This window comes from Capsicum annuum, chromosome 8 (genome assembly GCF_002878395.1).
Source record: "Capsicum annuum cultivar UCD-10X-F1 chromosome 8, UCD10Xv1.1, whole genome shotgun sequence".
In the NCBI taxonomy this organism is placed as follows: domain Eukaryota; kingdom Viridiplantae; phylum Streptophyta; class Magnoliopsida; order Solanales; family Solanaceae; genus Capsicum; species Capsicum annuum.
In genome coordinates this window covers 84022099-84094187 of record NC_061118.1, presented here as the reverse complement: position 1 = coordinate 84094187, position 72089 = coordinate 84022099, and the positions used below count along the sequence as shown (strand labels likewise).

Sequence of the window (72089 nt, the reverse complement as noted above, 5' to 3'; positions counted from 1 at the left end):
TGGCTTCATCCACCATTAGTAATATCCTATCAAGTTGACCCTTATGGACTTCAAGTTGTTGAGTTTGATTCATTATCCATTCTTGACTCACGATTTCCTCCTTGTTAAGTTTTTATTCATCAACTTTATTTTAAAGATTGGGCATATTCACAACACTTGAAAGATTAGCATCCTCACCCACTTCTTCTGATTTTTCACTTTCCTTTCCAAATGCCACCAAGGATTGATGAAAGACATACATTTCCTCCCCTATTGTAGTTACTTAGTCCAAGATAGTTAGAAGAAATACTTTAACACCATTATACCTAGTAAATTGTTCTTACTTTTCCACATCATGAGACTTATCATACTCATAAGAAGAACTAGCATTTGCGTTATCATAAATAGATTTTGGAAATCACTCCAATGTCTATCTCGACCACCATATAAATAATAATCATACTCCCAGTATGATTTAGATGGTACACACACCTTTTTTCTGGGAGCATATTTACAATTATGCCAAAAGTGGGGTCTACCATAATATGAACATGGATCGTCAAGATAAGATTTGCAACTACCAAACTCATTTTAATTCCATGATACCATAGTGACAAGCAGACAAAGACTATAAATAAAAGTAAACAAAAATACTATGGCTAACCCAAGTTCACTAACAACACAATAATAGTTAAAACTATGCCTCACTCCCTGGCAATAGTGCCATTTTTTATAATGCTAAACTTACACCATCACTTCGATGTAATGTGGTCATTGTCAATACATACCTAACAAGAGTTGGGGTCGAATCCTTGAGAAGTGCAAGATTTCTTTCAACAATAATGTGTGTTGAAGGTTAACTATATGTTAACTCATTATGCAAAACTAAAACAAAATAAGGAAATTAAACTGGTAGATTTGAATGTAAAAGTTGTTGAACATAATTACCAAAGTACACTAATATGAGGTCAAACACTTGTTAAGTTTATAAAATCAAGATGGATCTTGGGGTTATCTTCTCCTAAGTAGTGTTCATGCATAGGAAATCAAGATTTAGTCCAATTTTAGCTAAGGGTTTTGGGTAGGCTAGATTTAGGGTCTTAGTGTCAACCTTTCGATAAAATACTAAATTTCTCTCATGGGTTCCTTAAAACACCTTATGAGCGTGACAAGCTTACCAATCCTCCACCTCAACTTATCATCCTTATTTCTAAGATGATGCTAATGAACTTGATAATTCACTTAATACTCTTATTTCTAAGATACTGCTAATAACAACCTAGTTCAAGGTGTTGTTTGCAATCACTCTTTGCCTGCATCCCTCTTTCAAGGATGATATGGGATCCAAAGAAATTAGGTTTTTCATGCATGATTCTCAATTCAAGTATAGAGTATGAGCAAAACCCATAACAATTAACCAATTATTTGGACTAACAATCAACATCCACACATAATTCACTACCTAATCAAACATAACCCCAAGATATAAGATTAGTTGCTTTTGAAAATAAAGAGAGAAATTATACCCAAATTTGCATGCACTTGATCCATAATAATTCAAATAAGAGTGAACCCAAACTTTTATCTCAATTTACAACCAAAATCTCTTGGAATCCACTTAACAAATTGTTCTCAACTTATGAATAAAGTGTTTTCTTCTTCTCCAAAACTAAAAATTGAATGAAAAAGAATTTCCTCAATTGTGAAAGGGTTTTTCCATTTTGCGCTTTGGTATCCAGCTCTATAAAATTCTATTTTTGCCTTTGTAATATTTTCGCTCTGACGCGATCGCCTATATTGACCTCATTCGCGACATCCGTGATCGTGGTAATCATATCGTGATCACTTTCTAGTTGACTTGTTGACTTGTTGTAATTTCGACCATCAAGTCACAATCATGGTACCTGAGGGTTGACTCTTGGGCCTGCATTTCAGTTTTTGTTCCTTTTGCTCTCATTTTATCTCTTCCAGCTTTTTATCAACTTATTTTAATCTGATTTCCTACAAGATCACCAATACTCAAAATTAGTTCATTTTAATTAATAATTAGCCTCATATACACAATTATTTCATCATAGTATGCTTGAATTTTTTATATAAATAAGTGGAAAAGGGCCACTCATCAGCCGCTAAAGCAAAACTTTAGCCACTAAAATGGCATGGTTAAATGGTCAAAGTATCTTTAAAGTAGTCAACGGTTATTTTAGCAGTCGATCAAATGGTCAAAAATCTCTAAAGCGGCTGACCAGCCGCTTTAGTTCCTACACCTATACCAGCAATTTCAAAAGCTTATTTTTGACCCTCGAAACTCATTCAAAACCCTATGGACATGATACAATAGTGCAAATTTATTGTAAAATATGGTCGGGATTCAATAGAATCATTAGATTTAAGGAAAAAGGTTATTATCATAAAATTTACCCTTGAGTCCCTATTTACACTATTTCAAAATTAAGGGTAGAAATAGGATCTAAAAACCATAAAATAAAACTAACCTTAGTACTAATCCAAATTTAATATTTTGCATCTGCTGGTGCAGTCCATTTTTCTATCTGGCACTCAGATCTTGATATGTTGTTCAAAGTTAACTTTTAGCTATTAAAGCTTCACAATAATCTCAAACTTGCCCAAAACCTTCCTAAAGGACTTGGGAAACTGTCAACTATTTCCATACCCATAAAATGGATAGCACAATTATGAAAAGGGATAAAATGGTCAAAATCAATAAAAAAATCATCCAAATTTATGTCAATACAAATGAAAAGGTGGTGGTGGCAGTGGCGGCAATGACAAAAAAGGTATGGTGGGGTTGGGTAAGGTGGTGTAGGAGGAGGAATGATGGTGGCAGTAGCAGTGGAAGCAAAGACAGAAGAGGTGTAGAGGGGGTGGGTATAGTGGGGAAAGTAGGAGTCTTTTGTGTAAGTAATAAAACTTGAGGGTTTTAAGATTAGTATCATTAACATTAATCTTAAAATTGTCACCACCACTTAGTATTTAAGACTTGTGTAACTTTTTTAGATTTGAAACCTTTTTTTCATCCTTAATAAATTTTTCCTGTATAGTAAGTATTTGATCATGAAAATTAAAACTTTTTGGAGTTGGAGTTGGAGTTGTATTTGTTCATGAATGTAAATTTGAGTTTTTTTTTAATTTTTGTTAGAGAAGTGGAGTGAAAAAGTGAAACAAGTTTTATTTGTTTTTATTTTTTTAAATATAACTTCAAGTTGTATTTGGAATTCTTATGATCAAACACCATCTTGGAATAAAGTGAAAATAAATAAGAAAAAATAAAAAAATTCTTATAGCCAAATGAGGCCATAAAAATAATTTTAACCTATATAAATTATAATTTTTTTGTTGAAAGAGATCGGATGAACCCCTAGACATAAGCTAGTTTCACGCTTCTATGTAATATGTAGTAGACAAAGGAAAGATGAAAAGGAAATGAAATGGGCTAACTTACAAGACCATTCTTGAAACATGGCTGAATGGGTTTGAAAAAATAAGGATTTTTGGAGGAATTTTTATGGAAAGAAAAAGTTCTCTATATTTTTTGATTGATATAAATTGAAAGTGTTGATGCAATAATTTGGCATGTGAATCTTGATCAATGGATGGGATTCTTTTTTATATAAAAGGACTAAGCAATACACTAAAGTTTTCACTATGCTGAGTTTGGGAAAGGTCGAATTGTAAGAACCTATTGTGCATAATTTCTTATGAATTTATGCAAAATATTATTTTTATTACTTTGAACTCATAATCTCCAAATCACATCATAATAGCTTTCAACATAAACAATACAAGGCATTCTTATATACTTCCTCCATTATTTTACTTGGCGCATATTGACTTGACATATTCCTTAAGAAAATTTTGATTAGATGTGTATTTTATTAAATTAAACTTATTAAATATGTTGTGGAACTTAAAATTTTACTATTACAATTACTTTGCATAGATATTTAATACTTCCTCCATCCAACATTAGTTGTCTACCTTTGACTTGACACACATGTTAAGAAATAATAAATAATAAGGGTAATTTTACTACATTACCTTTTGAATATGCTCTTGTAATTATTTAAATTTTGATGATTATGTGAAATGTGTGCTTCTGTGTGATTTGACCATTTTACCCCTCCCCATAGTTGTATTGTGGTGTATCTAAGGTGTGAGAATAATTGGCACAGTTTTGATGCATTTTATTGTGATTTATGCAATATTGTGGTTTTTAGTGGCTTCAAGAGCCTTATAGTTGACTTTAGTCAAAAATTTTTGATTTGTGCATCAGATTATAAAACAGACTACGCCAGTAAATTTGAAACATCAATTTTAGGGTGGTAACATGGTTGGTTTGATTTAATTTCTTTTAAATCTTATTTCGATCCTCGATTTGGAAAGTTGTGATTTTAGATTTTGGGGGTAAACTTTGTGAAAATGGCATTTTTTGAAAATCTTAAATATCCATTGAGTCTAGAAAATCAAATTTAATAGGTTAGCATAGTTTGTTTTCATTGACGGGATTCCAAATGAATCCTAAGGGGCCCATAGATACTTGAAATGCACAATTCGCCAGCTAGTGCACCACTCAACTTTTGCGCTCGTGATCGCAAAGTTGCGTTGCAATCGCGATTTGTCATGCAGGTCATGTGTCACAATTGCAATTGGACATGCGAGTCAAGTGTGGTGATCATGACATCCTTTTTTCTATTGCGATACCCCTATTATCCAGGTACTATGATCGCGACACCTTGTCCGGGATCACGATGCCTAGGTATATAAATATCCAAGTTTCGCTATTTTTCACCATTTTTAAGATTTAGATCTTAGGATTTCATGATTTTGAGAAACTTTCTCCACTTCTAAGCCTGGTAAGCTCCATAATACCTATTTCAATTATTTTCTTCAATCTTTATTATCTATTTCTTATTTTAAACTTGATTAAAGTATGGAATTAGGGATTTTAGCCTGTAAGGCCTAAAAATGGCATTTCTCTAATTTGAGCCCTAATTTCTACATGTTTTCACTTGAGTGAGTTTCTAATCCTATAATAATCAGTTTTTTCTTAATTTCATCTTCAAATTAACTTTAGTTCTCAATTTTTAAAAAGATTGTGACAATTTTATTTGGTAAAACTTAAAAATAGTTTTTGTTTGATTTGGAACTCATTTTTAACTCATTTTCCTTAAGATTTCTTATGTAGACTCCTAAAAATATGGGTAATACATTCTTGGAATAAGTTGTAATTTTACCCTTCCTTTTCAAAAAACCATTTCGGGGGTTCGGTTTATCCCCGACTTGAAACTAAGCAATATGAGTATCATTGGCTTTCTGTTGATGCATAGATTTTATATTTCCATCTTTTAGTTAATTTTAGGACCGTTCGTAAGGAGTGAGTCTTTGGGATTTAGGGCTTTTATTTTGATTTTTGGCATTTGAGGTAGGTTATGGCTTAACTTCTTTCAGACTATGCTACGTCGTTTATTTTGATACAAATCATGTTAAAGGTATGTGAACTAATTATGAAAAAATAGTTATTTTATTGTGTTGTGCCCGTATGGTGGCCCATATGTGATGTATTTGGTAGTTTTGGAATAGTATGTTCTATAGGTGATAGTGTTGGTCCTATATGATGTTCATAGCCTATATGCATGAAAATAATCATATTTTTGTAATGAAAAGCCTATTTTGGTCTCAATTTTATATTATGATGTGTTCATACACTATTGATATATAAATTATTTTAGTTTTCATGGATGGTTGGAAATATTTAATGGATATTTGGCTCACTAGGTTGGTATATTGGTTGGATATGAAAATACTCATTATGGTTGGTTGTGAGCATTACATGCTCATATCATGTACATTCATGAAACATTAGTACCACCATGGAAATACTGGAAACATTAAGAAGCACTAGCTTTTTTAAATAGAAAATGTATCATCTTATAAAAACCCTCCTCAAGGATTTGCTAGGGAGGAGATATAGTTATGGATTGTATATGGGTTGATGAATACCCCATGGGTGCTCTGTAGGTATATACAGAGGTTGTGTGGCAGTCTTGAATATTGTTCAATGACCTTGTGCATTACATCATCATAATCATTATTTTTATTGTATTTACTTTATTATGCTTGTTATGTGATTATGTTCTGCCTTGACTTGTTACCTCTTCCATTTGTTATATCTTTCTTCACTTATACTTGATGTCCTTGTATATGTTGTCCTTCTGTGATTTACTTGTATATGATATAATGTATATGTGTGGTCCTTTTTGGCGTTGTTGCAATATATATAAATATTATAGAACTATAAGTGCAAGCGATGTGGGCTACCATTGTGGGATATTTTCTGATTGTAGATGATGTGCCCTTAGTGTGTATTTTGTATGATATATTATCTACTTGTCTCAGTTGGCCTAAGATACCTACTGAGTATAAGTGGATCATACTCACTCCTACTATTCTATTTTGGTGCAGATTCTGGCTTTAATACACCCCACGTTGGTTGATTTGGGCTATATTTTGACCTTTACAAGGTAGTGTTGGATTTCTTGAACTAGGAGTCTACTACTACCTCTTCTTATTAGACTATGTCTTTATTACTATTTAGAGATAGAGTTATTCTTATGTATTTTATTTTCTTCTGTATTAGTAGTTCTTACACTGTGACACTAGGTTTAGGGAGTTATGAAAATATTGTTTATGTTTCTTTTCATTTTCATTATATTAATTATTGTTCCTCTTTATTTAGGAGCCTTAAATTGGATTTTGAATGTTAATTTCTCTTTTGTATCAACTTGTATGATGTACTTATTTGTAAAGGTTCACTGCAAAAGGTGCCATTACAACTCTTGGATTTTTGGGCTATAATAAATTAGTATTAGAGCAGCCAGGTTCATTGGTCTCAATAGTGTCAGAATGGGAAGCCTAATAGAGTCTCACAGATCAAAACATAGATGTCCATATCTATCTTTAAGAGGCTATAGGACGTATTTAGGAATTTCCCTGATTTTATTACTTATCATACAAATTTCTTTCATAGCTTATATTCTAAGTCATATTTCACTCTTTTTTATGTAAATAGTAATGACTAGCTCATATAAGGTTAGAGATACAAAGCCGTTATCTAAGGAAAGAGCCCAATCTAGAAGGTGAGTTGCGAGTCGTGGGCGGACTTGAAGTAGTGGACGGGCATGTGGATCTATCCCCTAAGCCTCGTATTAAGTTATAGGTATGGGTCCTACTTCAGTTTTGTCGAGTTCTTGTACCCCAGTCTTGGAGGGGTTATTGGTTTTCTTCTTGACTTATTTAGAGGGTGCTCTTTTAAGTATGCCTGGTGTTCCTTAGTTTTGAGTGTTGTACCTCTATCTATGCAAAAGTCTACTTATGGTGTTCTTTCAGTCCCATTTGTGAAATTTTTAGTCACACCTATTTCTACTCTTGGTACTCCTCAAACCTTGAGTGTTACTCCTTCTTTAGTACTGGTATCTGAGTATGGTATTTCGATATTAAGAGTTCAACCTTCATCTATGTCAGCTCTTCATATGGAATCTCAGCCTACTAGATTCACCATGCCTCCTCTTGTTGTAATTATAATTATATCTTCTGAGGATTAAAAAAGGCTTAAGAGATTTACTCATTGATTCCTGCTAGATTTAGTGGTACTTTAGGTGAGGATGCCTATGAGTTCTTAATTGATTATTGTGAGAACTTGCATAATTTGGGTTAGCTTGAGTCACATAGGGTTGCTTATACTACTTATCAGTTTAGAGATACTGCTAGAGATTAGTTGAGGTAGCTTGTTAGCTACAGACCTCTTGTTTCTCCTGAGATGACTTGGGATCAGTTTTTAAGGGTATTTTAGAGATATTTATGCCTTACAGTATAAGATATCAAATGAAAGATAAGTTTGATAACCTAGATCAAGGTTCCATGACTGTTGCAGAGTATGAAGAATATTTTCATGCCTTATCTAGATATTTTATGCCAACATTATCACCAAGTCTAAGAAGATTTAGAAGTTTGTAAAAGGGTTAGATGTTTCTCTTCGGTTGGAGACATCTCAGATGGTTGTATTTATAGAGTCCTTTTAGATTATAGTGGAGCATGCTAAGATGACTGAGGATATTCTTTGAGCATCTCAGGAAGGCACCAAGAAGGTATGCTATTTTGGTGAGTTTAGAGGTCACACTTCTCGAGATAGATATTTTAGAAGTTCTCTAGGTATAATGGTAGGTTAATGCAGGCAACCTTATGGGGTTTTGGGGTGGATTCTCTTGTTCAGTAGTTTAGGGTGGTTGCTTGGGACCAATGGTACCTTTTCATATTGAGTCAGGTTGTAGAGGTTACTTTGTTTGTGATGAGATTCGCTATTGTGACAAGGACTGCCCCCACAGGGTGATAAAAGATACTCTTATTTCAACAGTGAGAGGTAAAAGTTCTACCAGATGTATGAAAGGCAAAGGTAGTAGAGCCTGTGGTAATGGTTGCAGGGCTACTCATCCAGTTGGTGGTCATGGATAATGCTATGCTATACCCACCAAAATAAGGCAGAGACTTCTAATGATGTAATAACAGGTATCATCCCTTTTTATTTCCAATTTGGATTTATGTTGTTTGATTCGAGATCAACTTTATCCTATGTGCCTTCATATTTTTCTTTAGGTTGTGATTTTTTCACTGAGCCTCTTCCCATGCCTATTTGTGTATCTACCCTAGTAGGAGATTCTTTAGTCATGGATCGAGTGTACCGATTTTGTATTGTGGCTATTGTTGGGCGTGAGACTTGGGTAGATTTGCTTGTATTTGATAAGGTTGATTTTAATGTCATCTTAGGTATGGATTGGTTGGTTCCTTACTATGTTATCCTAGATTGTTATGCTAACATTGTGACTCTAGCTTTTCCAGGTGTGCCGAGGATAGCTTAGAAGGGTTCACTTCATTTAGGTCCTAAGAGGGTTATATCTTATGCTTAGGCTTGTCATTTTGTTAAGAGGGGATGTTTGTCTTACTTTGCTCATATTCATGATACTGGTGTGGTTTTACCTCCTTCTTTAGATTTTATTCATGTTATCTACGAGTGTATGGTTGTGTTCCCTATGGATTCGCCTTATATGCCTTTGGATTGTTATATTTATTTTACTATTGATGTTGAGCTAGGCACCAGGCCCATTTCTATTTCTCGATATAGGATGGCCCCAACTAAGTTAAAAGAATTGAAGGATCAATTGCAGGAGTTGTTGGATAAGGGATTTATCCAACCTAGTGTGTCCTCATAGGGTGTGCTTATCTTGTTTGTGAAGAAGAAAGATGTATCTATGTGGATGTATATCAATTATTGACAGTTAAATAAAGTGATGCTTAAGAATAAGTATTCTCTTCCTTGTATTGATGATTTAATGGTTAAGAATAAGTATTCTTTTCCTCGTATTAATAAATTATTCAATCAGCTTCAGGGTATTGCGGTGTTTTTGAAGATTGATTTGAGATTTAGGTATCACCAGTTAAGGATTAGATCTTCGAATATTTCAAAAATAGCTTTACAGACTCCATATAGTCATTATGAGTTCTTAGTCATGTCCTTCAGATTGACCAGTGCCCCAGCCCCTTCATGGAGTTGATGAACCAGGTGTTTTGACCGTATCTTGACTCCTTTATTATTTGTATCTGTTGATGATATTTTGGTTTATTCTAAGAGTGAAACCGATCATGAAGAGCATTTTTGGATTGTGCTTCAGAGATTGAGGATGAAAAGTTGTATGCCAAGTTCTCTAAATGTGAGTTTGGTTGGAGTCTGTTTCTTTCATGTGTCATATGGTGACTTAGGAGGGTAGTAATAGTTTATCAAGACAAGACTGTAGTGGTTTGAAATTGTGATAAGCCTACTTTGCCCACCAAGATTCAGAGTTTGGTTGGCTTGGTAGGTTATTATCGGTATTTTGTTGAGCATTTTTCATCCATTGCAGCTCCATTTTCCAAGTTGACTCATAAAAATATTTCCTTTTAGTGGCCTAATGCATATGATGAGAGCTTCTAAAATCTCAAGGATTTGTTGATTTCGGCTCCTATCTTGACTTTGCCCAAGGAGGATGTGGGTTTCACCATCTTTTGTAATGCTTTATATGTTAGGTTAGGTCTTATGCTGATGCCAGATAGTAAGGTGATTTTATAGGCTTCTCATCAGTTTAAGCCCTATGAGAAGAATTGGCCTACCAAAGATTTAGAGTTGTGCGAGATTGTTTTTTCCTTAAAGTTGTGGAGGCATTACTTGTATGGAGTCCGTTGTGAGATTTTCTCAGATCATTGTAGCCTTCAGTACTTTTTCACCCAGTGATGTTTAATATGAGACAACTTTGTTGGCATAAGTTGCTTAAGAATTATGACTTGAATATTCTTTATCATCCGGGCAAGGCTAATGTGCTTGCAGATGCCTTGAGCCAGAAGTTGACTAGCATGAGTAGCTTTGTGAATCTTTTGACACAGTAGAGGCCTTTGGACTTAGAGGTTTAGTCTTTAGCTAACTAGAGGGTTAGGCTTGATATTTCAATACCTAGGTGTTCTTCGGCATTTATGGAGGCTAGATCTTCTTTACTGGAGCATATTCAGGCTCATCAGCTTAATGATTTTAGATTAAGAGTGATTCAGAATAAGGTGTTGAGTGGTGAAGCCAAGGAAGCCTCACTTAATTCAGATAGAGTTTTGAGAATTTGAGGTTGAGTTTGTATACCTAGAGTAGGTGACTGGATAAGGTTGATTTTGGAAGGGGCCTATTGTTCCAGGTATTCTATCTATTCAGGAGTGACTAAGATGTATCGTGACTTAAGATAGCATTATTGGCTGGTGGTATGAGGAAGGATGTAGTAGACTTTGTAGCTCATTTCTTATGTTGCTAGTATGTGAAGATAGAGCATTTGAGACCTTGTGGATTGCTTCAGAGGTTACCCATTCCCAAGTAGAAGTGGGAACGGATCACTATGGACTTCGTGATTGGCTTGCCTTGAACTTTGCATGGTTCTGATAGTTTTGGGTCATCGTGGATCGATTGACCAAGTTTACTCATTTCATTCTATTCTGGATCTCTTTCAGTGCTGAGAGGTTGGTCCGTATCTATATTCTTGAGATTGTGCATCTTTATTAAAACACCCTGGGTTCTGGTCTATGCAATTTTCTTGAGTCTTGAGCTTGATGATAATCATACGACTCACCTTACTAGTCATATAGTGTAGATAGGGTCAGGTGACCCAACTCATAAAGTGTCCAGTATTTGGTGGTTGGGTTTCTATAATGGTTACGGATTGATGGTGATGAGTCATATGTCCATGATATGAGAAGTATAGTTCCCAGCCATATGTGGTGCAATGTCTAGCCTAGATGTCCTACTTAAGGTAGGACTTGAAGGATACTAACTGTATCGTGATGGTATGAGTCAGGCCTAGGTAGTTGTATGTTGGACAAAATGTGGTGTCTAACTTTCTGATCAAGTTATGAGTGGAGGGTACGAGTTTAGGGGTCCAACCATACCCTCCTACATTCCTTTTACAACTTTTAAGTTAAGGGCATTTTGGATATTTCCCACCTCAATCCCTTAAGATCCCATGTCTTATAACACTATTTGGTCCCCTATTCTACACTTTATATTATCAAGACACTGTCTAAACTCTCTCAAATATCTCTCAAGCTCTTGGGTCAAAAAAATGCTAGGGTTTCTTCAAGTTAATCAATTTGGGGATTTCAAGAGAGATTCTCTCCATCTTTCTTCGTGTCTAAGGCATGTTACTCCTCCCTTGTTGTTAGTTCAACTAAAACCATGATTTAATAGATAGTTTTTATGGTATTATTGTGGTAATGTTTGGGTTTTGAGATATATGTTGGGGGTTTTGGTTGTTCTTGGTTGGATAATGTTTTCCTATGTTTTTCTTATGGTTTATCCTGTTATAATTATAGTTTAAACATATGGTTACATGGGAATGGTCAATTGATACTTGGTTTTGGTTTTGGAAATGATATGCCCTCAATATGGTTGTTAAAAGGATGAAAGACTCCATTTCATGTTACAAACTTTCTTACATGGTTTTTGTTTCTTGGACTTAGGTTTTGGCTATGGTCGGGGGCATGTCACGACCGGATATTCTTAGTTTTTGGAAAGAGTCTTTATGTGACTCCTATGTACATGGGTGGTGTCGGTATTGATGTCAGACTTGGTATTGGTATTGTTATTAGCGCTTGCACTAGTTGGGCATTTAGTTGCTTATAGTTATGAACTTCTTTAAATATCTTTCAATTGATTTTGATATATCTTATTATATGTTCAAAATTTATCCAACATAGGTTGCCAGCGATTATGGTTTTGCTTTGGGGGTGGTCTTCGGTCCTGGTTGGGCTTGAGGTACCCGACATGACTAGGCCCTAGTTTAGGTCATGCCAGATTGGTATCATAGACCTAGGTTCATGGTCAATTGAGAGTCCACAAAGCCATGTTGAGTAGAGTCTCTATTAAGGGTGTGTAGCGCGCCACACTCATAAGGGAAAGGCTACAAGACATTTAGGAATGTTTCTTTTTCTTGTGTTCTATTTTTTATCTGTAAAGTCTAATTCCTGAAATCTTCTCTAATTCCTATTTGTTCGCTTTTCATATCATGCCTCCTCGATGATTTATAGCTCACAGAAACTCCTCTATCTTATCAAGGATAATGTTGATAGGACACATTCTTCTTATGGGGTTCAGAAGTGACAAACACTGAGTTTCATCAGTCCATTCATATGTTTGTACAGTTGGTAGCTTCTTAGTCTAAGCCTGGGAATCCTGTTACTCTATTTTCTGAGGCTATAAGGGTTGGCCAGTTTATGAGGCTGAACTCTCTGACTTTTACTAGTGTTAGAGTTGAGGAGGGTCCTCAAGGTTTTTTTGATCAAATGGAAAAGCTTTTTTGTTTTATATATGCCACTAATGTAGAGGGCATGGAGTTTGCTGCCTACCAGCTGAAGGATGTGGTGTACCAATGGTACAAGTAATGGGTTCAATCAAAGGGTGAGGATTCTGAGTAATCTATATGGGAGAATTTTTCTAATGCTTTTCTGGACTACTTATTTCCTCAAGAGTTTAGGGAAGCAAAGGCAGAAGAGTTTGTTAATCTGAAGCAAGACATAATGTTAGTCAAGGAGTATGCCTTGAAGTTTCACTAGCTATCACGGTATGCTTCGGAGATGGTTTTAGCCTGAGGGCTAGGATGAGAAAGTTCACTTTTAGGTTATCCCGAGACTTGATATTGGAAAGTAAGGTTGCCTTATTGATCAAGGACATGGATATCTCTAAGTTGGTGGTATACATGCAATAGGTTGAGGAAGAGAAATAAAAGTAGATTAAGATAGTAAAGAGGCAGGGCAAGAAATATAGGTTCTCTAAGCAAGGTAGTGGCCAACAACAGAGTGGCAGGTATGGTGAAAAGTGGCCTAAGAAGAAGTGGGGCAACTATAGGTCTTACTCAATAGCTAGTTCTCTCTACTGAAAGCCTAAGATTCCCAGGCTAGTGGGCCCTAGTCAGATCCATCATATCCTCCTTGTAATGGTAGATTGCATTGGGGTTTCTATGATAAGAGAAGGAACAAGTGTTTTAACTACGGTCATCTAGGGCATATGCTTAGAAACTATTCTATTGGTAAGGTTGCCTCTGAGGCAAACAAGGTTATAATTGCCTTATCTTCAGCTCCGGTACCAAAGGGTACACCATCTGGCTCCAGCACTGGTCAGAACTATCTATATACTCTCACAACCAGAAAAAAGTCCTAGGCATCACCTAATGTCGTGAATGGTATATTGAAACTCTTTTTTCAAGATGTGTATTGTTTACATGATCCCGTGTCCACTCTCTTTTATGTGACCCATTTTATATCTGTACATTATGGTTTTGGTCCCAAGTGTGTTTAGAACCCTTTTTTTATTTCTACCCTAGATGGTGACTTTGTTATTGGTAGAAGAGTCTATAGAGGGTGTGTGGTATCTTTTGGTAGCAATGACACTGTGATGGACCTATTTGAATTAGATATGGTGGATTTTGATATCATATTAGAGATGGATTGGATACACTCATGCTATGCTTCTCTAGACTATCGAACCTGTATGGTCATCTTTAAGTTCATAAATGAACCGGTTATTGAGTGGGAGGGTGGTTCTCTGGCTCCTAAGGGTAAGTTCATATCTTATCTTAGAGCTCGAAGATTAATCTCCAAAGGGTGTCTCTATCATCTAGTCTGGGTTAAAAATTCTAACATGAAGGGTCCTTTTTGAATTCTGTCCTAGTGGTAAATAAATTTCTTGAGGTATTGACCTTCCTGGTGTTCCTCCTAATAGGGAGATTGAGCTTGGGATTTATCTTGTATGAACACTTATCCTATTTCTATCCCCCATATAGAATGGCTCCAACTGAGTTGAAGGAGATTACGAAATAACTAAAGGATCTCTTAGACAAAGGTTTCATTTATCCTAGTATGTCTCCATTGGGTGCAAAGGTATTATTCATGCATAAGAAAGATGGTTCTCTTTAGATGTGTAATTATTCCCGGCAGTTGAACAAAGTGATGATAAATAATAAGTATCCCCTTCCAAGGATAGATGATTTGTTCGATCAGTTTCAGTGTGCAAAATTTTTCTCAAAGATTGATCTTCAATCCACGTAGCATCAGTTAAAGATTAGGGAGGTGGCTATCCCTAATACTGCCTTCCATACTTGGTATAGGCATTTTGAGTTTTTAGTTATGTCTTTTGGGTGACCAATGTCCCAACGACATTCATGGATTTGATGAATAGGGTCTTCCATCAATTTTTGTATTTATTCATCTTTGTTTTCATACATGATATTCTGGTGTACTCTAAGAGCGAGGTGAATCACGCAAATCACCTCCACATTGTATTGAAGACCTTGAAGGAGCAGCAGTTCTATGGAAAACTTTAGAAATGTGAGTTCTGGTTTAATATTGTCACTTTCTTGTGTATCTCATTTCTAGTGAAGGAATCATGGTGGATTGACCTAGATGCACGACTCTAACAGATATTTGGAGCTTCTTGGATTTAGCGGGTTACTACAGGAGTTTTGTGGAGAGTTTTTTTAATATAGTTACCCCGTTGACTAAATTGACTGAGAAAAAGGTAAAGTTCATATGGTCTGATGCTTGTGAGGGTAGTTTTAAGAATCTGAAGGATAACCTATGTTTGGATCCGGTCTTAACTCTGCCTAAATGCACTGAGGGGTTTATGGTCTATTGTGATGCGTCCCATGTTGAGCTTAGTTGTGTCTTGATGCAGTATGGCAAGGTGATAGCTTATGGCTCTAGACAGTTGAAGGTGCATGAGAGGAATTATCTAACTCATAACTTAGAATTGCTAGGTATAGTATTCGCATTGAAAAACTGGCGTCTCTATTTGTATGGGGTGCATGTGGATATCTTTTCTGATCATAAGAGCCTACAGTATCTGTTTACTTAAAAAGAGCATAACCTCAGGCAAAGGATATGACTTGAGCTTCTCAAGGACTATGGTATGAGTCTTTGCTAACACCTCGGTAAAGTCAATATGGTTTCTGATTCTCTTAGCAGGTTTTCCATGGGGATTCTAGCTCATGTGGATAAGGAGAGATGGGAGTTGGTAAAGGATATTCACCATTTGGCTAACTTGGGAGTTCACCTCTTGGACTCCGAGAATGGTGGTATGTTTGTGCAGGAAGTGGCGCGGTTATCTCTTGGTGTTGAAATCAAGGAGAAACAGATGTTAGATCCTATCTTGATGAGGATCAAGGGCTATGTAGGCGGACAAAATTTGATAGCCTTTGATATCAGTAGTGATGGTACCTTGTGGTACTAAGTGAGGTTATGTGTGCCCGACGCAGGTGGCTTGTAAGAGAGAATATTGGCTGAGGCTCATGAGTCAGGCTATGTTGTTCATCCTGGTTCAAAGAAAATGTATCATGACCTCAAGGAGATTTTTTAGTGGAGAAATATGAAGCGGGATGTGGGTAATTTTGTGACCAAGTGCATAGTTTTCCAGCAAGTGAAAATTGACCACATGAGCTTGGAAGATTGTATAAAGAAATTCAGTTGCCTATATGGAAGTGGGAAGTGATCAGTATGGATTTTGTTACAAGCCTTTCTCGTTTATGGAATCAGTTTGATTCGGTTTGGGTCATCGTGGATAGGATGACAAAGTCTGCTCACTTTTTGCCAATAAGGACTAACTTTTTGCCTGAGAATTATGCGAGGTTGTATCTTCATGATATTGTGAAGTTACATAGGGCACCCATTTCTTTCATCTCAGATCATGGTATGAAGTTTTCATCTCACTTTTGGCGGTTTTGTCAGAAATCTTTAGGAACCAAGGTGAGTCTTAGTACTATTTTTCACTCACAGTCGGATGGGCAAGCCGAAAAAACTATTCAGTCGTTGGAGGATAGATATGATTCATGCTTGCGTGATTGACTATGGTGGTAGTTGGGTTGAGTATTTGCCTCTTATAAAGTTTACCTATAATAATTGCTACTACTCTAACGTAGGGATGGCTCCATTTGAAGGCTTGTATGGTAGGAGGCACAGATCCCTTATTGGGTTCTTCAAGGTTAGAGAGGCGAATATGTTTGGCTTGGATTTGGTTTACCAAGCTTTGAAGAAGGTAAAAGTGATTCGGAATAGACTTAATGCTTCCTAAAGTCACAAAAAGTCCTCTGAGGATGTGAGGCGTAGGAAGTTAGAGTTTGAGGATAGGGATTGGGAGTTCCTAAAGGTGTCTCCCATAAAGTGAGTGATGCAGTTTAGGAAGAAGGGAAAGCTCAATCCCCGATATGTTGGTCCGTACTTGGTTTTGAGAAGGGTTGTTAATTTTTTGTATGAATTGGAGTTGCCTTCTAGTTTGAGCTCCATTCACTCGGTGTTCCATGTTTCTATGTTAAGGAAGTGTATAGGTTATCCATCACAATGAGGAGGTCCCGGTGGAAATCTTGGAATGGCAGGTTCTTCAGTTGTTAACCAAGGATGTGGCCTCGGTAAAGGTTCTATGGAGAAACCACAAGGTCGAAGAGGCTACTTGGGAAACTGAGGAGGACATGAAGTCCAACTATTATTTCCTATTTTATGCTCCAAAAATTAATGTAGAAGGTATGTGTTCTTTATAACGTCTTTGTTTTCTAACTTAGTTACAGGTCATAGTAGAGGTGTTGGGGCTTAAATCATGCTCATACTGCCTTGTCCCATCATTTGGGGATGAATGATTCTAGTGGGGTAGAATTGAAACACTTTAGGTTCTGGTCCTTTCATGTTTCTCAAATCTTGAGCTTTTTGATCGCCATACGACTCACCTTACTAGTTGTATCATGTGTGTACGGGTCAGGTGACCCAACTCGTAAGGTGTACAGTATTTGGTGGTTGGGTTTCTGTTGTGGTTACAGGTTGGTAGCGATGAGTTGTATGTCCATGATACGATAAATATAGTGCCCAATCGTATGTTGTCCAGTGTCTAGGCTAGATGTTCTGCTTAGGGTATGACTTGAAGGATACTAGTCGTATGGTGATGGTATGAGTTAGGCCTAGGGAGTTTTATATTGGACATAATGTAGTGTACAACTTTTTGATCAAGTTACGAGTGGAGGGTACCACTCGTATGATGTGGATATGAGTTTAGGGGTCTAACTATACCCTCCTACATTCCTTTTACAGCTTTTAAGCTGAGGATATTTTGGACAGTTTCCACCCCAATCCCTTAAGACCCCACGTCTTATAACACTATTTGGTCCCCCATTCTACACTTTAGTAGATCATGACAGTCTCTCAAATCTCTCTTAAGCTCTTGAGTCAAAAAAAGGCTAGAGTTTCTTTAAGTCAATCAATTTGGAGCTTTCAAGAGGGATTCTCTCCATCTTTCTTGATATCTAAGGCATGTTACTCCTCTCTCATTGTTAGTTCAACTAAAAGCATGATTTAATGGATGATTTTCATGGTATTATTGTTGTAATGTTTGGGTTTTGAGATAAATATTGGGGGTTTTGATTTTTCTTGGTTGGATAATGTTTTCCAATGTTTTTCTTATGGTTTTTCATGTTATAAGTATGGTTTGAACATGTGGTTTCATGGTAATGGTCAATTGATACTTGGTTTCACTTTTGGAAACTACATGCCCTCAATATGTTTGTAAAAATCCTAGTAAGAATGATTTTGTCACATAGTTTGTCTATGTTTTAAATCTTTGCATTGCATAATATAGTAATGGAACTTAAATTAGTTTGGTTGGTTTTAAATGGATTGGGAATGCCTTGGTGGCCATGGCTTTGGTTTAATTGGAAACCTTGTGGGGTACCTGGGAATCCCGTAAGACTTGGCTATTAACATTGCTTGCATGCTATAGTCAGTATGACGATACCACTTTATAATGCCATGATAATTGACTTTTGGAATTGGTGGTTTGGATATGTTCTAAAATTTTCAATTGGTCAATAATGTCGAGTTGTAATAGCTAATCGTGAAGGTGTGAGTCCGATGGACGGACACTGGAAACTCGCGTTTGCCGACATAAAGGGTGGTCATGGTGACCATATGCTTGTGGGGAACACGATAATCCCCCAAGTTTACATTTTTATATATGTATCATAGTGGGTTAAGGGTATGCGGGAATCCCCGACCCTTATTATATCTCCGGTTCCTGAGGCTACACACACTAGGGCATATTTAGGGGTAACATTGGACCCATATAGTCCGTGGGTGGATTATGACGGTAAAGCTAAACAACCCAGGTTAAGGTTTTAAATGCATGCTAAACCCGATTCCCTTCCCCAGCATAGTATATATGAATGTATGTTGTTACATATGATCATTTAATTTGGTTTTGAATAATGGCATTATTTTATCCTTATTCCTGAGTACATGTTAGAGTTCAACCGCTAACTGTCTTCCACCACTGCATCCCCACGCGATGCAGGAATAGGCCATACTACTCTTTCTGCTCAATGACTTGGATTTGGGGATAACTTTGTGTCAAACTAAAGTGATGGCTTTCCATACTTTAGAAAACTCTATTTCCATACTACCATCCACAAAGCCTCTACTGAATACTAACTGTCTATGCCGGGACAAAGCCCCCGGCTGGACCATACACTGAAAAACTCAATATATAAATAAATGTCTTTCGAAAGAAGGATATCTCACCAATTCTTTAAAATCCCAAGTATTCCACTGATATAATGGACCATGGGACTATACTGCATAACCTAAAATTAGGGGGTCAACACACAGAGGTACTAATAAGTAGAACAATAAAAAAAAAATATTTCTATACAACATAGGTGAGAGCATTTCATAAAAACATGTCATCATAAAACATTTGAAAATACATAGGATAATTTGATGAGCTTCAAAACCATCTTCATGAAATCATAACTCAAATCTTCATTTCTCTACTGAGCTAGATGATACACCCTACAATCATAGTTTGTCGCAACGATTAGACTATCAGTAAGGGAAGACACACAAGATCACATAGTAGGGTGCCATAATCTCCAATTAAATCAACATGTTATAGTAGTACACAAGATCATAAACCAGGGCTCCTAACCATAGTCCCAAATTGGGACGACATGAATCAAGGTACAAAAGATCACAAAACAAGGTACCATAATCCCATGTCGGTAAATCACAGTTTCCAGCATTGAGTCTTTCAACTCATGCTTTCTTAGGATAACCATCTAAGTCTCTTTAAGCCCAATTTTATCCTCTTAAAACTAAACGTCATTCTTAGAAATAAATCTTTCTCATTCTATTAAGGGCGCATCACGAAGAGGTATCTTCATACCTAGACTTGCAAGTCATTCATATCATATCAATTCCATAGCCCTTGTCATTCAACATATATCAATGACCACCAAAGATTCATCAAATTACACGAGAGTTCTTATTATCAAAATCATATAAAACTTATGCAAACCCATTCTCTTTACAAGACATTAATATGTGGTGGCCATTCCATTTATTCAACACAAGAATAATGGTTAAAGAGACATTTAAGACTAAAGAATTTGTCATTATTCATAAACCAGCACCAACATTGGTTATACATAACTCTTTATGATTAAAAAAAGGGCTCTTAAATCATGCTCTCAAAACAAATTACAATTCATGCCATGCAAAGTCCATAAATATCATCATGGGGAAAGAAAAGTTCACAATTCACATTCTAATCACTCTTCGAGATCAAATCACATATGCACGAGATTTTAAATCAAAACCCCATGACCGTTAAGTACTTTCATCAAATTGGTTTCACAATGCATGCTCTTATAATAATTTCCCAAACTCACTACATAGACATACTTATTTAACTTTAAAGCTCGTTAAAATTGTAAAACCTATGCCCATGAGATTTAGGATAGCCACACGTACCTTAAGTTTCTTAACTTGGGAATGAAACCCTAATCTTGATGCTTTCTTGAAGGTTCTTGAACTTGGGTAGCTTGAATTCTAGATTACTAGGGGGGAAAGGAGTTGAATTCTGTTGTTCTTGGGGAAAGGGGAGGGATTTCTTGGGAGTGAATTGGAGAAGAAAGGCAAATAATGCCCTAATAGATGTATTAATTTGTGTTATGGATGATTTGGGTTTAGGGGGAAACAACACAATTGCCCCTCAACTATTTAAATCAGAACTGGATACAACAACGTCACCGCGATATGATCTAAATAACGGTAGTTAATTTCTCCCACCATAATACGACGAGTGTGAAGTTGGGAATAAGGTCGCAATGCAGTCTTATCGCGGTGACCCACTGTATTCGCAGCCCAAACATGCCCCAAACCTTGCCCGAAAAATCCAAAAATCCCCCGAGATGTACTTCCTATTTTCCTGAATATGATTGACTCAAATACCAATGTCTTGGGGTCGGGAAGATCAAAATAAAAATTCTCAAAGTTTAGTAGTCTTGAAAATGGAAAGTCCCCAACACTTGGTGAAATTTTCAGGCCTTAAGCCCCTCATGCGTGCAACTAAGAGCTGAATAGAACCAAGAATAATATGGTGTGTTACAATTTTTCGCTTCGAAAGCACTTCTCACACTAGTATAAAGATCATTACATATGAATTAAAATATAAATCATGGGATTAGAGTTTGCACATGTAGAAACGTCGATTCGATTTCTAGCTAAAAAATGTGGGGTGTTACATTATCTCCCCCTTGGGAGCATTCATCCCCGAATGATGGGTAGGAACTTGTTGAAACTTTAAAAGTATGGAATAAAGAACGTAATTCACATTGAATATTTTTCCTCAACAAAACATGCAAAGGCATCAAAAGAGATTCATGATAGTCCCTAGTAAAACGTGTAAGCACGAAGCATGAGATAATAAGAATTGACATAGAGGTGACCTTGAACATAAGTTCTAGGGATCATAATTATCATAACATAAGGCATAAGGTTATTTGGTAGAATATCCCTGATTTACGTTGGTACAATCATGAAATGAGATTTCATTGGAGATAGGAATAGAAGCATTCTCTACCTTACAAGATACAACAAATAGATTTAAACTTAGAGACACTACTCGTCTATTCCCAAACAATAAATAACATACTTCATCATTTCCAACCTACAATTCTCCCTTCAGACATCTAACCACAAGAGTTTGAGTCCCACTGTATAGTACTCCTATGATGAAGCCTAACTCAGAGAAAAGAGGTGCTAGCTTAAGCTATGGGACCCCATACTCTACATCTATTTAAGAATAGTACTTCACACTATCATTATAATCAACACCCTCATGCCTAAAATCAAGGAGTAACGACCGCATAACACATTGGTTTGTGTTTTCATCAATCACCACATTCAATCCTATCATTACTACACCCGCTTCATAGATCTCCCCACTAAAACCAACAAATTCTATCACTCTCACAAAGACTTTTTTGCCACATATCTTCTTCCTAACTTTTCACATAACGAAAGTTCATCTCCTTCTTTCCCCCTTCACCTATAACCCTAACTATGGAAATCACATCAAAATTTTCATATTCAAGAATATCTATTCCCGTAACTATAACACTACTACTCTTCCATAGCTACTATCATGCTAACATATGGAGAGTAATTGAGCGACCCGTGCGTAAGCATCATGAATAAAAGTAACACTTATTTAATTATGACTTATTGCACTACTCAAGGTGGGACATGAGGAGAAGATACGATATAATAGACCCGAAGTGCTTCATATATCAAGTGTCTGGATCATAAGCAGAGAGTCGTTCGGGTATAAACATAATACAGCATAAGATCTTAGGATTGGGAACAGTGAGAAACATGAACGCATACATCATGAATCGTATAACATAAGTCCTGAATTCATAAAGTCATCGATTGAGATAGGGATTGATACTTGAAGCTATTACTTCTTATTTTCAGAGTTGAGATAGTCATGAGTTTGTATAAACCTTATCACTTTGGGCTAGACCTGAAATAACATGAATTGGTAACATATAAAAAGCCTAGTTTCTTAGAACCAAGCATGATATAAGACATGGACTTTTATGGATCATGAGAATCATAACATAAAGCCTGAATACATGAAAGACTGGATTTACTGAGACATCATTGCTTCTAGCTTAGAGGTTAGAACATGAACATACGTCCATAGAGAATTCAAACCATAGGCATGACTTGAATACATGACGTAAGGCATTAGCATAGAATGAACTCTTAAATTGAATTAGGAGGAGCTAGCTTGAATAGGAATAGATTTTTCATGACTCTTACCTGAAACTTGCCACCATAAGAAAATTCAAGACCTACCTTAGTCCATTATCTCCCCCTTAGATCAAAGTCACAATATTATACTGACCTATCCTCACATCAAATCTATATCAACAACTCTCAACACAAAGGGGATATCACCATACACAAACACTAAACACTTCATTCTCATTACTTAACATACTCACATTAAACCTCTAATCGCATAACTTACAACTTAACAAAATTTGTAACACTATACCAAGGGCACATACTGCCTACCTATATTTTCTTAATTCAACTATAAGGAACACCATAAAACAACTCCCCAGACTTCCCCATACTATAATTTCAAGAATGTGGGCTAGGTACACATGACACTTGTACACATCAAACTTTATCTAACAACATGCTACCAGGGGGTTTAAACTTATTCTTATAAAACCACACGCTCTCATCCACTTAATGACTCAACCACCATAAATTATTTTAACACTAGCCCTCATGTATATATATCATAATTATTCAGTCATTTTTCAACAAGTTGCCACCTCACATCAAGCCTACTAATTCGTTCCCACAAAATATGCATTATTAGTCTTAAAATACTATTTTAATCACCACAATCCGCATCTAAAGTTCAAGCCTATAGTCTAGCATCAATTATATACCACCAATAAAGAATGCCACATACTATACTAGTCCATCGATTTGGGAAATCAACCCTGATACCTCATTTTACTTAACTACTACCTGCAATCACACCCTCTCCATGAAATTAATACTACGTCTCACAATCCACTACATACCTTCTTACATGTAGTACTAGCTTACAACTACTAGAGAAAAGACAATCAAGGGGGGTAAAAATTACATAATAACAATTATCAATCTTAATCTTATGTAACCCATTACGATCTTATCAATATATTCTACTTTCTCACATCATATTTTACTTGCCTATACATACATCCCCACTACCTTCAAATTCTATACACACCAATGAGTCTCTACCCATAACTTATTAATTAATCTACCCTTTTCCGCTTACAACCCATAAATGATTTCTATAAGAATCATAACTATCAACTCTGAGCTCTTTCCCTATTTTGAATAAATAACAATCACAGCCAATCAATTCCTTCACAAACTACCATACAATCTACAAATCTTTCTACAATATTAGTCGATCACCATAAGAGAGCAAACCACCCCTCAGTCAAGGGTTATACACCTAAAACTACTTATTTATGTGAAAGTCACCCTCACTTTGACTTTTAGACTTGTGGCTTTATATCACTAACTTCTGTACCATTTTACTACTAATAGGCCACGACCTATTAACATATATTACTACTCAAGTGGAAATACTGTTTCAATATTTGTCATATATCTCTACCCTTAAGCATGACATCCATAACAAGGATTTTGAAAGGGACTTAGTACACTTCGTACCTCAGATTGAAAAGCACGATTTCATTAAGATAGAGGTATGCACTCGAATCAATATAATTTGAAGCACTAATGGACTCTTTTTAAGTCTTTGTGCTATCTCATAACTTTATGGATAACTTAAAAAAAAAGGACCACATTGTTAGCGATTTAAACTCTTAGACTTGGATAATCTTGCCAATGAGGCTTGGCCTATAAAATTAGAGAAAGGAAGGAATTTGGATAAATTTCATATAGACGATGCTATAGCACAAACTAGAGTATGAAAGAATGGGAAACAACTCCTAAATACCCGATAGCTTACTAATATAAGTGTGGTGCACAAAACACCCATAAGCAAGACTCTACTAGACACGGCTTCGTAGAAACCCTGGGATCATGAACCATGCTCTGATACCAAGCTTTTCACAACCCGAATAGAGGTCTTGGCCGCAACGGGCATCCCAAACCTCGAAGGCCTGAGAGACCCCTTAGAATACTATCATAAGAAAAATTCATACATAAATCAAAGTGCAGAAAATAAAACAGAGTTCATTGGAAACTTATAATATAAAATATGTCATCAAGATATGATAATACAACACTTCAACTACCATCTACGAAGCCTCTACTAAATATTAATTGTCTAGGCTGGGACAAAGCCCCCGATTGGACCATACACTGAAAGACTCAATATATAAATAAATACCTTTTGAAAGATAGATGGCTCACCAATTCTATCAAATCTCAAGTGTTTTACTGATTTGATAGACCATGGGACTATATCGCATAACCTAAAATATAGGGGGTCAATACATAGAGGTATTGGTACATAGAACAATCCAAAAACTAAATATATTTTTATATAACATAGGTGAGAGCATTTCATAAAAGCATGTCATCATAAAATATTTGAAAATACATGAGCATAATTTGATGAGCTCGAAAGCCATCTTCTTGAAATCATGACTCAACTATTGATTTCTCTACTAAGAAAGATGGTGCACCCTACAATCTATAATTTCCATGGGCTATATGAAATTTTCCCTTGATTTAAAAGTCAAGTCCCTAATCCAAGTTTCCCGCAACGATTGGAGTATCAGTAAGGGAAGAGATGCAAGATCACAAAGCAGGGTGACATAATCCCCAATCAAATTAATATGTCATGGTAGTGCACAAGATCATAAATCAAGTCTCCTAACCATAGTCCCAAATTGGCACAACGTGAATCAAGGTACACAAGATCACAAAGCAGGGTACCATAATTTGGTGTCGGTAAATCACAGTTTCTAGCATTGAGTCTTTCAACTTAGGCTTTCTTCTGGTAACTACATAACTCTATTTAATCCTAATTTTAGCCTCTTAAAAACATACTTTATGCTTAGAAACAAATCTTTCTCCTTTTATTAAGGGCGCATCACAAAAGGATATCGTCATACCCAGACTTACAAGTCATTCATATCACATCAGTTTCATAACCTTTCTCATTCAACATATGTCAATGACCACCAAATATTTATCAAATCACACAAGAGTTATTATTATCGAAATCATATAAAACTTATGCAAATTCGTTCTCTTTACAAGACATTAATACATGGTGGCCATTCCATTTATTCAACACATGCATGCATAATGGTTAAAGAGATATTTAGGACTCAAGAATTTGTCATTATTCATAAACCAGCTCCAACATTGGTTATACATAACTCTTTATGATCAAAAGGGGGCTCTTAAATCATGCTCCCAAAACAAATTACAATTCATACCATGCAAAGTCCATAAAATCATCATGGGGAAAGAAAAGTTCAATATTCACATTCATAATCACTCTTCGAATTCAAATCACATATGCACGAGATTTTAAATCAAGTTTATGAAAAGAAACCCCATGACCGTTAAGTACTTTCATCAAATTGGTTTCACAATGCATGCTCTTAAAAGAGTTTTCCAAACTCACTACATACACATACTTATATAACTTTAAAGCTCGTTAAAATCGTAAAACCTATGCCCATGAGATTTAGGATAGCCCCACGTACCTTAAGTTTCTTAAATTGGGAATGAAACCCTAATCTTAATGCATTCTTAAAGGTTCTTGAACTTGGAGAGCTTGAATTCTAGATTACTTAGGGAAAAGGGAGTTGAATTTTTTGTTCTTTGGGAAAGGCAAGGGTTTTCTTGAGAGTGAATTAGAGAAGAAGGGTAAATAATATCCTAATAGATATCCCAATTCATGTTATGGATGATTTGGGTAGAAGGGGGAAAGACCCAATTGCCCCTCAACCATTTAAATCAGAACTGGACGCAATAACGCCACCGCAACGCGGTTCAAATTGAGGTAGTTGACTTTCCCCACCGTTATGCAGAGAGTGTGGAGTCGGGAATAAGGGCACGGTGCGGTCTTATCGTAGTTACCCTCTAGATACACGGTCCAAACATGCCCCAAACCTTTCCCGAAAAATCTAAAACTCCTCCGAGACTTACTTCCTACTTTCCTGAACATGAATTAACTCAAAAACTAATGTCTTGGGGTCGAAAAGATCAAAATAAGAATCCTCGAAGTTTAGGGGTATTGAAAATGGCTAAGTCCCCAACCCTTAATGAAATTTTTAGGCCTTAAGCCCCTCATGCATGCAACTAAGAGCTGAATAGAACCAAGGATAATATGGAGTGTTACAATTTTTTGCTTCGAAAGAACTTCCCACACTAGGATAAAGATCATGAAACATGAATTATAATATAAATCCCAAGAACTTCCCACACTAGGATAAAGATCATGAAACATGAATTATAATATAAATCATGGGATTAGAGTTTGCACACATAGGAACGACGGTTCAATTTCTAGCTAAAAAATGCGGAGTGTTGTACTAACCCACCCCCAAATATTCTTTTTAACAAAAAAAAAATCATAATTTTTTCCTTACCCCACCCCTAGCCTATTCGTTCTCATTATTTTCTGTTAAGTGTATAATAATATCTTTAGAAAATAATTTTGTATTTGCATAACGGAAATAAGAAAATAAGTAAGAAACCATTTGTTTTTCTATAACTTTTTTTGTATTCCATACCGAACACACATGTGGCATATGCAAAAGATGCATTCAAAGTTTGTACTTGTCATTGGTTGTCACGTTCTGAAACACCAAAAGGAAATGAAATTTATTACTATAAAAAATGAATCCTATTTTGATATACTCTTGTATTGATTTTGTTAAAATTTACATGAATTTAACAACTTAATATATTTACATGATATAATTTATGACAGGTTAGTAGACAAGTTATTTTATTAACAATTATTAATAGATTTAATATTTATAATAATTAAGGGCATTTTAGTAAACTTACCAGTTACGATATAGTACCATACCTCAAACCAAATAATAAAATTGTTATTAAACAATAGTAAACGATACAGTCCATCCAAATATTGTATTGTACTATACTGTACAATACAATACCATACCATATAGTACCGTACATTATAAAACTATGAAAAACCACTATCCAAACAAAGTGCAGGGATATTGATTGTGGAATGGGTATCCCAATTAGAAAGGAAATCGTAGCCATGTTATTTTTAGTAATATTCTTTTTTATTGGTGGCTATTTTTTCACAAATATTTTTTATTAGATTTCATTGTAGAATAATTTTATTTTACATTCATAAGAAGACAAGTGCTAATAGTTGGAGTCTTCTAATTAGTGTAAAATGAATTTGATGCTCATCGATATTTCTATTATATTCTATTTTTTAATTATTTTTTTATATATAAAAGGGTGGTTTCGACATGTGTGCTTACATGTCCAAAAATTTTGTATTAAGGCCATTTTGGTCATTTCACACACAAAAAAAGTTGAGATACAGTTCCAACCCATAGATACGTGTCTTCATCTAATTATCCTGCAAAACACGTATCATAAATATTTAGATCTCTAGAGAGTAAGGTAATCCCTTTCCCTCTTTTCCTCCATCTCTTCTCTGTCAAAATCAAACAAAAACAACCAAAAAGAAAGTTGTTTTGTTTTTACCTTCAGGTACACTTTTCTAATTAAATTATGTTTTTGACTTTAGGTGCATTTTTTTAATTTAATGGAAGAAGAAGAGCCAATCTGATATGTTAATTAAATCGCTTATTTGGGGTTTTGTTTGGAATTTCTGATTCTAACAGAAGAAAAGACCAAATTTGATAGGTAAATTAAACTGCTTTTTTGAGTTTTTTTTATTCTAACAAAGAAGAAGACCCATATTTTTTATATTTCAAATTGGATTCTTGCCGGCTATTATCAATGTAAATAGGTAACCACATAATTCAAAATTAATTATGATCTGTTTAAGTACTATAGATTGAACATGTGCTTGTGCATTTTGGGTTTTTATATTTTGACCTATAATTTCGAATTGTGTTTATTGAATAGAGTAAATAAATAACATAAAGAACCTGGACATAGCCATTTATTTGGTTCAATTTCTTCCAGGATAGCATTGTACGAGACACATATTGATTAAAAAAAACTTTTTGCTTCCTGAAAGAACAAAAAAAGTTGTATGTATTTTTAGGATTACTTTTGCATTTCATGGATGGTTATTTGAAAGAAGTTAATATGTGAGAGTATTGTTTTTTATTATTTGTGATTTTTGATGTTGTGAGTCTGCTCTTTTTTTCGATTTGGAGAGAGCTTTCTTTCTGTATCCGAGCATGTAACCGGACATATAAGGGTTGCCCGCATTTCTAAATATAGCAAACTAATAAAAAATCTAACACGAAAAGCACAGTTTCACACAGAAAGGAATAATGCAAGACGCTAAATAAAAAGAGCATAAATGTGAGGCCTAGAAAAAGGTTAGTTTTAGTTAAAAGATACTTTCCTCGAATATAGATACCGAGGGCAACAAGTACGCATAATAGTAATCGAAAGAGAAGTTCTATTAGTTTGGCATCCTAAGAGAGTACTTCTCCGATTCCTCGAAGACAATAGTTTGATTAGAAGATACAGCATGCATATAGACAAAACAAACATAATTCATAATTCGCGATCTCTTTTGAGTCTATGAATTATCGTAAATATTATTTAGTCTTTGGCACTAAAGAAAGTTGAGAAGGTTGGAAAGCAAGATGGTTATGCAGGATATGTTGTTGCAGTAATCATTAGTCAGGGCAAAGAGCAAAATTCCAACTACAATCACTCAATAAACTAGGTATATATAGTTGTACAATCACTCAGTTTTGATGTCAAGACTGGAGGGGAAATCGAGAAAGCGTGCAATTCGAAAAGATATGGATGATAATGTGCTACTACTAAACAAAAATCATTTGGTACATACAAAATTATTCCATACAACATGAGTCAAAAGAGAGACCAGTTTTAGTACCTTGATGTAAGGTAGAACGCTATATATCAAGCCAACTTCACTTATGATGCCACTAGGATACAACAATAAGAAGGTAATATATCTGCACGGATAAAATCAATACCTAAACTTCAACTTTGAGGGGCAATTTTTTAGGTTGTCTATAGGATGTTGCTTTCACTTATGTTATTTCTGTAAAGTTCTTGACTCTTTATGTTTTTTTTTTTTATGTTTGATATGTATCAATCATGAATCTATTTTTTACTTATTTCAAATACCTATTCTTCTTCTTTCTCTTTTGAATTTAGCGTTAATATTCTTCTAAAATTTGTACTGGAACATTTAAAAACGTATGTCACCTCATCCTTGTGCTTTAAAATGGAGTCCTCTCTGAATTTGATGTTTAATATAATTTCTAGTCCAAAATATTACACTCAACCGACTTTCTTAGTTTTATTATCAAGGAAATGTAATAGTTATAGTCGGTAATCTCAGAATTCACCTGTTTAATCCAATGTCAAAGTTTGTTTGCACATTTTTTGAGATTTATTCAGTAGAAAACTATAGCTAAAGAATATAATTTTAGAATGTTTTTAAATTTGTTGATTTTAAGAAAACTGAAGTTTATTTAGTACCAAGGTGTATTGTACGCGGCCTTTCCTTACATTATACTAATTAAAAATCAAATGCTTAGGAACAACATCAGTGGAATGTCGCTTCTTGTTTGCCACGACCTATAATAATGAGACTTCTACATTATTAGCAATCCAATCCCAAAAAATGCATCTATGGATTGTTACTATTCTCAAAATATTTACTTTGCTATCTTCCTTTTTTTGGCCAAACAACAGTTAATGACTTAATTAAGTACCTTTTTTCTCATCTTATCTTAGAGGCTCCTTGGGTTTTGGCTAGGAAGCACTGCAATTTCTTCCAGGCAAAATTGAATCACAGGTACTGCTCCGTAGTCCTTTCCTTTGTTCGCTTAAGAGATTCCTTATCAAGGATTTGAAATAAAAAATGTTCATACATATTTGTAAGTTATCATATGTCTTTTATGTGTTAGATGTTAATGATGTGCTAGCTGCTATAGATTATGTCATAGATATGGGACTTGCAGATCCATCTAAGATAAATATGCTCGGTGGTTCCCTTGGTGGATTTCTGAAAACACACTTGATTATCTAGGTCTATTGTAGTTCTACAAATCTTTATAATTCCTTCGTCGTATCCATTTAAATTTGTGAAACTTTTGGTCCTTGCTAGATTTGTTCTACGCACATTTGTTTCTTTATGTAGCGAAGGTGGACAAGCTTGTATATCTTAGAGACTATAGATTGACAACTTACCGAAGCACCTTCATCTGAACACATTGCCGTCTTGCACAACAAATCGCTTATATCATACATTTCCAAGTTCTGATGTAATCAGCAAAGTCTGAATTTCGAAAAAACTTTATATTTTAAGAAATTGTATATCAAATCATAAATAAAAGATGAAGTATTATGTTTTTTCTAGATTTCAATGATCATTGGTAATAGTTGTACAAGAAGTAAATCATCTCCCTATGGATGTATTTTCTGAATCCTATATTTCTGAATGTATTTGCTAAATCTGTTTCATCTATTATTGCAGGTCAAAACTCCTATACTCTTCTTGCTAGGTCCCAAGGACCAACGTGTACCAATATGTACAGTCTTGAAAGTAAGATTTAATATAATCTTCCTGTGTGCTTTTTTATTATATAGAAAGGATGGTTTTGACATGTGTGCTTACATGTCCAAAAAAATTTGTATTAAAGGTATTTTGGTCATCTGACACAGAAGAAAAGTTGAGATATATTTATAAGTTTATTATTTACACAAAATTCATATACCATATTTACACAAAGATCTTTACTCCATCACCATCACTCCTCCTCCGTCACAAAGAAAAAAAGGAAGAGAAGAGGAAATCTAGAGAGAGAAAGAAAATAAGATGAAGATGGGACAAAGAAATTTGAAGAGAGAAAGAAGAAAAGAAGAAAGATTTAAAAGATAAAGAAAATGGGAAACGCTACAATTTAAAATTTGAAGTTGAAGTACTTTTGAAAATTTTAAAGTATTTAAAAAATTATACTTTACACTCTAATTTAATTTAATCGCTAATTAAAAAAAAATTTAACTTAAATTGATCAAAGCTATCATCTATTTTAATTTTAAAACTTATTTATCATCCCACATTTAATTTTCTGAGGCAATATATCTCCCTCTTTTCCTCCATCTCATCCCTGCCAAACATCGAACAGAAACAGCAAAAAAAAAAGGTTGTTCTGTTTTTGCCTTCAGGTACAGTTTTCTGATTAAATTCTGTTTTTGACTTCAGATGCAGCTTTTTGATTTAATGAAAGAAGAAGAGCTAATTTGATATGTTAATTAAATCACTTATTTGGGATTTTGTTTGGGATTTCTGATCCTAACGGAAAAGAAGACCTAATTTGATAGCTAAATTAAACTGCTTTTTTGAGTTTTTTTAATTCTAACAAAGAATAAGACCCTTATTTTTGAGATTTCAAATTGGATTCTGGCCGGCTATTTTCAAGGTAAATAGGTAACCACATAAGTCAAAATTAATTTTATGATCTGTTTGTGTTATAGATTGAACATGTGCTTGTGCTTTTTGGGTTTTTAGATTTTGACCTATAATTTCGAATTGGGTTTTTTGAATAGAGTAAATAAATAACGTAAAGAACCTCAACATGGTCATTTTATTTGGTTCAATTTCTTGCTGGATAGCATTGTGCGAGACGCATATTGATAAAGAAAAAATTTATTGCTTCCTGAAAGAACAAAAGAGTTGTATGTATTTTTAGGATTACTTTTACATTTCATGGATGGTTATTCGGAAGAAGTTAATTTGTGAGAATATTATTTTTGGTTATTTGTGTTTTTTGAAGATGTGAGCCTCCTCTTTTTTCAATTTGGAGAGAGCTTTCTTTCTCTATCCAAGCATGTAATCGTACATGTGAGGACTGACTGCATTTCCAAATACAACATGCTAATAAAAAATCTAATGCAAAAAGCACAGTTTCACGCGGAAAAGAATAATGCAAGACGCTAAACAAAAAGAGCATAAATGTGAGGCCTAGAAAATTTTTTGTTTTAGTTAAAATATACTTGCCTCGGACATAGATACAGAGGGTAAAAAGTCCTGCATAATAGTAACCGAAAGAGAAGTTCTATTAGTTTGGAATCCTAAGAGAGTACTTCTCCAATTCCTAAAAGGAAATAGTTCGATTAGAAGAACCACCATGCATATAAACAGAACAATCATAATTCATAAGTCCTGGTCTCTTTTGAGTATAGGGTATATTGTAAACAGTAATTAGTCTTTGGCACCAAAGAAAGTCGAGAAGGTTGGAAAGCAAGGTGGTTTCACTGGATATGTTGTTGTAGTAATTATAAGTCATGGAAAGGAGCAAAATTCCAACTACAATCGCCTGATAAACTAGGTATATATAGTTGCAGAAATTTGACGACATGTGCCTCTGAGAGGCCAAGGTAAAAACTATAGAACAAATCGATTTTGATGTTAAGACTGGGGGCTGGAAGGGGGACCGGGAAAGGGTACAATTCAGAAGGATATGGATGACAATGTGCTGCTAGACAATGTGCTGCTACTACACAAATATCATTTGGTACATACAAAATTATTCCATATAACATGAGTCAAAAGAGAGACCAGTTTTAGCATCTTGATGAAAGGCAGAGCATTATATATCAAGCCAACTTCACTTGTGATGCCACTAGGACACAGGAACAAGAAGGTACTTTATCTGCACGAATAAAATCAATACCCAAACATCATCTTTGAGGTGCAATTTGTTAGATTGTCTATGGTATGTTGCCTTCACTTATGTTATTTCTGTAAAGTTCGTGACTCTTTATGTTTTTTTTAAGTTTAATGTGTATCAATTATCAATCTATTTTTTACTTATTTCAAATACATATTCTTCTTCTTCCTCTTTTGAATTTAGTGTTAATATTCTTCTAAAATTTGTAGAGGTGCATTTAAAAACATATCTCACCTCACTTTTGTGCTTAAAAATGTAGTCGTCTCTAAATTTGATGTTTAATATAATTTCTAGCTCAAAACATTACACTCAATGGGCTTTCTTGGTTTTAGTATCAAGAAAATGTAATAGTGATAGTCGGTAATCTCATAATTCACCTATTTAATCCAATGTCAAAGTTTGTCTGTACATTTTTTGCGATTTATTCAGCAGAAAACTATCGCTAAAGAATCTAACTTTAGATGCTTTTAAAGTTATTGATTTTAAGAAAACTGAAGCTTATTAAGTATCAGGGTGTATTGTACGCGGCCTTACCTTGCATTAGACTAATTAAAAATCAAATGCTTAGGAACAACATCATTGGAATGTGTCTTCTTATTTGCCTCGACCTATAATAATGAAACTTCTACATTATTAGCAATCCAAGCCAAAAAATGCATATATGGATTGTTACTGTTCTCGAAATATTTACTTTGCTATTTTCCTTTTTTTGGCCAAACAGCAGTTAATGACTTGATTAAGTACCTTTTTTTCTCATCTTATCTTCAAGGCTCCTTGGGTTTTGGTGAAGAAGCACTCCAATTTCTTCCAGGCAAAATTGGATCATAGGTACTGCTCCGTAGTCCTTTCCTTTGTTCGCTTAAGAGATTGCTTATCAAGGATTTGAAATCTAAAATGTTCATATGTATTTGTAGCTTATTATATGTCTTTCACGTGTAGGATGTTAATGATGTACAAGCTGCTATAGATCATGTCATAGATATAGGACGTGCAGTTCCATCTAAAATAAATATGCTTGGTAGTTCCCTTGGTGGATTCCTGACAATACACTTGATTGGCCAGGTTTGCTGTAGTTCTACAAATCTTTATAATTTCTACGTCATATCCATTTAAATTTGTGAAACTTCTGGACCTTGCTAGATTTGTTCTATGCACATTTGTTGCTTTATGTAGCGAAGGTGGACAAGCTTGTGTATCTGAAAGACTATAGATTGACAGTTTACCAAAGCACCTTCATCTGAACACCTTGTTGTCTTTCACAGTAAATCACCTATATCACACACTTCCAAGGTCTACTGTAATCAGCAAAGTCTAGATTTCAAAAAATCTTTCTATTTGAAGCAATTGTATATCCAATCGTAAATAAAAGATGAAGTATTAAGTTTTTTCTAGATTTCAATGATCATTGGTAATAGTTGTACAAGAAGTAAATCATCTCCCTATGGATGTATTTTCTAACTCCTATATTTCTGAGTGCATTTGCTACATCTGTTTCATCTATTATTGTAGGTCAAAACTCCTATACTCTTCTTGCTAGGTGCCAAGGACCTCCGTGTACCAATATAGACAAGCTTGTAAGTAAGATTTAATATAATCTTCCTATTTCTTTTATCAAGCACAAGTTTATGTTTCATTATCAACATGATATTGGCAGGTCTATATTCTGCTTTATGGGGACTCTTGGTCTGCCATTGCTATTGTGGATAGCCTTAGAATAGGGGTAGTTGATTTCCATTTATCTGGGGGTGGATTCCAATGCCAACTTCTTGGAGCTTTAATGAAACTTCCAATCGTAAATGATATCTCCTTCCACCCTTCATTTAATGCTGGTTCAGGGATAATTAAAACAGATCTTCCTCCACTATTTGATGATACAATACTCAGGAATCTCCCAAATTGATTATGTTTTCTATTGTAGAAATGCTCTGCATCTTGATTGTATTACCACAAAGTGGAATTTGGAAAGGGTAAAGTGTACTCAATCACCACCTCAAATGACTGGAGAGGCTGTTCTGAACAAACAGCATATATGGTGTTTACCAAAAAATTTAACTTCTCTGCTTACAAAACTAACAAGTAAAACGTTGGCAGAACATAAGAGGATTTATGACATTGAGTTCCTGACCTAAAGAAAAATTATGCATAGTTACTTTTTTTTACCTCCCAGATTACTTAACCTCTAATCTGCTGTTTGAGTCTGCCACTGTTTTAGGCAGCATATGTTAAATGTCAAAATTTGATATCTGAGGCCTACACTACTGTGACAAATTCATAATGTAGGAGAAGGTGATCCAATGTCCAAGTCACCAAAATCTTATTTATTACTTATCTGCAGAGAGGAGCAGATAAGAAAAAGATGGAGAGACAGGACAAGAGTGGCAGAAAGAGAAACAAAAACTGCTCTGCGAAAACCAATATGAGGAAGAGAGGTATTAGCGTGACTAAAGGCATGAGATGGAACAAATAGAAGTTTTTGCAGAAAGAGTCTATGGAAGTAAGTCATTTTGAAATTTCTTTATCAGAGGTACCTCATTCTATGGATTTAGGCAGAAAACTGAGTTCATTTGCTCCATTACCTCCTGCAGGCAAAAAGAATGGGACTTAAAGAAGAAATGCGCTGAGATTAAAAGGTTGCTAGCTTTAAAGCGGCTAATGTAATGAATTGCCCGAAGAATATTGGCGAAAGAATCAATAGTGGTAAGGTAATGGATTGTCGTAGATTTAATGATCCATTACTACTTTGATTTGCTTTACTTGACTCTAGGGTCTTTCAAAACAACTTCTAAATCTCCCTCCAGGAGGTAGGGGTAAGGTGTAGTTACACTATATTCTCCCCAAATCTCAGTTTATAAGATTTCACGGGATATATTATTGTAGATTTGATGATCCATTACTACATTTATTTTCTTTAATTGAGTCGATGATCTTTCGAAAACAATCTCTTCCTCCATGAGATAGGGATAAGGTCTATATACACACACTCTATTTTCTCCAAATCTTACTTTATTGATTTCACGGCATATATTGTTGTTGTTGTTGTTGTCATTGTAAATTTGATGATCCATTACTATGTTGATTTGCTTCACTTGAGTTGAGGGTCTTTTGAAAACAACATCTCTATCTCACTCCAAGAGGTTGGGGTAAGGTCTGCATATACACTCTATTTCCCCCAAACCTCACAATGTGATTACACGGGATATGTTGTTATCACCGTAAATTTGATGATCAAATGGCTGTAATACAGGATGCTGGAACATGAAAATGGATTGGGAAAACAATTTAGCAACAGTAAGTATACATTCAATCAAAGATTTGATGATCCATTACTGCATTGATTTGCTTCACCAGACCCAAGGCTCTTTCATAAACAACCTCTCTATCTCCTTCAAAGAAGTAGGGGTAAGGGCTACATATGTACACTCTATTCTCCCTAAATCTTACTTTATGTGATTACATGGGACATGTTGTTGTTATCATAGATTTGATGATCCAATGCCTCTAATACAGGATGCTGGAACATGAAAATGGATCAAGAAAACAACTTGGTAGAAGATTGACATGAAATCCTTGGCAGAATCACTGAGATATCACATGAAGAGAGACGTCAAAATTTTGACTGTGAATGACGGAGGCGTTGTTTACTATTGAAGCAGAACGGTGACTGGAAATTATTTGTATCATACTACAGAGGTGTTCAGTGATGAAAATCCAAATGGTTCCATTGTTCTGTGAACAATTCTGGTAAGTGTTTAGAAACTTTTCTAGAAGTATTATTGTAATTGCAAATACTCATGATTGATTTCATATATTAGCAAAATTAATGCATGCACAACCTACTGCTTTTCTACATTCTTATTATTTCGCATTTTTTTTAATGTTATAAAGTGTGTTTCTTTGTTTTTCCCCTTCTGCATTCGGAAAGAGCTAAAGTAGTAATTCTTATTTGGGATTTTAGAAAAAGATGTGTAAAGTGCTTTGTTCTGATCATTCTGGTGATTTTCTCAAACATGTTGATATGCAAATCAATATTCTTGGTGTCTATGTTGCTCGGACTCTTTCGATCTGTTATAGGATGTGGATCCTCTAAAATTAGTATACCTCTGGAGGATCCAACACAGTTGTGGTAATATTTTTTTAGAGTTTGAACAACATATCTTGGTGTAACCTTTTTTTGCTTTTTTCTTCTTAAAAATTGCATTTTTCATATCATTGTATATTTATTGTTTGCAATATTATAATATGAAATAAGCAAAGTCACAGATTACTCAAACATAAAGTTTATAGGATACCTGAGAAGTTTGTGAAGTAGTGATTTACTTGTATGTAATTGATAGTTGAGATTTACGCAAATTAAAGTTTGTGGCCTTAAATTAAAGTTGTGTCAAATGTACCAAAATACCCTTTAATCTTGTGGTCCTAAACATGCCATGTGGAAAGTTGAAATTAAAGTATTGCCAAAAAAGGAAAGGAGTATTCTTTTTTAAACGTACTAAAAAGGAAAGTAGGTCATTCTTTTTCAAACGGAGGGAGTAATACAAATACAAAGTAAAAAATCTAAAACTCTCAACACTTAGTCTTTGATAAAAATAATAATCAAGCCCATTTCAACGTCAGCGTCCTCTTTTACAGTCACTGTCCAGACCCAAGGTGGATGCTGCATCTGTATTTGCTCGATGGCTTATTTCTGAGTTCTTGGAGTGTCCTCTAGTATGTATGATTAATAATGTGCAAGTAATGAACAAGTGGCAGGAGGTGCTTATAGTGTCGTCGTCGTGTTATTGACGTTTTGTCGACTCTAATCTATGTTTGAGGGGAAAACTCGAATAACCGGGGGACCTATGCTAGCAAGGCAACAACCATAGATGACTTGTGTGCGTAACTGATGAACTTTAAGCTATTACACATTATATTTTCAGGGATTGTATCTTCTTGTTTAATCATATTTGATAGGAATATGTTGACCTTTTTGTTTGAGAATTAATACTCTGCGAATCATTGTCCCATTAGTTGAAGAGGTTTCTCCATTGTGGTGTAATTGTGATTACCAAAAAGTATTAAGGACTATCCTATAAAGCTTGGAGGATGTTCGAATAATCTATTTCTCGAAATATGCTAATTTGATATGTTAATCTTTTGTTAAACCATGTGGAATCAACTTTATTAGAACTATGATAAATACTATGTATAGAACTTGCGGTATGTATCTTGCAACTCGCAACTTGCGGAATATTACATGTGGAATCAACTTGGAATATTAGATGTGTGGGTCTATTTTGCAAGGTTCAGTCAGATCTTGTAACCTTTTTCGATGGAAAATACTTTCAAGTAGTTTTATGTTTTAATATATTTATGTTTTACAACCTTATAATTCGAATTGAAATCAATCTAACGTATCGGACATAATCAATTCTTAATGTTGGGCCTGTACTGTCATGGGCCGTGCTCCTCTAGTAGTCACATAACATATGATGATACTGTTACAAGACGTATAATTCAATTCCATGTCAATTTGGATTGTGTTTATAAAATAATATGTCTAACCGGTCATCTTCTAATAAATATGACATCAAACTATTGTAATTACATGAGCACTTTTTCCTCATATCTTCTAATAAATATGACATCAAACTATTGTAATTACATGAGCACTTTTTCCTCATATGTTAATAATTTGAGAATTTTCTGATTATTAAATATTAGTATTAGTATTCATGCGACGTACGAATAATATTTAACAAAAATAAATTTGCAAATTTATCAAATAAATAAATGGGCATAAAATTTTTCTCTGTGTCAACCAACCAAGACTATTGAAGTGTGGTTCCGTTGAGGTTGATGATTATCCATCGTTTAACATCATCAGTTGTTTGAGAGTGAATATTGTTGGTGATTCAAAGTGTTGTACTCAACTTTTTTAGGTCATTTTCACGAGTTTTATTCAACTTACTTCACATTTCATGGATTATTACTTTAAACTTTTTTTTTTTAATACCAAATAGGAATCCAAAATGAAAATAAGAATACTCGGATATTTTTAAGATATAAAAGTCATAACTAAGAGCATTTTTGGATTGAATTATTTTAAGTGTTTTTAAATCAATAAAATTTTAAGCATTTTTTTTGTAGTATTTAGGTAAAACAAAAAAATATTTATAAGTTGGTTTTAACTCAAATCAAAAATTTAAAATCATACCTTATTATTTTTGTTTATAAGTCAAATGTCAATTCAAACACCCTCTATAACTTTATTCCACAGTGTATAACAAAATATATCATATTAAAATTTTCTTCATTTAAAATTTCAAAAAGTGCTTGTTGGAATTTGTCAAAAATCAAATAAATTAGCAAAACCATAGTGGCTTTATTCAAAACTCATCCAGTCAATTATAGTGAGAAAAACAATACTTCAATCGTTATTAGATACAAATTCAATTATATATTTTAATTATATCAAAGAACCAAGACATTGAATTCAACTATCAAATAAAAGATTGAACTTTCAAATATTTAAATTGAAAACATATTTAAAAATAAAAAATTTTCACTATTTATATTTAACTAACTTTACGTTTCATGGATTATTACTTTAAACTTATTTTTTATTACCAAATAGGAATCCAAAATGAAAATATGGATACTCGGATATTTTTAAGATATAAGTCATAACTAAGCGCATGTTTAGATTGACATGTTTTAAGTGTTTTTAGACCAATAAAAAATTTAAATATTTTTTGCAGTATGTATGTACAATAAAAAAGTATTTATAAGCACTTAGTTTTAAGTTAAATAAAAAAATTAAAAATCCTACCTTATTAATTTCTCTTAGAAGTCAAAATTCAATTCGAACACCCTCTAAAAATTTGTTCCCACAGTATATAACAAAATATATCATACTAAATTCCTTCATCTGAAATTTCAAAAAGTTGGAATTTGTCAAAATCAAATAAATTAAGAAAATTATATTGACTTTATTCAAAACTCATTCAATCATATATAGTGAGACAGACAATAATTCAATTGTTATTGGATGCAAATTCAATTAGATATTTTAGTTATATCAAAGAACCAAGACATTAAATTCAAATATTAAATGGAAGATTAAACTTTCAAAAATTTAAACTGAAAACATATCGAAAAATCAAATTTATACAAAAAAATAAAAATAAAAAAATAACGTAAACAATGCATTACGACTTAACTTATGAAAGAAATTCATTAATTAATATGAGAAAAACTATCTGTATCAATGCATCTTTGTTCATGATCAAGAAAACTAAATGACTAAACTGAGTCGCAAATGTCTAATGATTATATTTTGATACTTAGATAACTTTATTATTTGACTGATCATTCTTACAATAATATAAATTTAAAAACGCCACTAAAAACGCCACTAGTCCTAACAGAGGTGGATCTAGAATTTAAAGGTTGTGGGTTTCTAACTTATAATTTTTATCACTAGACCAATAACACACTTTGTTTGTGGGTTCTCAACTTATAATTCTTATATATTTACTAGTTTTTTCAATATAAATTCAAGAACCGTACGAAAGTTATAGGTTCTCGGAAACCCGTACGTAAAGCTGTGAATCCACCCCTGAGTCCTAATTGAATCAAAAAATATTTTCTAAGTGTTATAGCCACCCTCTTATTAGCAGAAGTTTGTATATTCTTTGGAACCCGTCAAAAATTCTAATTTCGATGGACTGCTTGGATTTACTTTGATCATCCAGGTACGCTTCGTATAATCTTAACTTTACCTTAATATTATATTAACTTATTGGACAAAAAACTTTACCTTGATGTCACTTGACTTAAATTTAGGCTAGGCTTTCCTAAATTTTATACCATAAATGAAAAACTCAAATTTTAGTAGCGAAAATAGGAACAATGTGGTTTAGATGGATTTTTGATCATTTTTGGTGATAGAAATTATTTTCATAATTATTGAGATTAAATAGTAGTGAAGTATTAAGTTCATGTGTTGGCTTAGACCTTCCTCCATATCAGATGAAATTAATACAAGTCAAAATGTATTTAATCGCTAGTTTTGATAATCTTCATTAATTCTCCTAAACTGAGTAATATATAGTTGGATCAATGTAACTAGAGTTGATTTTCACTTTAACTTAAACTAACAGTAGACTCTCCATCTGAGTTAGGTCTATAAAAGTTTATTGAGTAACTAATCTGTCATGGTATATGTGTATGACATGGGTAGTTCTCCAATCCCATCGATTGAATATTCAAGATACATGATTACATATATACTTAATGAGCCCTGAATTTTATTATTCGAGCTATTCGACATATTATGACCTGTTTAATGTGCTATATCTCAAGTCCTCTGTAGACTTTACTAACTCACTTATTGTTGTTTAATCCTTTTTTGACAGAAATAGACATTAACCTAAATAATGCATTATATAAATTGTGTCCTATGTTAGAAAAAATTCATTTTAGTTTCTAACTAAATAAAAGATGGATACTTAATTTGTAGGTATTGAGTTTGATAAATCGTATCTCTTGTTGTGCATTAATGCATTGATTCTTAATTATTGCTATATCTCTCATGAATTGAAAAATATTGATCTATCTTAGAGGATAAAAATATTCTTTAGAGTTGAATGAAACTTATCTGTACACTCAGTGGCAGAGTTAGAATTTTCACAAAGGAGGTTCATAAGTGAACTTACAAATTAACCAAAGGGAATTCAACATCTACAATATATATATATATATATATATATAGCATAATTTTTCCCCGAAGGGAGTTTGGATGAACCCCCTAATCGAAGAGTAGCTCTGCCCCTATGTACACTAAAGTCTATGCCATTCTTTTTAGATAGCACTTTGAGGATGATCAATTTAATGAAATTTAGAGTTCATTAAAGTGAAGACACTACCAACTTGCGAGTCCTATTAAGAAAAAAAAAATGACTAAGAGCGATTTTCTCTTAAAATAATTGATAGGTAACAATAAGTTAGAATTAATGCATTCTAATTTGTGTGGTAACATTAACTTTCAGGTAAGAGGTGATTTTGAATATTTTGGAACACTCACTAAAAATACTCATGATATGAATATATTTATTTGATGCTCCATAAGTCTGAATGTTTTTATAAACTCGAGATATTCAAGATAGAAATGAAAAAGCATCATGAAAAATATATTAAATCATTGTGATTTGATCGTAGTGGCGAATGAATCTTTGAAGAGTTCATTAATCACTTTTTTGATAGATTGAATAATTTCATTTGTCTATACTTGACGTTGTATAATAGATTGGTGTAAAAGAGAAAAAATATAAACTCTTACAGAGATGATAAGATTGATAAATGACTTATTCATAGTTGTTTCATTTTCATTTTAAGATTATTTTAAGAGTTGTGCATTACATTCTAAATTTATTTCCTTCCAAGTCAGTATCTTTGACAACTATAGAACTGCAGATTTAACGTAAGTCTAGTCTGTAAAAGATTTAGACATGTGATTGTCTAGCATACATTCTGAAAGGGAGGAATGGATAAATTAAAATTAAGAATGTATGTGTATTGGATACCCAAAAAGAATGAAAGAAGGTTTATTTTTAACATCCTAAAAAAATAAGATAATTGTTAATACAAATGTCAGATTTCTAGAAACGGATATTCAATAAACCATGTTCCTAAAAGTAAACTAGTTTTACGAGAACTGATGAATGAAATCACAAATGAGTCATATGAAAATTCAAATGCTCAAGAAGATCTAACCTATATGTCAGAATTGATGTTTCATTGCATTTAAGTAGCGGGAGAAACATTAATAGACATAAGAAAATCTATTATCTCAAAGTAGTGAAAGTGATATGAGCAAAGAACATCTCATGAAGAAGTCATTAGTGTTTCAGTATCAAAAGATTCTAGAGAAAATGTTAAGATTCTAGAACATTAAAGTGTGACTATAGCATTAGTACTTAGTCGTAGTGGGAAAATAATAACATGGATCGATTTATTGTTTATTCTTGAGAGAGTTTCATGATAGAACTCACATTAGTGGAGTATTTCATGATAGGATATTTGAATATCTAGTATCAAATCGACCAGTCACGACGAAACACTACTAGACAAAGTTGCGTAAGAAAACGACTTGATAAGATCCTTTGATGAAAAAAATATAAGAATTATCTATGAAAGTTTTAGATGTATAGTTAAGAGTCTGAGTGGGATATTGTCAGTGTGTATACTATTAATCATGTGTTAAGACATAGTATTCTATCCATTGTCAAAGACGAAACATCATAGTGGGAGATTATTAAGGTATACACTATTAACCATGCATATAGATATAATATATTATAATAATTATTATGGTTAAAAGTCTAAGTGGGACATTGTTCGGATATATACTATTAACCATGCATTTAGATATATTATATTATAATAATTATTATGGTTAAAAGTCTAAGTGGGAGATTGTTGGGATATATACTATTAACCATATGTTTAGATATAGTATACTATAACAATTGTGATGGTTAAAAGTCTAAGTGAGAGATTGTTGCGATATATACTATTACATGCTATATATATTATTGACCATGCGTTTAGATATAGTTTTTATTATAGAATAACTATTAAGTCAATTTTAATAAAAGATTTAACAGATCATATATTCTTTTATGTGTCAATTTACTTATATAGTGGATAATTTAGTGTATAGAGTCTTAGCATATAACATAGAGGATTAATTCATTGGTTCTTATAAATAAAGATTTTTGTTCACAATCTAGGATGAAAATTGGACAAGTCATCGGTACAATTGTAGAACAAGATAAAACGTAATTTATCTTGATTATAGAAACAGTGTAGTTCCGACTTCTTATACTAGTGCATTTTATTCGTATTGAATGGGACCGATCAGAGATAGATGTGTTATACTGACTGACAAAAATATATTTTCTAAACTATTAAATGTACTTATAATCTCAATCTTGATATAACTATTATGAGTTGTATTTATTAATTATCATTTTTATTTATTAAATGGTGAGATCCTGAGATGGGTCAATATGTCTGGTAGATTGGATGATAATACTATATACTGATGAAATAATAATTTAGTTGATAGAATTTATGTCTCGGTACAGAGATTAATGATATGCCTTTTTGATAAACTTATAAGTTTTTACTTTGTCAAATCTTGCAAGTGGATTTTATGAATCCGATACATGAAATAAGTTAAGTAGTGCTTTAAAAAAATTAATCATTATCTTGAATTCATTTAATTTATTAATTAGTATCTGTAATCTTAACATTGAAAATTATATAAGTATTTAATGGAGAATTTCACAGACTAAATAAAGGAATGCAATTATGAATTTCTAGTGGAATGATTTATAATTTATTATGGTAAAAATAATTTAAATTAGAATTTTTAATTATTTTCATAATAGGGAGCCTCAATAATTAATTTTGTGGTTCCTACAGTGTTCATATTAAACTAGAACTCAGAATTTTATTTTCTATGAAAAAAAATAAGTCACCATTTTTTTCTTATTCAAGTAAAAACAGGCGTATTTTTTTTCTTTTATCCTTGGACTGGGAGAGTATCTCTATAAATATGGATTTCCTAGCCTAAAGAATGAGTTTTTTATTCGATACTTGTCCACTCAAGTATTGAAAGAGTCTGAGTGTTAATTTGGAATCACTATAGAAGACTGCAAAATCATAGTCATACTTGCTTGATGATACACGTTCATAAAGACTTGCTTGGTGACATATTTTCACACTTCAAAAGGTATTTATTGAATTATGTTTGAACAAAATCTATGATTATATGTTGTATATATTACATGCAAGTGATACTGCTTATTTACTTCCGCTGTGTGTGCCTGTTTTCCAACACAAGTATCATTGGACGGAGGGAGTACGAAGTGTAAGAAATGAAAAAATAATAAAATTATCTTGATTTCATAAATTGAACAAATAAATTATTTAATTATCTTTATTATAAAGATCACGTAAAATAAAATAAAAAAAGTAGAGGGCGTAAACTATATAAGAGAAAAATGACACACACATTGGGACAAAGCAAACAATTCAAAACGCCAAAAAAAAAAACAAATAACTATAGGTGATTTGTTCCAGTATGTTTGTAATGGTAAAAGTTCCCATATCCCAAGTTAAGGTAGCATTTGGCAAGGGGTTTAAAAATATTTCTTTAAAAATTAAATTTAGGTGAAGTCTTAAAATGTGTTTGGTCATAATTTATAAAATATTTTTACTGTTATTTGAAAAAAAAATAAAAAGGGGTAAACATAGCCTCAACTTTGTAATTTAGAGCAGATATACCCTCCGTTAAAATAGTGACATAAATATACCCCTTATCGTTTATGAAATGGTACAAATATACTGTAAAGATCCGTTTCATCATTACCAAAAATATTTACGGTAATGACATAATAATCTCATTCGTCATAGGTGTTAGGATCAATTTTTTATTATGGGAGTGAAGTAGATATGAATTAAGGTCATACAATACCTCTAGCACAAAGTTAAGTTGAAAGTGTCCATACTGATTTATTTTTGGTCTAAGTTTAAAATAGAGTCACCTTCAAATGAGTACTCCTCCTAAAATAATAAGAATTATGGGTCTCATTACCCACCAAATTAAAGATGTCTGATTTTCTTTCCAACACCACCAACCGTTCATTAATACAATTTCTGAGTAAAAAGTTATGACCATTTTACTAAAGATTGTCTGCACTGAAAAAGTTGAAGCCACTATAGCAGAACTTAGGATGCTATAGCGGGATGATGTTTGTATATAAGCCTATCAAATTTCAGTTTATAAAATCCAAAATTTCGTTCCTAAGCCCTAGAGAGGTGATTTACTCATGGTTGGAGTAGAAATTCTTCGTTGAGGTAAGATTTTTTCTTTCTTTTATATCGATTAATCTGTTCTTCTTCTAGAATCACTATAATAGGCAATTGTGGTGAAATTATTGTGGGTTAAAATCCTAGGTTCATGAAATTATGAAAAAAGTCTATGGTAGGTATTTTCACCTAGAATTAATTTTAGATTGTAAACTAACAATTTCTAGTATGAAATTGTTATTCCAAAACATGAATTATGATGGTTGATCACCTTAAATTCAATAAAGATGGGACCTTTAGCTTTAAAAATCAATTAATGGAGATGATTTTAGTATTTTGACACTAATTAATGATTAAACAATCCTTTAATAATATTGTAGATCTTGAATAAGGATAGAACTAATGAGTCTAAATTTCTTAAATATTTATTTGAGGAGTAGTTGATTAATTAATTTTATAATTGCTTGTTTATTTATAGATTACTTGTTGCAGCAGCTCGGTGCCAAGGTAGGTTAGATTTATTGTGGTGTAGATCTTGATTAAATTGCATGACTGTAATATAATTTGATGAGAGATTTTATGTTTACGCCCGTGGGGGCGGTGAATGTTTGGTAATAATCAAAATGTGAACGTAAATTAAATCTAATTTAGTTTAATTAATATTTTTTTGGCAATTCTTGATGATTTTATGGATTATTTGTTAATTGTGATTATTCATGAGAATATATGTATTCTGGTGTCCGATTATGAAACTACGGATTGTGGAAACTAGTAATTAGGAACTATGATATATTTTAGTATTAGAAGGTGTTGATTAAATTAATTATAGTAAAGCAGGAACGATAGTGAATATGTTGAATGGTTTGGATTAATTGATGGATTGTAATCATAGTTGAGCAATTGAGTGATGAATTAGTGTATTCTAAAGATTTGTCATAATTTTATGGTTATTAAAAATCGAATTAAGACTAATTTTCTAAAATTAAGAGAACCTAACTAAATGATTGATCATTGGTTTCACGACATGATGGTAAATATGAATACTTAATTTTGTTTAAGAAACTATTAAACATGCTAAATGATTTATCACAAATGTTGTTGAATAATGAAATCATTGTATTTCTGGATAAGGACCATGTCATGGTGTAAGTGGTAATATTTGTTAACTTACTTGATGTTTGCACTTGAGCCATTAGGCGATGGTTAAATATAGTTGAAAATCCAACTTGATTTATGTGTGCATATTAATCATTTTATCATATATTTATTAAAGTGCATGTTTTAAGAAGAGTAATTATTAAATGACATCCAAAGTGTTAATCACGTATAATGAGGTTATACTAAAGACTTGTTGGTTGTATAAGTGTGGCCGTCTTATTTCCATTCTAGTTGTTGTTGTGATTTCCATGGTTATTATGAGATGAGCGGGTAAAGGAAATCATCACGAGATTTATTATTATTGAGGGATAAGCTGGAAAAAATATCATCATGAAATTTATTATTATTGTGAGATGAGCCGATAAAGGACATCATCATATAATTCATTATTATTGTGAGATGAGCCAGTAAAGACATCGTCATAGAATTTATTATTATTGTGAGATGAGCCGATAAATAATATCGTCAAGGGATTGGTTTGGAACAGGGATGACAAACACAAGATGTATGGGTTATAATGGTACATAGGCTGTGCTCATCTCCTGCAAGCCATGGCTAGTAGGCGACCATAAGACCCTTAGCATGTGTGTACAAGGATTGATGAGGTTTGACAGTTTCTTGAGTGAACCAAATTTGTTTGTTGACTTATTTGTATTCATTTTTTTAGTGGACCAGTGGATATTATTGATGTTATATTGGATTCTTCTGTGGTCCAGGATATTAGCACAATTCGAAGGTATAATTTCTATTGATGTTTATTTAAAGACAAATTGAGGCAAAGTGCAATATATTATCTTTAGTCATGAACTTTTGAGTTGATCTATTATTGTTAGTCATGTTCTTGACTTGATGAATTATTTTCATAACTTATATTTGTCTGGTTATTGATTGTTGTCATTGGTTAGGATGTTGCCTTGGTGGATTTATGTATTGAATTATACATGTTTGATTTGTTGATGAAAATAAAGTAAAGGTGTTGTTGACTAGCTATTAGATGGTTATGTGTTCCTATGATGTATGGGTCCTTTTGAGGTAGGTATTTCTGAGAAATATGATATTTGTTGAGGTCATTAAATGGGTACTAAGGGTTTCTCCATGGTCATTGTCATTGAGTCTGTAACGATGTGGTGTGCTCTCATATTTAGTCTAGGCCAGAGATCTAAAGGTTGGTATATTGAGGAAAAAATGAAAATTATTCATATTAAGTGATGATATAAACTATAGATTGAGGAAAGTTAAATTGTCACATTATATGTACATGATTTATCTTGAATTTTTGTATTATATGTTATGTTCTTTAAACTCGATCGGCCAATAATGCCTACCACTACATGTTGTTTGTACTGATGCTACACTTGCTATACCCTTTTTGAGGTATAGTCAGTTGTAGGGTCAGTTGATGTTTCTTACGTGATGTGAATAGTGATCTCCAGCAGCTTCTATTCTACTCATTTCTACTGTGAGAATTGTTTCCTTTGTGTTGTCATTTACTTATTATAAGCTATTATACATTGTCTAGACCAGGTCCTCAAGAAAGAAGTTTCTCTTTCATGTATTTATAAAGGAGTTTGTAATAAGTTTTAATAGTGTTGTGAGGAGTTTTATGATATTTCATTGTGACTTCTGCATTTCTTAATTGGGTTGTAAGGTTTCTCCTATCTAGGTGGGAGTAGGTTTCCTCACGATCTGGTTAGTGGGACCATGACATAAACCTGTCTATACTAGTACATCTATGTTTTTTTGAATTAAATATATTTATCTTTTTTTATAAATTAAATGAGACATGTAAATTTATTCATCCAAGGATCACACATCCTTCAAGGTGAGAAATATCTCATATACATCCAACATCACTTCCACAGAAGAATCGAAGACGGGAAGAAAACATATACATTAGACAAAAATGGACTAATATGTGGTCTTGTTGGGGTCGGATAGGTTAGTTCAGTTAAAAATAAATGGACTAACAAAAAATAAATTCATTTGTAACAAACTCAATAGATTTACTTCAGATAATTCATATAATAAACGTCTTTAATTGCATGAGTAAGAGACTCACCAATTTGACCAACACCAATAATATGTTTTTTTTCATCTGCAAATTACACATTACCTCCATGAAATGCTTTGAGTGCGAGAAAATCCTAAGTTTTACCATTCATATGCCTTGAGCAGCCAATATCCATATACCATTTTTGATTTTACTGATTGCTTCCTCTCACTTCCACCTGCATACATGGTGATTTATTAGATTTGGGAATCCACGTGATCTTAGATCCCTAAGTGAGTAAAATGGTGAATAAGATTTCTTTAGGCACATATAAACAAGGTTAGTTTTCTCTTTTTGGGACCAGGTCCCTTAATGGTTTGAGCAGAATTTAGATTTTCTCTCTTTGATTTAAGAAGGACTTAACATTTTTCTTTGTAGTGACCATTTTTTCCATAATAAGTACATGATCAATTATCTAAAAAGGATACATATTTTCTTTGAGGATTGAATGAAGTAGTGTTTTTTTTCAAATCCAAGACCTTCTTTAAAATTTGACCTCATACTACTAAGCTTAGTAAGAGTATTTGATGCACCAGTCCAATGAAGGGATTTCTCTAGCTCATTCTTAGTGCCATTCAAATTCTTTTCTAGCTTTCTAATTCATTCAAGAGAGGTAGCAAGGTTTAGACTAGCCTTTTTCAGCTTCTCTTCAAGACATGAAAATAACTTAGTTTTCTCCACTTTTTAGGTTATCCTTTTGATTTTGTCACTAAACATTTTGTTTTTATTTTTATTCTTAGCAACTTTTAGCTCAAGCTCTAAATTTCTTTAGAATAAGGATACCTTTTCTATTTCAATTTTATTCAGTTTCTTTGCTAGAGACTCCATTTCAATTACATGATTCTGAAAAACATCAATCAAGACACTAGATAACAATCTTAACTCTTTCTTAGAGTAGTTTCTTAAGTTATTTTGAACATCAAAGAAGATTATCTCATCGTCTTCTTTATCTTCAGATTTGACCATGAAAGCTAGAGAGGATTTAGATTTTGTTGACTCGTCTTCAATCATGAACATGAATATGTGATCGCAATCCATTTTTTTTATCTAAATCGCTTGAAAAGTCTCCCCAAGATACTAGAGCTTGCTTTATTATATTGTCAGGCTTTTTTCTTCTTCTGACTCTATCAGAGACTGATGAGTCCTTTTTTAGTTTGCTTGGTGAAATCCTTGTAGTCTATCTTGTGAAGAGGACATGTTTGATATAATGACCAGGTTCTTCATACTTGTGACAAAGATCATTACCTCTGAACCCTTTACTTGGGTTTCCTCTATTATGAAAATCTTCGCTTTGTATCATCTTTTGAAACCTCCAAGTGAGATAGACTATGCCATGTTCATATATACTTGAATCATTTTTGTTTTACTTCAGAACCTAACTCCTTTGTTTCTTGGGTTAATTTATTTTAGAATACTGCTGGCACTTAAGCTTATAAGTCTTCAAATTTCAAATCAGATCATCCACCATCATAGTTTGTAAACCTTTGTCTCTGAGATGACAATTACTTTGTTTTCCCATGACCTAGGTAAGATACTTAATATCTTTTTAACCATCTTATACATCTTGATATTTTCTCCAATACACTTAGGGGTCGTTTGGCAGAGTGCATAAGAATAATGTTGAATATGGTGTATTAGTAATGCCTGCATTATTAATGTAAGTATTAGTAATGCTGGTATTAGTTATACAAACATTATTTTTTATGCAGTTTTTAGTTTGATGTATTAAAAATAATATATATTTATATAATTTTTATAAAAAGATGTTTATTTACCAAAATATCTTTCTTTGTATCCTCTCTTTCAAGGGATAAGTAGCAACAACTACTGTAAAAAGGGAAAGTTGGAAATCCAAAGACGTTCTCTACATTAACCTTAAATCGGCAGATAATGCCATCTTCCCAAATAGCTGATGATGCGTTTTGATGAGAATTGACAAATACCCACCTGTCCAATAATCTTCCCAAACACCTACTGATCTAGTAATCTTCATGCCATTAAAGATGGCTAATGTTCAACAATCAAAGATAGAAAAGGAATCGCTGGTTCGTAATGATTACTTGCGTACCCAAATTGGTAAATATGGAAAAGGAATCACAATATTTGATTGCTAAAAGCAGCAATGTTGAATTAGTGAATAAAAAAGGTAGCAGGCCAGCAGAAAAGATAAAAGAAAGGGGCAAATTTTTCATTTAACAAGTTAATACATGTATTCAAAGCCTCTGTATTACTAATACATGGAAAATGGTGTGTATTACTAATACACATCTCAATACACAATAAAGTGTATAACTAATGCAAGCATTAGTTATACATACTCTAAGAAATGAACCAAACAAAGTACTAGTAATACACATTAATTAATGCATGCATTAGTTTGTTCAATACACCCTACCAAACTACCCTTTAATTTCATTCACAAAAGATGTGAAATGAATGTGAATATCTTGAATGGATACTCATCAAGACCTGGTTGTACTCATCAGGTCCTATTCTATATACAAGGGATCTTCTTAGGCTTGTAATTTGTCTCAATCATTTTTTATCAGCTTCATTATTGTATTTCTTGGCCTTAGAATAAATAACAAAATTTTCCATTCTTTAAAAACTTCCATGGTCACATGAGGACCATCACAAATTACATCCCATATCTCACTATTCTCTGCCATGGTGAGATTGTGCATTTTAGTTTTCCACCAACTATAGAACTGTCCATTGAACCTTGGGGTTCATGTGGTATATTGTGCTTCCTCAAGACTGGGTGGACTTCCATCTTGAATAGGATCCTTCCTAGGTTTTAACCTTATAATGAGTACCGCTTTGATACCAATTGATAATTCGTAAGAGTCCACCAGTGTAACAAGGACCCGATTGGATACCAGGTCCCTATATAAGCATATTCAACAATAATAAGAACACAACAAAAACTACTAGAAAATAAATAATACAAGATGTTAATGTGGAAACCTCTTTACTCAAGGAAGTAAAACCATGACCTACCCCAAAATGAATTCGCCAATCTCTCCTCTAAGCTTCAAGCAAACAAATTGACTACACCCTTTATGTCATCTAGGAATTAAGCTTTTGATTTCTACTCATAAATAATATCTGTTTGCTATATTCACTCATAATAATTCTACTATGAGAATTTCACTAGCTAACGCTAGATAGAACCATGATTCAACATAAACTCAACCACAAAACTACTCGCAAGAATCTCTAAGATGAGATGTGAGTTTACAATGGGATGATCAAAATAAAGCCTAAAAAATTCAAGAAATGAGAAAACATATATCACTTGAGAAAATGAGTTCCTTAATTGTTGAGTCTTTGAAATATGGGATGAGGCCTTTCCTTGAGAGATTTTTTTTATATTTTTTTTTGCAAAAGCTTGAGCTTCACTCCTCAAGGATATTGTATATGTATGAAGAGCATGGGGAGAGAAGATTCCTCATTGGTGGATGCTAGAAGGACCACTGAAAATTTATCCTACTAATGTGCTGACATTGTCTAGAAAAGTACTAGAAATTTGGCACATAAGACAAATGCATACAACTGCAAAATTGTATATTGGGACACTAATTTACATAACTGGTCTTTCCACCATATTGGGCAATCATTGGAATAATAAAACAATCAGACATTCATGGACCAGGTATCAGTGATAAAGTTTGTTAATCATCATAACATGAGTACAATGAGCATAATAAGAACAAGGTTGAAACCCAACAGATTTAGCAAAAACTGCAATACATTATCATAAATCATAACATGATATTCAAATTAAAACTACTTATAATCACATTCTAAAATTATGAATGTGATGCTACATGATAGTTTAGCAATTGTAACATGTCATTTCAAACAACATATTTAACCCATATATGTCCTATCATTCATTAGATCATATCACTAACCAATCCATGTATGCTTATTACTAATAGTTTCCATCTGCCTAACATGGTCCTTCTTGACGAAAAACTCCTCTTGTCGACCTCTCACTATTCCCTTTTAAGTTAAATAAAAACCCTCTAAACCTTATATATACATGTTAAATACTAATGGTTATTGCTCTCCGACTCCACGATTAGTGGTGGACTAGGTGGTGTTTTTAGGGATAGTTCTGGGAACTAGATACTTTTGGAGTATTTGCTGAAATTTTTTATTTAGAACCAACAATTAGATACCATAGGTCTTGATATTGAAGGTAAGGCCCCATACACATAGTTCAGTACTTGTAGTTTGTCCCTACAAGGTTCTCAACACCAAACCAGTAATTTGAACTATTTCCCCCATTTACTGACTCTATACTGCTAAGCTTTTTTCTGTATAACTTTCAATCTCCAACAAGACTAAACAAACTTGATAGACAAGAAGAAGAACGATCATATCAATGACTTTACTCAAATACCATAATAAATAAAGACACAGAGAAAGAAAATAAATTTACAGTATAATAGGAAATTGAATAGAGAAGAATGTTATTTAATGGAGCTCTTTATAGAGAACTAAAATATAAAATGAAGTAAGCACTAACTTTAACTCCAAAAATAACTCCAAAGTCCTATTCGGAATGTAAACAACTAATGTGATATCATCCCTATAAAGTAGGAAGTGGTTATTTGACTCAACAGTCAAATGCATAAGTAAAACATTAGAAGAAAACACTAAGATGCACTAATTTTAACAATTTTCTTAAGTCTAGTTGGTCATAAGTTATGGTAAATATTTTTTTTAGAAAAATGACTTCCCTAAGAGAAAAGAAAAAATAGGCGACATTCAAAATTGGTTTGCCCTCCCCATCTTCCAACACACCTCATGTTCGGCTCATCCCCACTTTAAAGTCCCCATCACTATCATCTCAAACCCCTTTTCTCCACCCTACGTCCCATAATATTCATCTGGATTATATATAAATATTTTTAGGATAATATTTTTTTTACTTAGGTAGAAACACAAGAAATAAAAAATAAATCCACTTACTTTCTTAGAAAATATTTTCCCTGCTACTTGTCATGACCCAAAAACTAAGGGTCATGATGGCACTTGTCAAAACAAGCCTTCATAAGTAAGCCTATCATCCAAGCTGATATGAATTGAGAAAAACAACACCAAAACCCAAGGTAATACTTCTAGAGCGAAGTTGAACCACATATATACAATATTAGCGGAAAATGCATAGCAATGATACCATAAATCACCCCAAAATTTGGTGTCAGTGTAAGAATTAACTAGGTATGTCTCGAAGTCAAAATATATAACTGATAGTCCAAAAAGGAATATAATTTGTCTCTGAAAATGAAAATAAGACATAAACTAAAATAAAGGAGGTAGTAGATTAACTCTGTAAGTATAGACCAACTTCTACCTTAAAAATACTCCAACATCGCCCAAAACCAGCTACTATGCAACGTACTCATACCTAGATCTGCATGAAAAGGGAGTAGTAGGAATGAGTACAGTTCACTTGTAATCATTATGTATCATAAGAGACTAAGTACAGTAGAAAGTAAAGTATATAAATACACACTATGGACATAGCACCTACAATTAGAAAATGTCTCAAATGGTAGCCCGTACCGTCTCCACTAATTCATCTAAAGTATACACATATACCAAAATACAAGTACATAAAAAGAAGCAAAGGGAAGATAGACATCAAATTAAACATGAAAGCATAATAGAAAAAGTGAAAAATGTATAAAATGCAATAAGAATTATAATAATGATGATGATGGTGCGATGAACGAGGTTGTCTCACAACGTTCGTATACACACACCAAGTTACACTTCTAAGGTAGGACCCATGAGGGTTTCGTTAATCTATATACAATCCAATAACCAATACCAATCAAATATCCCTAACTCCTTGCCGACACATACATCGATAGAGGGTTTTTAAAGATGTCACACTTTTTGTCAGAAAAGCCAGTATTTACACAGTGATACCAATGTTTCATAAATGTCTATGATATGGAAATATAATTATCATAACCAACCAGAATAAGAATTTCTAAATACAACCCATATATCAAGAACGTGAACCAAAAATCCATGCAATAAACTAACCATCCATGATCTAATATAATCCATATACCAATAAAGTAAGATATGCAACAATACGACATTGATACCACATAGATCCCATCTTAGACAATTTCTACCCAAAAGAGTATAACTAATTACATAAATACCAGGACAACAACATTATTTAAGACCCCACATGATCACACATAGCAAATAATATCTCAAAATAACCAAATAACAACAACATAGGCCCTCACACATGCATAAAATAATAATAAAGCCATTTCCATGATTATTTTCCATACTCATTACATGCTTTTATATTAGTAATAGCTACCCAGCCTAGTCTGAAGAAAGTTAAGCCATAATCTACTTTGAATAAAGAAAAATGGGTCCAAAAACCTTTTAATACAGAGAAATCGAGTCCAAAAGTTTTCAACACAGAGCCTTTTCCTCAAGAATGGACTCAAAATGACCTAAAATATAAAAATATATAATCTACACATCAAAAGAAAGCCAATGATACCCATATAACCCATTTTTGACTCGGGGTCAAAGTGGAACCCTAAATGGTATTTTTAGAAAAGGAGGGTAAAATCAAAATTCTAGTTCATAAATATATTTACCATTTTTAAAGGAAGCCATAAATAAAATCCAAGTGACAATGGGTTAAAATTGGAGTTTAAATTGAAGAAATACTTAGTTAGGCCTTCCGAGCCAAAATCCCCAATTTCTACTTTTGAAATTGAGTTTTAACAAGCTTTAAATGACAAGAATCAAAGAAAAATAATTGAAATAAGGATTTGGAACTCACCTAATCTTGAAAATTGAAGAAATCGCCCAAAAACTCTAAAACCCAAAGCTCTAAGTATCCAAAATGGTAGAAAATTGAGAAGGGAGTAAAAATATTATCCAGATGTCGCTTAAGCAGGCACTGGGCTATGGATATTGCCTAAATGACACCTCCAAGAAAGTATAATATGGTTGCTATCAAATAAAGAACCCTATAAAGGTTAGGGTCTAACCCACAGGAAATAGGATGAATCTCTGTCACGAACTTGCTGATGTAGTTGGGAAGTGCAGAAAGTAAATGGGAGAATTTTGTAGTTACAGTAATAGTAGTAAAAAATCTTGAACTCTTTAGGTTGAAATCACTATGATACAAATACTAGGACTATGTTCCGCATGACTTCCTAACTCTGTAAACGTATCGTGCTCGTCAAACTATCTCTGTACTTGCATGTAGAATCTAACAAGTTATATATCACCAACTATCTATCAACAACCTTTGGTGAATTTCACTCATCTCCTCTTGGTCTCAGAGTTGCATTACTAACCCTTGTCTTGGATCCCAAATTAAGTATCTCCTCTCGGTCTTAAGTTTATTAAATGAAGGTTGGTAGCTTTAAATTATTGTTGTGATCTTCTTTTCCTGATCTCAACCTTACTCTCGAGTTAGTATCGAATAAAGGTAGGTTCTTAGCATCTGCAGTAGTTAAGAAAGTAATCAATATAAAAAAACCCGCAATACATGCATAAAGACTGATTAAGAAATACTTTGCACTTCCTCTACTTCGTTATTCCATTGGACTTCCTACACCCTAGTTAAGAGGTTTAATTGCTCATATTTGCAAGAACACCCATAGAATTCAAAAAAGAAAGCATATGAATAATCTCATGATAAAGTAAGAATGAAACCCAAAATCTCAAATTAATCTCAACCTTTAAAGTAAAGAACAAGAATTCCAAGATCAAAATCGTATCTTAGAAAGTCACTATAATGTTATATGTACAAAGAGTGCATAAACTAATAACAAAATATCAGTAGGGTATTTATAGGATAGATCAGAAACCTAAAAAATCCTAACCAAAACAAAATAGGAATACTAAGTCGGCACTTACCTATGGACCCACTCATGGGCTGTAGGTACAACCTATGAACCTCAGATGGGTTTGTAGGTCTCAGAGGAAAATTCATCACCAATTTACTGGGGTACCTATGAGGGTCTTCGATTCTACTTATACCCCGTAGATGGCCTTCGTAAGTCTCATACCAAACTTCAGATCTTCACAACTTTGTTATGACACTTACGAGCCTACGTACACCCATCGTAAATATCAGTTATAGCCTGTAAGTGGGCTTCTATAATTTTTCATCATCTCTTACTCTTCTTTGGCACTAAAACCTATTTTCCTGCAAAACCAACACAAAAACACATCACATTTAACAAAAAGGATGTAAGTATTTGCATAAATTTTTATTTTAAACATCGAAAGTTCCATGAAACCATGACACATCAACACCCTCAACTTAGATGCATGCATGTCCTCATACAATTAACACATAACAAAGAACACACGATTCTTAATTAAAAGAAACCTAAGGCACCTACGATAATCAACTCAATTTTAGCTCAAAACCTCTTACCTTCTCTTGTTTCAAAATTTTCAAAACCACTATGTGGGTCTATGTAGCACAATAGTATAACAAAAATGAATTAAGAAATGACATTATATTAGAAACAAACAACCAAGCAAATATGCGACATAATACCAGAATAAATAAGTGGTTAATAACACAACCCATATACCCTTGCAAAAACAAGTCCCAACTCTTACAATATTATCATGTCTATATAAGGACTATGTCAAGATACTCACTCTCACAAAAAAAAATTACAATCGATGTGTATCGAATACCATAGGATTGCCCTTGATTTCCTTACTTTAGTTTTTTGGACATTTGAACTAGGATCACTATAGGACTTTACTCAAGTTATAATGTAGGCTTGGGGAAGGTATGGTACATATGAGATCTAGTGACTCACCCTCATTGACACTACACATACATTTTGGCTCTACTTCTCAACCATTCTTCTTTTATTCCTCCCTTTTTCTCCTTTAATGATTTTTTTGGATTGGGTGTGGTTTTCTTTTTGCTTTCATTTATTCTCTATTCTCTTCAAGTTTTTTATTTGTTTCTTTTCTCTCTCTTTTTTTCTATGACACCTTTTTTTTATCACATCCAACTTTATTTTTATTTAACATTAAACACCGTTCTCATACCAAATTTTAACTATTCACCCTTATGATAGCCACCCTCAACTAGGTAATTTGCTTGAGTTGAGGTGCACAGTGTTAGAGTGGTGAAAAGATGAAAATAAAAAATAGGTCAATGTAGGCTCAAATCAGGGATCAAGGGATACTTATTCAAATTTGGACGGTTATTTAGGCTAAGAGTGGACTAAGTCAAAAGCAGCCTATGATCATGTCCTAATCGATTATCCTATAACCTAGGCAAGGCTAACCTAACAAGTTCTGGATTAAATTCACAAAGGAAACTAGCTAGAGGCCCCACACACATATGGTACATGGTTATATCATCAACCACTACCTATTTGGTTCATGCAATGCTAAGCTATAATTATTTTGTCCCTAATCTTAATGCCATGGCAAGATTCACACAATGGTCACACAGATATTTTCATCACACCGTTCACAAAATTTTGGAGGGATATCATTTTTTTCAAAACACTTAAAAAACAAACAAAATATGTCAACTACCCTTGGGTTCCTTATTTTTCTACTAATTAAACACAAACAACGGTTCTACTAGGATAATACATTAGATGAAAAAGAAACACGACAAGAAAAACCCTCGGTTGTGCTATACCCCCACCCTCAATTAAAGACTATGCACTATACCCAGTGCATACCTATAATATAAAAACAAGGGATGAAGATATACTTGGGATGCTCTAGGTATTTTAATTTGACTTGGCCCCATCTGGGGCATCACGTGGCTTAGCTGGAGGAGGTGGTGCGCGACTAGAGAAGAGATCGCTTCCATCTCGACACGCCTTTTCTCATCAACTGAAAGTGACACAATTAAATTGTGAGCTACCCTTTTTAGGGACTGCTGATAGTCCATAGTCAGATCCTGTAACTCTTCCTACGACCTCTTTTAGCCCCAACAACTGGGACCACATCATCATCCATGAATATATCAAATACCATAGTAGGAGATCAGGGTAGAGGTTGCATAAAATCTGTAATAACTAGAGAAAGTACTAGAATATAGATCTTAGATAATGATCGAACCTCTGAGAGCAGTATAGTTATCTTCTCTCATAGGCCCAAAAAGACTAGTGCTTGGACCTCACGCAGTCGTACACTCATCCGACTCTAAAAGATATCTATACAGGCATGTATCTATGTAGTATACTCCTCTATGGAATCCATCATCTTACTCTTGAATCCAGACTCAAAAGTCTCTAACATAGTTCAGATGCATGGCCAGTTTTTCTCGAATAACGTGGCTAATTAAGTCTCTGTCTGAGTGAGGCAATAATTCACCTTCTGCTACACTCAATCATCTTCATAAAAACTCATATGTCACCATAAAATACCTAGTTACTGTCGAGCGAGGGGTAAATTGGTATCCTCGACTTGTGCTAAGGTAGAAGACAAGGCTAGTATGAATGTGCCTATAGCCCTCTCATAACCAATGGTGATTGTGGGCTCAACTCTCTGAATACCCGTGCCTGTATCCATGCTCACACTCAGTCACTTAACAGGCTTTGCTGGAATAAAATGCCCCTCAAAATGGGTCATACCAGAAGATGACAATGGATATGCTCGATGTGTAAGGAATAAATTGGCCGCATCCTTAATCAAACTAATGTCGATCATATAGGTCACCTCAATCCAATGATCCACCTCAGGAATATGTAACACTTTACCTGTATCATACAGTTGATGCATCAAATATGGGAAAGAGAAGGTAGTGGTCTCACTAAATACTCTTATGTGGATCTTAGTCTGGATACATCTAGCAAAATTAATGTCATACCCAACAATCAAGATGGAAATCAAATTTTCTCTATCCCAGGTGAGTATGTTATCCACATATGTCAGACTCAACATACTTCAATACCATATCCCATCAAAACTTTACTGAAAATAGTAACGATACCTTTTTAATCTCTTTCTTTCCCTCTATTCATAAGGCATCAATGCCCAACTCTTCCATCTATGTGGCTATCCATCTAGCCAAATCCACTCTAAGTGCTCTATACTTTATATTTCTTATAGTGATCCTACTTCATATAATCCTCATGTGATAATGGAACTCAACTGTCATAAATAGTCCTACATAATTTGACCCAAATAACACCCGACAGATAGCTTCCTAAAAATATCAACTCTCACTTTTCTGACCAAAGTATGGGTTAGCTGGGGATGCTTAAATACTCTACCCTTGGCTTGGGTAACTTAGTATATCATGGATGTGTAGGATGAATAGACCTCCCAAATAAAAGCTGGGTCATCCACTCCAGTTGATTTCTCTCCAAAAAAACCTGCATGTCTAGAGCTCTTGCTAACCCAATCAACTCTATCTTAACCTTTCCCACTATACTGTATCATGGTCAACCCTGTTTATGATAAAACTATCTTTGTCATAAATCTGGTACATCTCCTCCACATATTATCTCAAAGAAATCTCATCTATAGGTACTGCAGAGATATGTCTGAAGTCAAACTCTGATGCAATAGGTATGGAAGTAGTAGCCTGAGTGCTCTGAGCAGTGGGCTGGGTATCCTGAGTTGATGATGATCATATCTCCTGTGGAACCTATACTACATCAACACCCCCAATAAATTGAGGTGCAGCTAAGATTGATGTAGACTTACTCTCAGAATTAGATGCAGTCTCTAACTCCTCCTCAGACTGAGAGGCGATGACATCCTCCTCCTATTTAGAACCTGAACCTAACCCTAACTCAACCTCCTTCTGTGAACTAGCATCTAAATTATCCTCTTCTTCCTCATACTAGGGAGATTATTGTGGCCACTGGCTCGGATTCTTCATGCGAGGCCTAGTCTAGACATAACATGCTGGTATAGGCTATGGCTCTACCTATGGTAACATGGAGACTTTGATGGTATGGGCTGAGTGCCCAACTCAACAAAAACTATCGTAGTTGTAGGATGTCTTTGTGATCGACCTTGAGTTTGTCATGGGACTAAATGTGTGCTATCCTGGCTCATGGGATATCCCTCAAAAGAACCACTCCATTCAGGAGACTCATCTTGTAACCTGTACTGAACTCTCTTCTTTTGCATAGCTTTTGGTGCCATCATACTTGAAAAATTAGCTGTTAGTGCTTGAAACACAAGAATGGAACAAAAAAATTGAAAAACATTTGACGACCTAAGGAATAGGCTACCTATGAACCATAGGTAGTAGTTATAAGGGTCGTCGGTACCCTCATAAGTATTAGACAAAGCTCTAAAGTTTTAAGATTTCAAGTTTGATACCTACGAGGCCACTTACGGGCTTATAGGTACTATTTACGAGTTTTGTAAGTAGCTTCATAAATGCCCCTCTGAGAGTAAGTCAGATTTTAACAAAAAATTCATCCTAACATGGATATAATTTAAATTTTTAACCTCAGTTCATACACTACAACATGCAACAAAACAATTTCGATAGGTATATCAGTATTATCCAAGTTAAACCATTTCTACTTCCAATTTATTTCTGATCACAGGTAACCATAATCACAAATCATGCATCAATCAGTTGTATTACTTTTAGGCTCCACATATTTCAAGAACTATGAAAATGTATTAACTTTAGGATTACTTAAAGTATTTTATCAAGTTGTATGTTAAGAATCCAAGTGGAGCCAAGAATTATTACCTTAAATATAGATTTTTGAAGTAGAAGATGATTAACTGGATGTTATCCCTAGACTTTGTGAGGATTTTATGCAAATGAGGAGTGGGTGAGATGGGTTTTGTTGAGGTCGAATCCACGATGAGAGAAATCAGATTTCTAGTCTATGAGTGTTAATAGTTACTACAAAGATACTCGTAATGTAAACAAAGTAAAATTCACGATTTAAAATGGGGGTTTTGTTTGAAGCAAGGATTAATCAACTTTTAATTGAATCAACAAACTAAAGGTAACACTTGTGATTGAAAAATGCAATATGAAAAAGATCTTGAGATTATGTCTACCTAAGGGCAAATTATGCATGGGAACATGATTATTTGGTGCAAATTCTAGTTATTAATAATGCGGTAGGCTAGGTCGAAGGTTCTTGAGGCTAGTTTGTCAACGAAACCTCAAGAATATCACTTGTCCTTTCGAGTACCTAACAAGTGTGTCAATTTCATCCACCTAATACCTTAATTGGGCATCCCTATTTCTAAGAAGATTCCCAAGACATACGTAACCCTCACTCACCCTTATTTCTAAGATGGCAAAATATAGCAAACTACATTTATTATTGTCCACTATTGCTTTGGTACCCATATACCTCTTTCAAGGATGATATGGGTTCCAAAATTTCACCCGCATCCCTCTTTTAGGGATTATGTGAGCTTTTAAGAGCTTGGGGTTTTCACCCACAAACCCACTTTGGGTGCTTGGGGTTTTCACCCTTAAACCCCAACTAATTCAAACAAGCAATAGTGAAACCCATCATTAACAAACTAGAATCTACACAAATACATCACAACCCACACATAATTGCACCTTAGTTCAACAGAATCCTAAGACAAGTAAATTTATCTACTCATAAAGTAAAGAGGAAGAAATATACCAAAAAGGTTCATTTAAAACATCTATGAAAATGGAAAGTTAGAAGATTCTCCCAATTACACTTCAATTTCACCAAATTCAAATTGAAAATTCAAATACACAAATTTCCTCCAATTAGTAGGGTTACAAGATTTCTAAATTTCAAGTTTTCAAAGTGTAGTGTCATATAGGGAAGGGTTTTTGCAATTTAAGGGATTTGGGGTCGGCTAGGTAAAATAACAGCACTGGCCCTGGGCAAAATCATGCTAAGTCGAGATCGCAGCAATATATGAGAGATTGTAGCTACCGTGATTAAGATAAGGTCACCGAAGTTGCAGTCCTTTGACCTAACTTGATCGGCCATGATTGCGGCCCTTAGACTGTGATTGCGGTAACTGAGACTGATTTCTGCTTTAGGTTTTCCAACTGCACTTCTTTTCTCCCTTTTTATCCTTTTCAGCTCAAATCCACATCTTTCCTTCTCATAACCTGTATGCCTTCAAAATATGGAAATTAGTGCATTTAATCACAAATTTGTCTCATTCATACATTTAAATCGCGGTAGTGTTCACAAATTTTGAGTGCAAATGAGTTGTAAATTCACTACTCATCAGTCTTGCCCCTTGTTGATTTTTTGATTTTTTGACCCCAAATTATGGGGTTGTAGGTTGTACTTGTGACCCTCGTAAGTGGGTTTGAAAGTACAACTTTAGAGACCTAAAAATTCTTCTGACAGCTACAACTTCAACTTACTTATTATAGGTTGACCAATGACCCCCGTAAGTAGGGTAGTAGGTCCATTTACCTAGACTTGTCTAATTTATTCAATTTTTGATAGTTTCTAAGTGTTTCTCCTTATTTTTAACCTACAAAACACAAAACAAAGTGAAAACTAAAACCTTGGGTTGCCTTCCAAGTAGTGCTTGATTTAACGTCGCGGTACGACGTGGCTATATTGGATACTCAAACTTTAACAACAAACCCATGGGTTGCCTCCCATGAAGTTCCTAATTTAAATTCACAGCACGACTCAGTTGCCTTGGCTACTTAGACTTCGCCAAGGCTTATATTATCACAAACCTTTAACACCTCCATACTTCCTATGTAGTGCTTAAAACGATGCCTATTTACCTTGAATGGGGCATCTCCATCTCATTTCATCTTAATTGCACCATATGGAAATATTCTAACCATGGTGAATGACCCAAACCACCTAGACTTCAACTTGCCAAGAAATAAGTGAAGTCTCGAATTATACAACAAGACCGTATCACCAGGCTGGAATATCTTTTTCTCAATCTTCTTGTCATGGTACAACTTCATCTTTTTCTTGTACAAAGAAGAACTCTCATAAGCACGAAGACGGAATTCATCCAACTCATTCATGTTACTCATCCTCAAGTTTACAACATCACACCACTCAAAATTTAGCTTCTTCAATGCCTATAGTACCTTGGGCTCAAGTTCAACCACCAAGTGGCATGCTTTTCTGTACATAAGTTGATACAGAAAGACAACTATGTGAATTTTAAAAGCTGTTCGGTAAGCCCAAAGTGCATCATCTAGCTTCCTTGACCAATCAGTTCGATTGTAATTCACAAACTTTGCCAAAATAGGCTTGATCTCATGATTGGAGACCTCAACCTTGCCCACTTGTCTATGAATGCTAAGGTGTTGCCACCTTATGTTTTACACCATATTTCTCAAGTGGGAACTTAAATAGACGATTGCAAAAATGGGACACACCATCATTAATGATAGCATATGGAGTACCAAATTGAGAGAATATATTCTTCTTCAAACATATTATGACACTATAATCCTCGTTATTTGGAAGAGCAAATTCTTCCACCTACTTAGAAACATAGTCAACTGCCAGAAATATATATTGCATACCATAAAAACTCATGAACGGACCCATGAAACAAATTCCCCACACATCAAATAACTCAAGCTTAAGAATAGGTGTCAGGGGGAACTCATGCTTCCACGAGATGTTTCCTTGGCACTAGTATTGGTCACAGGCCCGAGCATAATCACTTGTATCTTTATAAATCATCAGCCAATAGTAACCATACTACAAGATTTTATAGGTCGTGGGAGTACTACTATGGTGACACCCAACTGGAGATGAGTGATAGGCCTCCAGAATGTGAATCATCTCTACTTTAGAAATAGACCTCAAAATCATACCATCCATATACACCCAAAATAAGAAAGTCTCATCCCATAAAAACATTCCTATATCATGAATAAATTATTTTCTCTGCTGAAACGACAAGTCTTCTAGGACAAGGTCACTTGCCAAATAATTCAAAAAATCAATAAACCAATAGATTAAGCCTTGTGATACTGCCAAGACCGGCTCATCTAAGAAAGTATCATCAATATCAATTCATATCCCAATTTGAGTATCACCTTCTCGTCTAGGTTGGATAGATAGTCTACAACCTAATTTTCAATACCTTTTCAATCCTTGTCCTAAAAATCAAATTTCTGTAGCAATAGTGTAATACCCTATATTTCCCTAGCATAATTTAAGTCCCTATACATGAGTCTTCATATATAAAATATTCAAAATACCCATTATTTTTTAGATTATATCCTTCCATTACGTAGGAAATTCAATTAGATTTTCAACGATATCAAATTCGCCCAAATCTAATAATCGGATTAGAAGTTATGGCGATTTTAAGTTTTTGTCGTTAAACACCGTCATCTGGTCACTAGTGCATGGTGGAGCTAGTCTAAATGACAATTGTCAATTTCCAGTAAGGGACCATAATATTGGCGCATCACGGCAAGGACCAAGTTCATATTTGTCAATTTCCAGTGAGCCTCTACGATAATGGCGCATCGCAGAGGTGGCCAAAATGGTATTCCAAAGGCTTACCACGATAGCTCTATATCACGCCAAGCTTCCAGGTCCCAGTTTCCAGTGAGGCTCTATGATCCTGGCGCATCATGCCAGGCCTCCAATTGGGATTTTTAATTTTCCAGTTCCGCATTTTTAATTTTCAAGGGGCTGTTTGGTCATTTTTCTAAGCCCTAAACTCGTCCTAAACATGAAATTAAAGAATATAGGGCATCATATGCCTATTATTCTCAAGTTACTCAAAAGGGGGTCCAATCTCTTCAAGAACACAAAAACCCTAGCTCTCAAATTCAAGGCCAAATCTAGAGAACTCACCATTGATCCTCTCAAATTCATTAACCCAGGTATGTTAAATGTTTATCCATGAGTTACTTTCACCCATAGAGTCCAAATATCCAATTTAAATTACAAAATTGTGTTCTTTTCAAGTTATTTTGATTTTAAATTATGATTTCACCCCTGAACTATGATTTTGCCCCATGTATAGATGGAATTATTGTTGTTATTCAATTCTCAATGTTTTAATGTTATCATTCTTTGAATTAATCATGATTTAGTACTATTCATGTTGAATTCATGCTATTACTACAAGTTCCCTAATATTTCTATGATTTGACCAAACTATGAACTACAAATGTTTGATAAAATGCCCACAAGAATACATGTTTGATAAAAGCCTTCATGCTATGTCCTCTAAGATTAAGTATCATGTTACTATTATTACTTTTGAGTCCTGGGGCATTGAATACCCAAAAACCATAGTTGTTTACTTAGCGTCGATTCAGTATCTTCATAATTACTTTAGATTATATTATGAGTATTATCAGAACAATTAATTAAACTTAGAACAATCTAGTATTTTAGTGTCTTTCAGTTGGGAGTAGGATTTAGCACCGAGCGAGTGTAGGGATGGTGGATTCCCTATCAGATCGGCAGAGTTGCTAGTAGCAGTCCCTAAAATCTAGAACTACATAGCCAGTGTAAGATATGAGAAGTCACCTGTCAGTTTAGGTTTGACTATCTCGCAGAGGTCACCCATCAGATTAGGCTTGACACCCTTAGTCCTTCGGGATAGTACATCAGTATAGTAGATCCACACAGCTAACGTTAGTACCCGTGGCTTGATATTAACACTTTTCCAACTGGGTTATAGGTTTCACCCCAATTAGCTCAGAGTGAGGTATGTCGGTTAGATGATACCTCCCACAGTCTTAGTCCAATAATTAGATCAGTAGTTTAGTCTCAGTGTTGTTTAACAAAGGCATACAAATATCAGTTATTTTAGTATTTCGGTTTACAAATTTCTCAATTCTTGTTATATAATTGGTCATACATCGCCAATATATACAAATTTCACATACCTGCAGTATATACAGACTTTCATGCATATTTTTAGTCTCTATAGATTTCATACTCTATATTCAGTACTTTATGTTTTACATATATATTCAGACAGTTATTATTCCTGTTCATAAAACTATGCATATTAGCCTACCTCATTTAGCATACTAGTACATTCAAAGTACTGATCGCGTACCTTTTTTTTGTGCTATAATGTATTATATCATAGGTTTTGACGACCAGTTCCCAGATCACGCTTAGACTTCTCAGACTCTTAGCAGTAGCAGTGGCGAGTCCTTATATTTTGAGGATGGATTATTTTATTTCTTGCTTTCACTCTAGTAGTTAGTTAGAGTTAGTTGAGGCCTATCCCATCAACTCACAGATATTGAGTTTAGAGGCTTTCAGATAATACAATTAGTTATTTAGTATTTAGACTTCAGTTGACATGATAGTTAGTTATTCAATTTATCTCAAATTTTAGTATTTATTCAGACTCAGATAGTTATTTCTTCAGATTCATTATTTAGTATTTATTTCAGTTATTAAAACCTTATGGCATAATAGTTGTTCTTTTGCATTTATTATTGTGTTATTTAGTGCTCACAGTAGGGACCATCTCATGGGTTAGCTTATGTTCCCTCGGGAGTGTAAGCATCGTGTGATGCCTAGGGTGTACTCTCGGGACGTTACAAACTTGGTATCAGAGCCTAAGGTTTTAAAGTATCCTAGGAAGTCTAAAAGTCACATCAAGTAGAGTCTTGTGCATGGGTGTGTAGCGCGCCATACTTATGGGCGGGAAGCTACAAGGTGTTTAGAAAAAGTTTCCCTTCTTTCAGTATTCATGTCATGTGAGTGAACATGAGCTCAAGTTAAACTCTGAGTCTAATCTATTTCTTCATTCTATTTACAGAATATACCTCCCAAAAATAATAATAAAAGAGGAGCAAGAAACCAGCCAACACCTCTGCCCTTCCAAGAAGATCTTCTGGACGAGCATGTATCTTACACAGAATTCGGGGTTGCATTCACCACTTTAGCAAATTATGTAGTAGCACAGAATGAATGGCCAGCTGCTGTTCAGGCTAACCCAGTGGCCAATACTGCTGCAACTAGACTTTGGGACTTCACCTGGATGAATTCTCCTTCCTTCATGGGATTTAAGTCTGAAGAGGATCCATAGGAATTTTTAGATATGGTTCAAAAGGTAATGGATGCTATAGGGGTAACATCCAATGAGAGTGTTGAGTTGGTTGCATATCAATTGTAGGATATAGCCCATATTTAGTTTAAGCAGTGAAAGGTAGATAGGAGTGTAGATACAGGGCTAGTAGAATGGGACGAGTTTTCTACAACTTTCTTAGATAAATTTTTCCCATTGAAGTTGAGGGAGGCCAAAGTATTAGAATTTATTAACTTGAGGTAGGGTAGCATGAGCGTGGAAGAGTATTCCCTCAAGTTTACTCAATTAGCTAGATATGCTTCTTGTGTGGTAGCTGACAGCAAGTCCAAGATGAGTAAGTTTGTGTCTGGCGTATCTAATAGAATGGTTAAGGAGTGCGGGCCCACAATGCTAATTAGGGAGATGGACTTGTCTAGGTTGATGGTCTATGCTTAACAAATTGAGAAGCAGAAGATTAAGGAGAGGGAGAGAGAAAACAAGAGAGCTAGGATGGGTATTTTTAATTTTAGCCAACCAAGGTCAGAAGGTGGTAACCGTCCTCAGTTTTATCAAAGGTGTTCATCCCCAGCACCCTCTTCAGCCAGTGCCCCAGTACCCAAATTTAGAAATGATGATAAGGATAGAGCACCAGGCTCTAATTTGCAAGGCAGTGTTAACAGTGCTTGTATGAATCCTTTATGTAAAAAATATGGTAGAAACTATCAGGGAGAGTATAGAGCGACTAGTGATGTGTACTTTGGGTGTGGCAAGACAAGCCATTGAATTCGGGAGTGTCGGGTAGTTGCTCAGAAAGGTAGGGATTTATGCTAACAGGGCCAATCTCATCAGTCGTTAGTTCCATCTGGTCACCTAACTCAGCAGGGTGCCGCTACTGTTGCTACCAGTGGTTAGCGTCTGAATAGATTATATGCTCTTCAGTCCCACCAAGATCAGGAAAATCCTCCTAACGTAGTTACTGGTATTTTACAGGTCTTTCAGTTATATGTTTATTCTTTACTAGACCTTGGAGCTTCTCTTTCTTTTGAAACTCCATATATAACCGTCAATTTCAAAGTCAGTCCTAAAACTCTAGCAGAGGCCTTTTCAGTGTCTACCCCAGTTGGTATTTCCATTATAGCTAGGCAGGTATACAAAAACTATCCGGTCACAATATTTCATAAAGTTAGCTCAGATGATCTTGTAGAGTTAGACATGACAAATTTTGGCGTCATTCTTGGCATGGATTGGCTCCACTCATGCTATACCTTAGTTTATTGTAGAAACAGAATAGTTTATTTTCAGTTCCTAAATGAACCATTTCTTGAATGGAGGGGCAGTACCATAGCGCTTAAGGGTCAGTTGATTTCATACCTTAGAGAGAGAAAGATGATATCTAATGGGTGTATTTACCATCTTGTTCGAGTCAAGGACTCTAGCTTAGAAACTTCAAGTCTTAAGTTAGTTCTAGTAGTAAATAAATTCTCAGATATGTTCCCTGAAGATCTTCTCAGAGTTCCTTCTAAAAAAGAAATCAACTTCGGAGTAGACCTTCTCCCAGAAACTTATCTTATATCTATTTTGCCCTACAGAATGGCTCCAGATGAAATCAAACAATTAAAATAAAAGTTGAAGGATCTCCTAGATAAGGGATTCATCAGGCCCAGCGTCTCCCAGTGGGGTGCACCAATTCTATTCGTGCGTAAAAAAGATGATTCTCTTAGAATGTGCATAGACTACCATACATTGAAAAATGTCTCAGTCAAGAATAAATATCCATTTCGTAGAATCGATGACTTATTTGACCAACTTTAAGGTGCCAACTACTTTTCCAGATAGACCTCATATCAGGCTATCATCAGCTCAGGGTCAGGGAATGTAACATTCCAAAAATAGCTTTTCGAACTCAGTATTTTCACTTTGAATTTCTAGTCATGAATGCCCCAATAGCATTCATGGACTTGATGAACAGAGTGTTCAAGTAGTACTTGGACATGTTCATCATAGTCTTTATTGATGACATTCTTGTTTACTCCCGTAGTGAAAATGATCATGCAGACCATCTCAAAATAGTGTTACAGACTCTTAAAGCTCACCAGTTTTTTGCTAAATTCAGTAAGTGTGAATTCTGGCTAAGATCAGTTGATTTTCTTAGCTATATTATTTCTGGTGATGACATTAGAGTTGATCCTCAAAAGATCGAGGCAGTGAGAAACTAGCCTAGACCTATCTCTCTATTATATATCAGGAGTTTCTTGGGTTTGGTTGGCTATTACCATTGGTTTGTTGAAGGGTTTTCATCAATTTCATCCCCCATGTCCAGATTAACTTGAAAGAAAGTCAAGTTTCAGTGGTCAGGTTCCTGTGAAAAGAGTTTTTAGGAGTTGAAGACTTGACTCACCTCAGCCCCAGTTCTTACTTTGCCAGATGGTTCAGATGAGTTTGTTATGTACTGTGATGCATCTAGAGTAGGTTTGGGTTATGTCCTTATACAGATAGAAAAGGTCATAGCCTATGTCTCTAGGGAACTTAAACCCCATGAGAAGAATTACCCTACTCATGATCTTGAGCTAATATCTGTAGTATTTGCCTTAAAAATTTAGAGGCATTACTTATATGGGTTACATATTGATGTGTTCACAAATCACAAAAGCTTGCAACATGTGTTCTCCCAGAAAGACTTGAATTTACATTAGAAGAGGTGGTTAGAGTTATTGAAAGATTATGAGATGAGTGTTCTGTACCATCCAGGCAAGGCCAATGTAGTGGTTGATGCTCTTAGTAGGTTGTCTATGGGTAGTGTTGCTCATGTTGAGGATGGTAAGAAAAAGTTAGTTTAGGAAGTTCATCAGCTTTCCCGACTAGATGTCTTCGTAGTAGATTCAACAGAAGGTAATGTATGGGTGCAGTTCAGAATCCTCTCTAGTTTCTGAAGTAAAGGAAAAGTAGGATAGAGATCCCAGTCTAGTTAAGTTGAAAGAATTATTCAGAGATCAGAAGGTGGAGGTTTTCTCCCAAGGGGGAGATGGTGTGCTGCATTGTCAGGGTCGGCTATGTGTGCCTGGTGTAGATGACTTAAGGCAACAAATTCTTGTAGAAGCACATGGTACATGCTACTCTATTCATCCAGGGACCACTAAGATGTACAATGATTTCTGGGAAATCTATTGGTGGAGTGGTATGAAGAGGCATATTGTAGAGTTCGTAGCTAAGTGCTCTACGTGCTAGCAGGTTAAGATTGAGCACCAGAAGCCTAGTGGGTCTATGCAGGAGTTCAGCATTCCCACGTGGAAATGGGAAGAAGTGAATGTGGACTTTATAATGGGTCTGCCTCGTACTAATCATTAGCATGATTCCATTTGGGTTATCATAGATAGGATGACCAAATCAGCTCATTTCTTGCCAGTCCATACCTCTTCTTCAGCCGAGGACTATGCCAAACTCTATCTCAGAGAGTTGGTAAGGTTTCACGGTGTTCACTTATCTATCATCTCTGATAGAGGTACCCAGTTTACCTCTCATTTTTGGAAAACATTCCAAAAGGATCTTGGTACCCAAGTCCATCTCAGTACAGCCTTCCATCCTCAGACAGATGGTTAAGAAGAAAGGACTATTCGACTCTTGAAGATATGCTGAGAGTATACGTAGTTGATTTTAAAGGTAGTTGGGATGACCACTTTCCT

The 72089-nt window shown here is 34.3% G+C and overlaps 2 long non-coding RNA genes across 8 annotated transcripts; both read left to right on the top strand.

The window, feature by feature from the left end:
* The first annotated feature begins 28106 nt into the window (after nucleotides 1-28106).
* On the top strand, nucleotides 28107-31559 carry LOC124886530. Its single transcript, XR_007043857.1, has 3 exons — nucleotides 28107-28200; nucleotides 30409-30469; nucleotides 31151-31559. It is a non-coding gene; the product is annotated as an uncharacterized LOC124886530 (long non-coding RNA).
* Nucleotides 31560-31700: 141 nt separating this feature from the next.
* Nucleotides 31701-38488, top strand: LOC107838938. 7 transcript variants are annotated; one of them, XR_001664906.2, is made up of 9 exons: nucleotides 31701-31842; nucleotides 34117-34175; nucleotides 34287-34409; nucleotides 34857-34921; nucleotides 35683-35841; nucleotides 35933-36049; nucleotides 36592-36746; nucleotides 36855-37088; nucleotides 37977-38488. It is a non-coding gene; the product is annotated as an uncharacterized LOC107838938 (long non-coding RNA). The 7 variants fall into 7 exon arrangements; XR_001664908.2 differs by having other exon boundaries at nucleotides 31740-33320; XR_001664905.2 differs by having other exon boundaries at nucleotides 31740-33392.
* The last annotated feature ends 33601 nt before the right edge of the window (nucleotides 38489-72089 follow it).